Below are 72,089 nucleotides of genomic sequence, written 5' to 3'. Positions count from 1 at the left end.
GTTTACTACTCATTAACTTATATCTTTCATTAATGGCATCCTTATCCACACCTGGAAGTTAAAAGAAACTGTTAATTATCAACAATCTTTCAAATCCATACCAAATAACAATGTAGTACGTGTACTATACAATGGACCCCCGCATACCGTTGGCCTTACATAACATTAAATCCGCATACCGATACATTTTATCGCTAAGATTTTGCCTCGCATACCGCTAAAAAACCCGCTCAACGCTGTTCGTCCGAGACGCGTCTAATGTGCGGCCTTAGCCAGCCTCACATGTTCCGCCGGTGGCACTGTTTACCAGCCAGCCTCCGCGGTAACATCCAAGCATACAATCGGAACATTTCGTATTATTACAGTGTTTTTGGTGATTTTATCTGCAAAATAAGTGACCATGGGCCCCAAGAAAGCTTCTAGTGCCAACCCTACAGGAATAAGGGTGAGAATTACTATAGAGATGAAGAAAGAGATCATTGATAAGTATGAAAGTGGAGTGCGTGTCTCCGAGCTGGCCAGGTTGTATAATAAACCCCAGTCAACCATCGCTCCTATTGTGGGCAACAAAAAGGCAATCAAGGAAGCTGTTCTTGCCAAAGGTTCAACTGTGTTTTCGAAACAGAGATCGCAAGTGATGGAAGATGTTGAGAGACTCTTATTGGTGTGGATAAATGAAAAACAGATAGCAGGAGATAGCATCTCTCAAGTGATCATAAGTGAAAAGGCTAGGAAGTTGCATCAGGATTTAATTAAAAAAATGCCTGCAACTAGTGATGATGTGAGTGAATTTAAGGCCAGCAAAGGTTGGTTTGAGAGATTTAAGAAGCGTAGTGGCATACATAGTGTGATAAGGCATGGTGAGGCTGCCAGTTCGGACCACAGAGCAGCTGAAAAATATGTGCAGGAATTCAAGGAGTACATAGACAGTGAAGGACTGAAACCTGAACAAGTGTTTAATTGTGATGAAACAGGCCTCTCTTGGAAGAAAATGCCAAGCAGGACCTACATTACTCAGGAGGAAAAGGCACTCCCAGGACATAAGCCTATGAAAGACAGGCTTACTCTATTGATGTGTTCCAATGCTAGTGGTGATTGCAAAGTGAAGCCTTTATTAGTGTATCACTCAGAAACTCCCAGAGCGTTCAGGCAAAAGAATATCCTCAAGGCTAATTTGTGTGTGCTGTGGAGGGCAAACAGTAAGGCATGGATCACTAGGGACTTTTTCTATGACTGGTTACACCATGCATTTGCCCCCAATGTGAAAGATTACCTAACTGAAAAGAAATTAGACCTTAAGTGCCTCCTGGTGTTAGACAATGCCCCTGCTCATCCTACAGACGTGGCAGAGCGACTTTATGGGGAAATGAGGTTCATTAGGTTGAAGTTTTTGCCTCCTAATACCACTCCTCTCCTGCAGCCCATGGACCAGCAGGTTATTGCAAACTTCAAAAAACTGCACACAAAAGCTCTGTTTGAAAGGTGCTTTGTAGTGACCTCAGAAACTCAACTGACTCTAAGAGAGTTTTGGAGAGATCACTTTAATATCCTCAATTGTGTAAACCTTATAGTTAAGGCTTGGGAGGGAGTGACTAAGAGGACCTTGAACTCTGCTTGGAAGAAACTGTGGCCAGAATGTGTAGACCAAAGGGATTTTGAAGGATTTGAGGCTAACCCTGAGAGGATTATGCCAGTTGAGGAATCAATTGTGGCATTGGGGAAGTCCTTGGGGTTGGAGGTTAGAGGGGAGGATGTGGAAGAGTTGGTGGAGGAGGACAATGAAGAACTAACCACTGATGAGCTGCTAGATCAACTTCAACAGCAAGAGGCCAGACCTGAGGAAACTGGTTCGGAGGAGGGGAGAGAGAAATTGAAGAAGTTGCCTACTACAAAGATTAAGGAAATCTGTGCAATGTGGCTGAGAGTGCAAACCTTTATGGATGAAAATCACCCTCACACAGCTATTGCAAGCCGTGCTGGTGACTATTACACTGACAATGTTGTGAAACACTTTAGGGAAGTCATAAAGGAACGAGAGGTACAGGCCACTATGGACAGATATGTTGTGCGACAGAAGTCCAGTGACTCTGAAGCTGGTCCTAGTGGCATTAAAAGAAGAAGGGAAGTAACCCCAGAAAAGGACTTGACACCTCATGTCTTAATGGAAGGGGATTCCCCTTCTAAACACTAAGACTCTCTCCTCCTCCCATCCCATCAATCATCACCAGATCTTCAATAAAGGTAAGTGTCATGTAATTGTGCATGCCTTTTTCAGTTTGTGTGTATTAAAATTAATATTTCATGTGGTAAAAATGTTTTTTTTTTTCATACTTTGGGGTGTCTTGCACGGATTAATTTGATTTCCATTATTTCTTATGGGGAAAATTCATCCGCATAACGATAATTTCGCATAACTGAGCTCTCATGAACGGATTAATATCGTTATGCGGGGGTCCACTGTATATTGCAAAAGCTCCTGTTAATTCACCAGTATTTAAGAAAAATAAATCAAATAAATTGATTTTGTTAGTATGGTTTGATTAGGTAACACTAGGTTAGGTAGTTATTCATTATGATTCCATCAACCTATTTAAAATTCTTGCATGGAAACACTGCCATCAAGATTTTTTCATGTAATGTTTTCTGATAAGAACACAACCCAACACTACACCAATAAAAAAAAATCATAACTTGAAAAAAGCAATATATGGAAAAAAAAGTGAGCCATAAAAGCAAAATTAACTATGGTGAAAATGATAATGCCCTCCAAAGCCACTGTCCAAAGTCATAGCTCCTCAGTGGGCAGTATTCACAGCTTATTAGGTAAGACACATATGCAACAGTTAGACAACTTTATTCCGAAACGTTTCGCCTACACAGTAGGCTTCTTCAGTCGAATACAGAAAGTAGGCAGGAACAGTAGAGATGTGAAGACGATGTAATCAGTCCATCACCCTTAAAGTCGTAGAATTTGAGGTTGTCAGTCCCTCGGCCTGGAGAAGTTCAGTTCCATAGTCAGGAACTATGGAACTGAACTTCTCCAGGCCGAGGGACTGACAACCTCAAATTCTACGACTTTAAGGGTGATGGACTGATTACATCGTCTTCACATCTCTACTGTTCCTGCCTACTTTCTGTATTCGACTGAAGAAGCCTACTGTGTAGGCGAAACGTTTCGGAATAAAGTTGTCTAACTGTTGCATATGTGTCTTACCTAACAACCTGTCGGTATTGTATACCATTTTGATGTTCATTCACAGCTTAACATAAGAACATAAGAATGTAGGAACACTGCAGAAGGCCTACTGGCCCATACGAGGCAGGTCCTTATCAAAACGACATCTACCTAAAGCTACCCAAGAAATAACTCCCGTACCCCATGACACCAATCAAACCCAGCCCCTCCCACTCATATATTTGTCCAGTCTCTTCTTAAAGCTACCCAAGGTCCTAGCCTCTATCACCCCACTAGGAAGACTGTTCCACGCATCTACAACTCTGTTAGAAAACCAGTACTTACCTATGTCCTTTCTAAATCTAAATTTATCCAACTTAAATCCATTATTCCTGGTTCTTACCTGGTTCGACACCCTCAGTACTTTATTAACCATAGATAGATGATGAAATATTTGTTTCTATTACCTTTATGGTGAGCTCTAGCTCAGTATCTTATCTAGCCTAACATACCAGTACAAAGTTCAATAATTTAACCTAATTAGTTACTATATATATTATACTGATTTCCATAAGCCAAAAGTTAATTACACAGTACACACAATGGACTCGTTTACCTGAACCTAGAGAATAGATTTTTAATTTGCCGAGTTTAGCATTCAAATTCCATTGACTGCATATGCATCATTAAGGCTGTATTTTATCTGCACACTCACCAATCAACATTACTTTAAATCATGAAATAGTTATCAGGATAAAGTCTGTGTATAAACTGAAATAGACACCTATCAGAGTACTGCGTATACATTCAAACCAGAGAAGAAAGGTCTCTCATTCTAGACGAAGAGGATACTTCATATGCCCAGATAAACAAGACTTTACTCAGATTAACCCAAGGATCCATTGGAAATACATCAATGACTTTTTTGGGGGTTATCCTAGGTAAATTTACACCTATGTTGCTATCTATGATAATTGTACTTATGCATACCTGTATCTAAATAAACTTACTTACCTGACCCTTCAGGATAATAACCCAGGATAACACAAGAAAGCCAATCTGTGTTGCTTATTTCCACTGGGGTTCTATGATCCTCTACCCCAGGATGTGACCCACAGCAACTGTTTAGCACCAAGATAACTATTAACTATTATGTAAACAGGAGCAACAAGTGTAAGGAAACTTGTCCAATATCTCCATCTGACCCAGAATCAAACCAGTATCCTTTGGTTATAAGCCAAAGGTACTACCACTGAGCCATGAGCCACCTATTAAATTATTATAATAAAGAGGAAACGATGACCTGCAAGTTAAAAAGTACCCGGGGAATGGGAGTGGTGAGGGGTAATTAGGTTTGATCTGAGGAAGGGAAGATGAACTAAAATTCTTTGGATCAAGAGCCCTACACCAGAAGTCGCTACCTCGTTATATTTACGAGGAAGTGCTAAACCAATAGGGGTCATACAGCACTTGGGAAACAAGGAATGGGAGGCAATTGGGTTTTCTACAAGGAAGTGGAGGGCTAACTCCATTTCCCTAGAACAAGAGCCCCTCACTAGAGCATCACTATCTCTATTGAGAAATTTATATAAACATGACAAAATCCTGTACAAAAGTTTTGCTAAGAAAAATAATAAAAGTGGCGACCTAAAGTTTTATTTTAACACACATTTGTTTTAAAGTTACATTAAGAATATATTTAAAAATAGTTCATTCACTGCAGAGAATAATTGGTGTCAAGAATGGAAGATCACTCGAACAGATTTTGTAAGTCTAATTAAAAAAATTCCTCTTGGTACAAACAATAAAAATGTAAAATATACGACACACGTGATGTCATTTATGCAAAATATGCAACAAGACTGCAACTAAAATAGGTCTTCCAAATCAGAATGAATTGATGGTCAATATTTCCTAGAATGATAGCTCTCCTGTCAGCAATAAACCAATATAAACCAACCCACCTAGAGGAAGGCCAAGGATCCTAAACGCTTCCTTATCCGATATTCCCATGCTGCTATCATGTGAGTTTATGCCTTAATATTACGAACAAATATGAAGTTCTAGTTCTTGTTCAGCCAGACCATGGTCACAGGTTGGAGACATGATGGCACTTCTGGAAGGATCACACAAAAGAGCATCACACACCCTCCACTCATGTTATCTGAAGCGTTTTGGAACAATCATACTGACGAGTTTCATTCTTTTTCTTCATACTTTCACTTTCCTATTGTATTGCACATGGGTCTGTTTTGCTTGCAATATTGAAAACAACAATTAGAGTAGTTTTAGAAAGGTGTTTAAAATATTCTTGCAAGATGGTTGCGTGAAGAACAATTTACAGGAGATAATTCTCATGCATATTATTTATATCGTACTACTATTTACTACAAGAATTTTACAAAGTACATGACAGCTTTTTACATTCTGGTTAAAACTTCATAGTACTTGTATTATACCTTAATATAAGATAATAAGCCTCTCTAACTTCAAAATGTAGCAACAACTACATTCTATAACACTCTAAATAAAACTAATAAATAATTCGTTATCCTTTGCGATGCTAAAAATGTTTTACAATATTTCAATGTAATACAATGTACTGATGAATGGAGCGTTTAGAGAAGATGGAAAAAACTCATGAAAAAAGTTTATTGATGCAAGTTCCACATGTTATAATAATAATAATTATAATAATAGTAATAATGATAATCTTTATTTCTACAAGTACATGTACAATATATACAGACTTAACTGACATCAGTGACATACTATATAGAAAGCCTCTTGTTATGCAGAGCATTTCGGGCAAATTAGGTCAATTTTGTCCCCAGGATGCGACCTACACCAATGAACTAATACCCAGGTACCTATTTTACTGCTAGATAAGCAAGGACAGCAGGTGTCTTAAGGAAACGTTTTAATGTTACCACTCGTACCGGGGATCGAACACGGACCTCAGTGTGTGAGATGAGTGCGCTAGCACTGTTATCACGAGCTGCTGGAGGTTCTTCTGTCATTACAGCACATTAACAAAAATACAATGGGAAGGAGAACAACATAAATGACATCTTAGGGCCTTCATCTCATGTACTTCATCCGGCTCCCTGGCGGTGGGCCGTGTACCCAGAATGCTGCAGGCATTTCCGCTCTGGATCGCAACACTGAGTCTCTGAAAGAGGAAGTGGCCGCTCTGTGGTCTTTGGTTTCTGTGACGAGTTTTTCACCTAACTCTTTAAGAACTGGAAACAGTTATAAGGAAATCTGAATGTGGTGCCTTCACCGCTAGTAGACGAGTTTTGTCATTTCCTAAAGCATTCTTGAGAACTGTGCTGGCTATTTTTCCATGATCGATTTGTCCCAGTGGGACTGTGCTCTTTGGGAGGAGCTGGTCTGCTTGAAGTCTGCAAGGGTATCCCACGGCGTGGCTGCTTCCATGAACTTGGGTCTTCAGCTCACCTCTCCAACATTCGGGGACAATCTCCTTTACTAGTTCACTGGAAGCTATACACGAGGACAAAAATGCAGGTAATGCTACCTTGCAGGTAATGCTGCGTTGCAGGTAATGCTACCTTGCAGGTAATGCTACCTTGCAGGTAATGCTACCTTGCAGGTAATGCTACCTTGCAGGTAATCCTATACCTCCCAGTCGCACCGGAGGAGTTGCTTGATCCCATTGGTGATCTTCCATTGACAGATATATATATATATATATATATATATATATATATATATATATATATATCACTGGCTCTCAAGGGGGGCGGGTGTGTCTTGATACTGGTAAAGGGCTCTTGATATCAGGAATTGGAGCTTTTCTCCCCCTCCTCGGATCTAAATGGCTCAGTGATCACTGGAACACAGCATAGAGACCCAGACTGAGAGATGTTAAGCATGTATCCTTATACTAGATGGTATAGCAGTATCAGTATTGACGAAAATTAGATGATGGTTGCTGATCTGATTCATCAAACTGTTAGTGGCAGCCGTCCGCACCTGAACGAAAGAAATATATATATATATATATATATATATATATATATATATATATATGCCCACGTGGCAACTGCTTGGTGTGTAACAAGTATTGTGCCCTTATCCCACACATGACATCCATGCATGTGATAGGTATCGGGAACGATCAACAGCCCCTCCCAGTTTACCTGGAGTTTACCTGGAGAGAGTTCCGGGGGTCAACGCCCCCGCGGCCCGGTCTGTGACCAGGCCTCCTGGTGGATCAGAGCCTGATCAACCAGGCTGTTGCTGCTGGCTGACTGAGTAGACAGAGATGACGGTTACCCAGACTCCACCTCTGCAGTGGACTTAATAGATGCTATCAAACTAACATCCACCTGGACTCTGTCACACATCCCTAAAGCAGCTGCTTCCGAATTTGTTAACCTCTTGGAAAAAGTCAATGATGCCCCATCAATCACTGGGCCCTGGCACAAACTTCTGCTGTTTGGCAATGTTTGTCTGTCCCACCCACGAGGGACAAGTCCCTAGCAACATCAGTTATTAGGGCAATAAATGTATTCCCTAGAGATGACAACATCATCCGTCTTCCTTTTAGTGCGATAAACACCCGCCGCAACACCCGCAAAAGAAACACTGCAAAAAAATTGAAGACTTGAAAATTAGAACCCAAATTACTCCCCCCTCCCCCCAAAAAAGAGGGAAATGCTACTGGAGTACTTAGGCTAATATAATAATAATAGTCTTTATTTCTACAAGAACATTATACAACTTATACAGACCTAGCTGACATTAGTGGCATACTATATAAAAAGCCCCTTGTTACGCAGAGTATTTCGGACAAACCATACCACGGGTGGGATTAGAACCCGCGGTCAGTCTCAAAACTCCAGACCGTTGCGTTAGCCACTGGACCATCTAGCCACAATAAGATTCGTCCAACTAGGTATATTTCTACACCATAGGAAGGTTAGCATAGGCACCACTGTGACCACAAATGCAAGTTTTTACAGACGAATCTCCTGCTAGCTTGGCCGTGACGAACTCTAGCTCAAGTCCCCTCAAAGCCGTTAACATGACTCACGAAATCGTAATGACTCTCTGATCGCGGGTTCTGTCCCCGCCCGTGGTATGGTTTGTTTGCAATCGTGCCATTACGATTTCGTGAGTCATATTTCGGACAACCTCGGTCAGTTTTGTCCCCAGAATGTGACCCACACATCCAAAATACAAATACAGCACAAGCTCTAAGAACAAATACCCATTCAGAGCTTCCAACGTTAACACTGACCTCCCTGACAATAAAGCAGGTGAAGACCCTTCAACCCTTCAGGATGCTGATATATATAAAGCTCCTTGTCATTATCACAGGGCTCAGCAGGTGATTCCACGGGTTCAAAACCATAACATTTACAGTAAATGCTCAACCCAATACTTGGAGAGGTTGTAGAGAGCCATTTGTCTCTGTGTGCCTGGCTGGTGGTGTTTACCTGGAGTTTACCTGGAGAGAGTTCCGGGGGTCAACGCCCCCGCGGCCCGGTCTTTGACCAGGCCTCCTGGTGGATCAGAGCCTGATCAACCAGGCTGTTGCTGCTGGCTGCACGCAAACCAACGTACGAGCCACAGCCCGACTGGTCAGGAACCGACTTTAGGTGCTTGTCCAGTGCCAGCTTGAAGACTGCCAGGGGTCTGTTGGTAATCCCCCTTATGTATGCTGGGAGGCAGTTGAACAGTCTCGGGCCCCTGACACTTATTGTATGGTCTCTTAACGTGCTAGTGACACCCCTGCTTTTCATTGGGGGGATGTTGCATCGTCTGCCAAGTCTTTTGCTTTCGTAGTGAGTGATTTTCGTGTGCAAGTTCGGTACTAGTCCCTCTAGGATTTTCCAGGTGTATATAATCATGTATCTTTCCCGCCTGCATTCCAGGGAATACAGTTTTAGGAACCTCAAGCGCTCCCAGTAATTGAGGTGTTTTATCTCCGTTATGCACGCCGTGAAGGTTCTCTGTACATTTTCTAGGTCAGCAATTTCACCTGCCTTAAAAGGTGCTGTTAGTATGCAGCAATATTCCAGCCTAGATAGAACAAGTGACCTGAAGAGTGTCATCATGGGCTTGGCCTCCCTAGTTTTGAAGGTTCTCATTATCCATCCCGTCATTTTTCTAGCAGATGCGATTGATACAATGTTATGGTCCTTGAAGGTGAGATCCTCCGACATGATCACTCCCAGGTCTTTGACGTTGGTGTTTCGCTCTATTTTGTGGCCAGAATTTGTTTTGTACTCTGATGAAGATTTAATTTCCTCGTGTTTACCATATCTGAGTAATTGAAATTTCTCATCGTTGAACTTCATATTGTTTTCTGCAGCCCACTGAAAGATTCGGTTGATGTCCGCCTGGAGCTTTGCAGTGTCTGCAATGGAAGACACTGTCATGCAGATTCGGGTGTCATCTGCAAAGGAAGACACGGTGCTGTGGCTGACATCCTTGTCTATGTCGGATATGAGGATGAGGAACAAGATGGGAGCGAGTACTGTGCCTTGTGGAACAGAGCTTTTCACCGTAGCTGCCTCGGACTTTACTCTGTTGACGACTACTCTCTGTGTTCTGTTAGTGAGGAAATTATAGATCCATCGACCGACTTTTCCTGTTATTCCTTTAGCATGCATTTTGTGTGCTATTACGCCATGGTCACACGTGTCGAAGGCTTTTGCAAAGTCTGTACATATTACATCTGCATTCTTTTTATCTTCTAGTGCATTTAGGACCTTGTCGTAGTGATCCAATAGTTGAGACAGACAGGAGCGACCAGTTCTAAACCCATGTTGCCCTGGGTTGTGTAACTCATGGGTTTCTAGATGGGTGGTGATCTTGCTTCTTAGGACCCTTTCAAAGATTTTTATGATATGGGATGTTAGTGCTATCGGTCTGTAGTTCTTTGCTGTTGCTTTACTGCCCCCTTTGTGGAGTGGGGCTATGTCTGTTGTTTTTAGTAACTGTGGGACGACCCCCGTGTCCATGCTCCCTCTCCATAGGATGGTAAAGGCTCGTGATAGGGGCTTCTTGCAGTTCTTGAACACGGAGTTCCATGAGTCTGGCCCTGGGGCAGAGTGCATGGGCATGTCATTTATCGCCTGTTCGAAGTCATTTGGCGTCAGGATAACATCAGATAGGCTTGTGTTAACCAAATTCTGTGGCTCTCTCATAAAAAATTCATTTTGATCTTCGGCTCTCAGTCTGGTTAGCGGCTTGCTAAAAACTGAGTCATATTGGGACTTGAGTAGCTCACTCATTTCCTTGCTGTCATCTGTGTAGGACCCATCTTGTTTAAGTAGGGGCCCAATACTGGACGTTGTTCTCGACTTTGATTTGGCATAGGAGAAGAAATACTTTGGGTTTCTTTCGATTTCATTTATGGCTTTTAGTTCTTCCCGCGATTCCTGACTCCTATAAGATTCCTTTAGCTTAAGTTCGATGTTTGCTATTTCTCTGACCAGTGTCTCCCTACGCATTTCAGATATATTGACCTCTTTTAGCCGCTCTGTTATTCTTTTCCGTCGCCTGTAAAGGGAGCGCCTGTCTCTTTCTATTTTACATCTACTCCTCCTCTTTCTTAGAGGAATAAGCCTTGTGCATACATCGAGTGCCACCAAGTTAATCTATTCTAGGCATAAGTTGGGGTCTGTGTTGCTTAGTATATCTTCCCAGCTTATATCGGTTAGGACTTGGTTTACTTGGTCCCACTTTATGTTTTTGTTATTGAAGTTGAATTTGGTGAATGCTCCCTCGTGACTAATCTCATTATGTCGGTCTGGGGCTCCACGCATACATGTCTGAACCTCAATTATGTTGTGATCTGAGTATATTGTTTTTCATATGGTGAAATTTCTTATCAAGCACCTAAAGTCAGTTCCGGATCAGCCGGGCTGTGGCTCGTATGTTGGTTTGCGTGCAGCCAGCAGCAACAGCCTGGTTGATCAGGCTCTGATCCACCAGGAGGCCTGGTCTCAGACCGGGCCGCGGGGGCGTTGACCCCCGGAACTCTCTCCAGGTAAACTCCAGATCATCATTGTTAGTGAAGATGAGGTCTAGTGTATTCTCAAGTCTAGTAGGCTCTATTATTTGCTGGTTTAAATTTAATTTTGTGCAGAGATTTAAAAGCTCGTGTGAGTGTGAGTTTTCATCAGAGCTGCCTCCTGGTGTTATTACTGCAACAATAAAGGATCACTTGGACAACGAAATATGGATCCCAGGTTACAACCTATACAGATGTGACAGAGTGAACAGACAAAAGGGGGGGGGGGGGTGTTGGCCTGTACATTGCATAGTCACTTGTTTGCACAGAACTGCTAAATGCCTCAAATGATGTAGTGGAAGTTTTAGCAGTAAAGGTCGAGAACCAAAACCTAGTCATTGTGGTAGTCTACAAGCCTCCGGATGCAACATCCCAGCAATTCCAGGAACAGCTGTTAAAAATTGACCACTGTCTGGAAAATCTTCCAGCTCCTGCACCCAACATCTTGCTCCTGGGGGATTTCAACTTAAGGCACCTAAAATGGAGGAATATAGCAAATAATATTGTTGCAGAAATAACACCAGGAGGCAGCTCTGATGAAAACTCACACTCACGCGAGCTTTTAAATCTCTGCACAAAATTCAATTTAAACCAGCAAATAATAGAGCCTACTAGACTGGAGAATACACTAGACCTCATCTTCACTAACAATGATGATCTGATAAGAAATGTTACCATATCAAAAACAATATACTCAGATCACAACATAATTGAGGTTCAGTCATGTATGCACGGAGCCCCAGACCGACATAATGAGATTAGCCACGAGGGAGCATTCACCAAATTCAACTTCAATAACAAAAACATAAAGTGGGACCAAGTAAACCAAGTCCTAACCGATATAAGCTGGGAAGATATACTAAGCAACACAGACCCCAACTTATGCCTAGAACAGATTAACTCGGTGGCACTCGATGTATGCACAAGGCTTATTCCTCTAAGAAAAAGGAGGAGTAGATGTAAAATAGAGAGACAGGCGCTCCCTTTACAGGCGACGGAAAAGAATAACAGAGCGGCTAAAAGAGGTCAATATATCTGAAATGCGTAGGGAGACACTGGTCAGAGAAATAGCAAGCATCGAACTTAAGCTAAAAGAATCCTTTAGGAGTCAGGAATCGCGGGAAGAACTAAAAGCCATAAATGAAATCGAAAGAAACCCAAAGTATTTCTTCTCCTATGCCAAATCAAAATCGAGAACAACGTCCAGTATTGGGCCCCTACTTAAACAAGATGGGTCCTACACAGATGACAGCAAAGAAATGAGTGAGCTACTCAAGTCCCAATATGACTCAGTTTTTAGCAAGCCGCTAACCAGACTGAGAGTCGAAGATCAAAATGAATTTTTTATGAGAGAGCCACAAAATTTGATTAACACAAGCCTATCCGATGTTATCCTGACGCCAAATGACTTCGAACAGGCGACAAATGACATGCCCATGCACTCTGTCCCAGGGCCAGACTCATGGAACTCTGTGTTCATCAAGAACTGCAAGAAGCCCCTATCACGAGCCTTTTCCATCCTATGGAGAGGGAGCATGGACACGGGGGTCGTCCCACAGTTACTAAAAACAACAGACATAGCCCCACTCCACAAAGGGGGCAGTAAAGCAACAGCAAAGAACTACAGACCAATAGCACTAACATCCCATATCATAAAAATCTTTGAAAGGGTCCTAAGAAGCAAGATCACCACCCATCTAGAAACCCATCAGTTACACAACCCAGGGCAACATGGGTTTAGAACAGGTCGCTCCTGTCTGTCTCAACTATTGGATCACTACGACAAGGTCCTAAATGCACTAGAAGACAAAAAGAATGCAGATGTAATATATACAGACTTTGCAAAAGCCTTCGACAAGTGTGACCATGGCGTAATAGCGCACAAAATGCGTGCTAAAGGAATAACAGGAAAAGTCGGTCGATGGATCTATAATTTCCTCACTAACAGAACACAGAGAGTAGTCGTCAACAGAGTAAAGTCCGAGGCAGCTACGGTGAAAAGCTCTGTTCCACAAGGCACAGTACTCGCTCCCATCTTGTTCCTCATCCTCATATCCGACATAGACAAGGATGTCAGCCACAGCACCGTGTCTTCCTTTGCAGATGACACCCGAATCTGCATGACAGTGTCTTCCATTGCAGACACTGCAAAGCTCCAGGCGGACATCAACCAAATCTTTCAGTGGGCTGCAGAAAACAATATGAAGTTCAACGATGAGAAATTTCAATTACTCAGATATGGTAAACACGAGGAAATTAAATCTTCATCAGAGTACAAAACAAATTCTGGCCACAAAATAGAGCGAAACACCTACGTCAAAGACCTGGGAGTGATCATGTCGGAGGATCTCACCTTCAAGGACCATAACATTGTATCAATCGCATCTGGAGAGACCTGGAGAGAGTTTCGGGGGTCAATGCCCCCGCGGCCCGGTCTGTGACCAGGCCTCATGGTGGATCAGCGCCTGATCAACCAGGCTGTTGCTGCTGGAGAATATAATAAATATTTCTCCTATAAATGAACAGTGGACGCAAGCCTCAGTTCCATTCAGGCTTGATAGATTGGGAATACGTAAAGCCTCCCAAATTGCCCTACCAACTGTCGTATCCTCCTCCATAGCATTAGATGAGCTAATAAAGCAAATTCTTCCAGATGACCTAGGTGGTGTAATAATTTAATATAATAATAATATATTTATTTACTACAAGTATATGTACAGGGCATACAGGCCTAGCTGACATCATTGACATACTACTATAAAAAAAAGCCGCTTGTTATGTTGAGCATTTTGGGCAAATTAGGTCAGTTTTGTCCTAGGATGCAACCCACACTAGTCGACTAATACCCAGGTACCCATTTTGAACTGATGGGTGAACAGGGACAGGGACAGCAGGTGCCCTATGTAAACACGGCCCTAATGTTTTTCCAGCCGTACCTGGAGTTTACCTGGAGAGAGTTCCGGGGGTCAACGCCCCCGCGGCCCGCTCTGTGACCAGGCCTCATGGTGGAACAGGACCTGATCAACCAGGCTGTTACTGCTGGCTGCACGCAATCCAACGTACGAGCCACAGCCCGGCTGATCAGGTACCGTCTTTAGGTGCCTGTCCAGTGCCTGCTTGAAGACACCCAGGGGTCTATTGGTAATCCCCCTTATGTATGCTGGGAGGCAGTTGATCAGTCTTGGGCCTCTGACACTTATCGTGTTGTCTCTTAGCGTGCTAGTGACACCCCTGGAGGAAATTCGAACCCCGGACCTCAGTGTGTGAGCTGAGTGCGGTAGCGATCGAGTTACAGGACACCTACTAGTAGTAGTAGGATTGCAGGATCTAAGCTGCACAAGGGCCATTAATGAGTGAGAGGCCCGTTGCTCCAGCGCCGAAACCTGTTGCAATGTGCCCCCTTGTCATAGGGTTGCCTCTGCCATAGGACTGTAAACGGTACCACACTTGACACGAAGGCTCACCGCGCCCTTGTCATAAGGCTGCCCCCTCCATAGGGCTGTAAAGATAAAAAAAGAAGATAAAAATCTCATTTCTTTGTAAAAGTTACAATGTGTAATTACAATTTTGGTTTGCTAAGTACTTGTGAAAAATTACATTTAGCTGAATGTAACATTATATACATAACAGTAAATGAAAAGATAATTATTATTTATCAGTTAGACATGTAGGAATTTGGGACACCTAGGTCGCAAAAAATGTCCCCCTTCGATACCTACCACTGTCATATCCACAAGTTGCTCTGGACCTATTAATTAGTTAGTTTAATATGTTTATTATGCACCCCATACCCATCCTGTGGGCGGTAGTCAAAAGATTACAGAGGTACATAATGGGTCCAGGGACTGGGCCTCAAAGTTTTGATAGCTGAGCAAGTTACAGAGGTAATGAATTCACAATTTACAAAGGTAATGAACTCACAATTTACAAAGGTAATGAACTCCAGGTAGGTCTAGTCACAATCATGACAAGTTACAAAGGTATTTATAGATTACAGAGGTACACAATGGGTCCAGGGACCGGGCTCCAAAGTTTTGATGGCTGAACTAGGTACAAGGTAATGAACTCACAAGTTACAAAGGTAATGAACTCACAAGTTACAAAGGTAATGAATACTGTAAGAATGGTTATAATACGTGTATACATGGCTGCAATCATGAACAAATTTTAGAGTAATGAGCAATTCACACTTCCACACCCGGTCACAACTGTAGTGAGTTATTGGTGCAAATGTTGATTGCTGAATCTCTCTCTCTCTCACACACACACATACAAATTCATACACACACACACATAATCACACACACACACACACACACACACACACACACACACACACACACACATACACAAACTCATACACACACACGCACACACACTCATACACACACACACACTCATACACACACACACACACTCATACTCACACACACACACACACACACACACACACACACACACACACACACACACACACACACTCACACTCATACACATACACACAAACACACACACACACACACACACACACACACACACACACACACACACACACACACACACACACACACACACACACACACACACACACACACACAGGAGCTCGGACTCGACCCCCGCAACCTCAACTAGGTGAGTACACACACACACACACACACACACACACACACACACACATGCACATATGTGGTAATGCTTTATTTACAGCTAGCAAAGTCAGGGTATTTCTCCAGAATGGTCTGTAATATACCACTGTGGATAAAATACTTAGCCATTTCTTGAACACTTCTGAGTGAGTTGTTTCTAAATTCATTAATTTTATCACACTCCAGTACATAATGACGCAGGGTGTGACAATAGTCCATCTGGCAAAGTTTACATTTCGTTTGGTCTATATCTGGTGGTGGTGATTTAACCTGCCAAAGATACTTGTAACCCAGCCGGAGCCGGGCAGTAGTGACATCCAAGAGTCTGCATATTTTGTTGGATGCACCATAGACATGTGGCTCCTCCTGCATGATAGAATGATGATAGATGGACTCACTGGTGTCAATCTCCCTGAGCCTTAAGTCCATAAAATTCAGCTGAAGTTCTTTTCGTATTATTGCCAATGAAAAATACATCACCAGGAATGCTGGTAAATATATAAATTTGTGGACTGTATATTAAAATTAAAAAAGGATTATAGTATATACACATTTACATAACAGAAAGAGAATATCTTAATCATAACACTCACCAATTTGACTGGAGATTAATGTGGATCATACTCAGAAAACCTCACTGTCTATCTATGAAAATAACACTGGCCAGGTTACTACATGACTTATCTGAGGTTCCTGGAATTGTCTTGTCCAGTCGCCTGATATCTCAAGTTATGCAGGAACGCACATCCAACAATTTCGTCTCCTATTTGAGAGGTGTCAGCCCAATTTTAATCTCTAGAGCACGAAAAATTCTTCCCATTACACCAACGTTTCTAATCTAAATTCAAACAAAATGGCGACTCCTGTCTGCGCAGGCTCGGGTCCAGTTTCCCATTTTCGATAACTTACTTCTTTTAAAAATACAATATAGGGCATCTATTTACCTATAAATTACCGTATTTCCGGAAAATATACAGTATTTTCCACAGTACTACAAAGAAAGCCACTACCATCATGCCGGGGCATTTCGGGCAGACTAATCCTAGTATGTAACAGCTACTTAAATCTAAGATAAGATAAGATAAGATTTCGTTCGGATTTTTAACCCCGGAGGGTTAGCCACCCAGGATAACCCAAGAAAGTCAGTGCGTCATCGAGGACTGTCTAACTTATTTCCATTGGGGTCCTTAATCTTGTCCCCCAGGATGCGACCCACACCAGTCGACTAACACCCAGGTACCTATTTGCTGCTAGGTGAACAGGACAACAGGTGTAAGGAAACGTGTCGAATGTTTCCACCCGCCGGGAATCGAACCCGGGCTCTCCGTGTGTGAAGCGGGAGCTTTAGCCACCAGGCCACCGGGCAAGACAAGAGTGGTTAACTTGTATTAAGACCTTCATTTAATCTTAATACTAATGCAATGTAGTCAAGGCGGAGGTTTATAATAATAATAATAATAATCTGGAAGTTGCACATAATAAAAACAATATTACAAATAATGGTTCAAATAGATTAGCAGATGTTTAATAGATTAGAAGTCATATAATATAATATTTGGGAGAGTTGCTTCAAACTGATTAGAAGTTGTTTTGGTTGGTTTGGTTAATACTGAGAGATGAGATGATTTTTAAGCAGTCCTAAATTTATAGGTAGTCAGGGGATCCTTTACCGGTTCGGGTAGTAAATTCCAGATCTTCGGACCCTTTATGTGCATTACATTTTTGCATAGTGTGAAATTGACACGAAGGATGTCGAAGAGTGCCTTATACCAGTGCCTTATATCACCAGGCCCGGCCTGGTGGCTAAAGCTCCCGCTTCACACACGGAGGGCCCGGGTTCGATTCCCGGCGGGTGGAAACATTTCGACACGTTTCCTTACACCTATTGTCCTGTTCACCTAGCAGCAAATAGGTACCTGGGTGTTAGTCGACTGGTGTGGGTCGCATCCTGGGGGACAAGATTAAGGACCCCAATGGAAATAAGTTAGACAGTCCTCGATGACGCACTGACTTTCTTGGGTTATCCTGGGTGGCTAACCCTCCGGGGTTAAAAATCCGAACGAAATCTTATCTTATCTTATCTTATGAATGCTCACCGTGTCCTTATCATAGGGCTGTAAACGGTATATCACGTGTTCAAATTCCTACACTACTTCGGGAGCCACTGACGGGTCACCACATGGAGAAGACCCGGCCAGAATCCGTTCAGGAAAACCTACGTAAACCAGAACCTGAACTCCAACACTGGCCTTGGAGGAGTGCAAACGTGTTTACTCGGGGAGTAAAACAACTAATTTGACAGTGCTTAAGCTTGTTGTCCAATTGACTTAAGTTGAGAATTTCATGTTCATGTTTCTCATTACGGAGGAAACTTTTGTTTAGTATCTCATTACCTCCCAGATTTGGGCATATTTTTCTCCCTTGGGGAGGGAGGTGAGGAAAGGGCTCAATAAAACGTCAGCTTTGGTAGCCCTGAATAGCCCCAACATCAAAAACGGCTGGCTGGCTTGGCAGTATATTTTGTGTCCTGGACGCATCCTGAAGGAGACCAAGAACCTTCAACATCTACAGGATGACGTCAGGGTACAATTGTTTAGTTATTGGCCTCGCTAGGTGCCGTCTGGGTCTGTCTTCTAATAAGTACCAGTAAGTAATTAGCAGTTGATTTTGCTTGCATGTGTAATAGGATGAGTAGAGTGTTTGCTAAAAATCAGCGGTGGGTTAAATTGCTTTATTCAGATAGAATGTTCGGCTCACAGTCAAAAGGACCCAGATTTAGTTACGGGTTTGGGCGAAATGCATGAGCTAGAAACATATTTTTCTCGGATTATTAATCGGAAAGTAATCATAATAAACAAGGAAAGCCATTGTTTTTTTTTTTCAGTTGAGTTCCTTTCATCATCATTACTAGAATGTGACCTACAATAGTCTACTGATGGGTAGCTGAAATTTGTCAGTCAAACATCTTTTACCCAACTGAAGATTGTGTTGGTATCCAATTGTAGTTTATTAGTGCCTTCTATTGAGGTGACTCGGGGCTCTCTTAATATCATATACAAAGATGGGTATGCATCTTTTCTAATAGGAGGAGAAAAAGTAAAGGTACAAACTCAGATTGGATTTGGTGTTGTGTATAATAATAAAAATAACCATCATTTCTACAAGTACATGTCCAGTATATACAGGCCTAGCTGACATCATTGACGTACTATATAGAAAGCCCTTGGTTATATAGATAATCTTGGGCAAATTAGGTTAAGTTTGTCCCTAGGATGCGACCCACACCAGTTGACTAACCCCCTGGAGAGAGAGTTCCTGGAGAGAGTTCCGGGGGTCAGCGCCCCCGCGGCCCGGTACTTATTTTACTGATAGATGAACAGGGACAGCAGGTGTCTTAAGAAAACACTGGAGAGTATTACCTGGAGAGGGTTTTGGGGGTCAACGCCCCTGCAGCCTGGTCTGAGACCAGGCTTCATGGTGGATCAGGTTCTGATCAGCCAGGCTGTTACTGCTGGCCGCACGCAAGCTGATGTACGAACCACAGCCCGGTTGGTCAGGTACTGACTTTAGGTGCCTGTCCAGTGCCTTCTTGAAGACAGCCAGGGGTCTATTGGTAATCCTCCTTATGTATGCTGGGAGGCAATTGAAGAGTCTTGGGCCCTGGACACTTACTGTGTTGTCTCTCAGTGTACTCATGGCACCCTTGCATTTCATCGGGAGAATGTTGCATCTCCTGCCGAGTCTTTTGCTTTCATATGGAGTGATTTTCGTGTGCAGATTTGGTACCAATCCCTCCAGGACCTTCCAAGTGTATATTATCATGTATCTTTCTCGCCTGTGTTCGAGGGAATATAGATCAAGGGCCTTCAACCGTTCCCAGTAGTTTACGTGCCTTATCGCACTTATGCATGCCGTGAAAATTCTTTGTACACTATCCAGGTCTGCAATGTCGCCAGCCTTGAAGGGGGCTGTTAGTGTACAGCAGTATTCCAGCCTAGAGAGCACAAGCGATTTGAAGAGAATCATCATGGGCTTGGCGTCCCTAGTTTTGAAGGTTCTCATTATCCATCCTATCATTTTCCTAGCGGATGAGGTAGATACATTGTTGTGGTCTTTGAAGGTGAGATCCTCTGACATTATCACAACCAGATCCTTCACATTACTTTTCTGCTCTATTGTATGGTTAGAATTTGTGGTATACCCTGACACATTTTTAATTTCTTCAAGGTTTCCATATCTGAGTAGTTGAAATTTCTCCTCGTTGAACTTCATATTGTTTTGAGTGGCCCATTCGAAGATTTGGTTGATGTTTGCTTGGAGTCTCGCAGTGTCTTGGATGGAGGTCACTGCCATGGTGATCCGGGTGTCGTCCTCAAAGGAAGACACGGAGCTATGGCTTACATCACTGTCTATGTCAGAAATGAGGATGAGGAATAGAATGGGAGTGAGTACTGTGCCTTGTGGAACAGAGCTTTTTACCGTGGCTGCCTGGGACTTTACTCTGTTTACTATTACTCTTTGTGTTCTATTTGTCAGGAAATTGTAGATCCATCTACCAACTTTTCTCGTTATTCCTTTATCCCGCATTGACTTCCCTGTATAAATTAGACACCAGGAGTTTTTGGTATGTATTTCAAAAATTTTAGCTAATCATATCCTGAGCCATCAAGATCTCACATGAAACCATTATACTTCACTTGCTCCACCTGTATACACCTATCCTTCCTGGCTATATTTACCATATCTTGTATCGAAGCTCCAGATGAGCAAAATGCATCCCAATAAAAGGTTTCAAAGGTGTAATTTATACTTTTATTGGTATTACAGTACAGTATATGTATATGGTATGGCACCCTGTGTGCTACAGTTTGTCAGTTTCCCTGCTTTGTCAGTTATGCCTTTAAGCATCATTTTATAAATTTAGTGCATTATATCACTCTGTAGTCATATTGTCAAGTGCCCCTATAAAATATGTGTAGCCACATCAGTATTTTGTTTTTCCAATACCTCTAGAGATTTTGTCACTTTTTTATATTACGTACTGTGGTAAGAGCAATAAAAAATCTAGGCAATGAAAGCATGGATATTAGAGTGGAGAGAGGAAGTACAGTATAGAGGAAGCAAAAGTATTTGGATTTTGGGGGAGTCGACTTGTCAGCCTGGCCCATGGCTGGGCTCCGAGAGTAGTGAAACTCTTGAAACTCATCAAAGGTATATCAAAGGTACATGGGTCTATAAAAGACAAGGTGAACCATAAAAACAAAAAGGAAAAAAAAGGAGGATGGTGCATCGTGGTGCCTGTGGGGTTACAAAAAAGTATAATTCAAAGGGCTGAGGAGGGGTTGTTGAGGTGATTTGGCCATTTTGAGAAAATGGAGCAGAACAGAATGACTAAGAGGGTGTATAAATCAGGGGTGGAAGGAAGGATAGGTAAGAATCATCCCAGGAAGGGTTCAGTGGAGAAGGTAAAGGAGGTTTAGAGTGGTAGGGGCTTGGTCATTCAGCAGGCTTGTGTGAGCATCATCAGTCAGAGTGGAGACAGATATAATAGACAGGATCTTCTTGCTGGAAAGTCATTTTGACTAGGGTTGTCTTAGCAGATGTCTTAGCATTTTCTCAAGTAAATGCTAATGATCTGTACTTTTAACCATTGTTTTGCTGCCACATTTGTTAAGTTGGGCTGTTGACAGTCTAGGGCTTCTGGATATTGTGAATCTTAGCTTCCTTTCCAGTGTACAGGGTACTAATGTTAGTGGTATTTTCCATTTATTTATAAATATGACATTCAAGGAATTGACTCAGTTCTGAGTTCATGGGCATGCTGTCATTAACTTCTGTATTGTGTGTAGAATTTGTGCTACTTAAATATCAGACACAGTTTGCATGTATAAAGTGTTTGGTGGGCAAAGTTTGGGGTCTTCTACTTTCAGGATTTTGCTTATTTATTTATCATTAGTCCTTGTGAGAAAGACTTCTTATTTGATTGTGCGTGGACATACCTAACTCATTTGCGGTCTACCTGTGGTTGGGTGCTCTGCTCTGTCATTGTAACTGCATAACATGCCCTGATAATTTGTCTTATTTATACTATTATAGCAAGATTTCTTTATTTTCAGCTTCTTCATTCACTGTAATGCTCAGTCTTTTGGTTGTCATCTCTGAAATTGCTGTGCCATTTTTAACAAGAATTGTGTACAGTATTGAACACATCTGTTATTCAACCTTTATTATATCTTTTCCTGCCTCCTAATTGCACTTTGCATCTTAATCCTGTGGTTGTTTGTCCTGATGAGAATTCTCTTTTAACATGCAGTGTTGTATGACCTTAGGTTTTAATGTTTTTCACGAATACTATTATACAGTATACTGTGGTATAAACCTTGGTAATAGATGATAATAAATTGGTTTAGAAAGACACATGAGCAAACACTAGAACATATTTATTAGAAAACATTTCAGTCCTAGTACCATGATCAAGGTCCCAGGACTGAAATTTTTTCTAATAAACGTGTCCTAATGTTTGCTCACGTGTCTAAAACTGTATACTACTATCTTGCTTTGAGTAATAGTTTTCAAGAATACCCATCTTATATATATAGTGAGGACTGCAGGTGGTGATGGAGTTTTGTTAATTTGGTATTTTTCTTTTCAGATTATCAAATGTATTTTTAAGGACGTACAGCCAATATCCTCCCCACTTTGTGAAACCCGTGTACCAGCCTGCTCAGCTGGATGACATACTTGAAAGTGGTGAAAGCAAGAACCTTGAATTCACTCCAGTCAGGGCTGCTTATGTGAATCACACCAGCTCTATCTTTCATGACAAAATAGTCATGTATGTATCATTAGGAATTTTTGTAGACAGATGAATGAATAGCTAGTTACAGTATATTAATATCAATTAAATGTTTGCTAATCTTTTTTAGTATCTTTCTCTGCATGTTAAAACTTGCTACCTGTAATACTGTAGATTTAAGAAAAAAATTTCCTCCTACAGGAGGGCCCTGCTTTACAATGTTTTGCTTTACAACACTTCGCTTTATGGTGTTTCACTAGTACTGACATTTCAAATTATGACCAAAATTTGTTATACAGCTTCCCCTCCGCATGACTCACTAATACAGTCTCTGCATGCCACTGTTGGTATATATCCTGCGTGAGCTCTGCGTCTCTCCATTTTATACGTACATATGTGTAATTTACTTTTTATTGCTTTTTAATTCCTAGTTCTGTTGCTAACTTAATATGTTAGTGTAAACTTGTTACTTACTTACTTACTTACTTATGCATTTATAAGTGGAAAAAAAGGCATTCCACTTTACGGCAGTAGCCTGGAACCTAACCTGCCATATAAGTGGGGCCCTACTGTATATCTTATAAAGCTCCTAAAATGGAGGATGTATTTCATGAAGCTTTTAACCTATAATCTTGACAGCTTATGTTCTTATGTTCTTAGCACATGAAAATATAACTTTATCATCTACATACTGTACTTAAAATAACAGTGACTTTTGAATTACATGTACATTTAAAGAAATAAATGACAATAATATATTCTGCACAGTAATACAGTATACTACTGTATTTACTACTGTAGTATACTGTATTTACTACTATAAATATAGTATACTACTGTATTTACAGTACAGTGGACCCCCGCATAACGATGGCATCACATAGCGATTTTTCCGCATACCGCTTACTTTTATCGCAAAATTTTTGCCGCGCATACCGATTAAAAACCCGCTCACCGATTTTCGTCCGAGACGCGTCCAATGTGCCCTCAGCCAGCCTCACATGTGCCGCCCGTCCCATTGTTTACCAGCCAGCCTCCGCGGTAACATCCAAGCATACACTCGGAATATTTCGTATTATTACAGTGTTTTCGGTGCTGTTTCTGGAAAATAAGTGACCATGGGCCCCAAGAAAGCTTCTAGTGCCAACCCTGTGGTAAAAAGGGTGAGAATTAGTATGGAAATTAAGAAAGATTTTGAAGGGTTTGGGGCTAACCCTGAGAAGCCTATGCCAGTTGTGGAATCCATTGTGCCTACTTCAAAGATTAAGGAAATGTGTGCACAGTGGGTTGAACTGCAAACCTTTATGGATGAAAATCACCCTGACACAGCTGTTGCAAGCCGTGCTGGTGACTATTTCAATGACAATGTTGTGGCCCATTTTAGACAAATCGTAAAGGAACGGGAGGTACAGAGCTCTATGGACAGATTTGTTGTGCGACAGAGGTCCAGTGACTCTCAAGCTGGTCCTAGTGGCATTAAAAGAAGAAGGGAAGTAACCCCGGAAAAGGACTTGCTACCTCAAGTCGTAATGGAAGGGGATTCCCCTTCTAAACAGTAAGAAGATAATGCTCTCCCCTCCTCCCATCCCATCAATCATCACCAGATCTTCAATAAAAGTAAGTGTCATGTAAGTGTGCATGCCTTTTTCAGTTTGTGTGTATTAAAATTAATATTTCATGTGGTAAAAAAATTTTTTTTTCATACTTTTGGGTGTCTTGCACGGATTAATTTTATTTCCATTATTTCTTATGGGGAAAATTCATTCACATAACGATTATTTCGCATAACAATTACCCCTCTTGCACGGATTAAAATCGTTAACCGGGGGTCCACTGTATTTACTGTATTTACTGTGCATTGACATCATATAAGGTAGGGAAATATAATGATAGTGGTTATAAAAATGGTACTAATAATATGTAATAATTTTATTAAAGTTTGACCATTTATTATACAATACTATCTTGTACATTATATACAGGTTATCCCAGCACCATTAACCCATGTACATGACAGTTGCCTCCTTGCCTCCCTTTTTTCTGTTCCTTCTCCCTTCTGTACCATCCTTTTGCATTATTATTATATCAGTCACTTATTAATAAAAAATTATTTTGATTATGAATAGGTTTTTAATGACTTTTTATTTATTTTCCAGGAAGTTTACAAATCATGTAATGAAGACTGGAAGAAAATCACTAGCAAGAGAACTTGTGGAAAAGGTATTGTATTTATGTACATACTGTAAATAAACCAGGAAAATAAAAAAATTGCTTGGGCATTACATTAATAAAGACATGAGAGACTCCTGGACCACACTCACTAAAATAATCTGTAGATTTATGGTCAGGGAACTGTTAAAAAGGCTGTTTATAACATTTTCTACACCAAAATTGGATTGTGCAGCTGTGGTATAGTGACCATACTTAAAAACTTGGTAAAAAAATATGTTAAGAAAAAATGAAAGCATTAGATAGTACCTCATTGGTTGATAAGAGGAAAAGAAGAAACATTATACTGTAACCATATAGTAGATTATTAGGACATAAAAATTTATAATTTCCAAACACCATTAATCCTTTCAGGGTCCGTCCCGTAGATCTATGGCTTTACGTTCAGGGTCCAAACTGTAGATATACGCCATGAGGTCAGCTCACTCTGATAAGCTGTGAGTGGTAAATTTTGTCCTAGATATGAGAGAATACATCTATGTGGTATGTGTGCATAAAACAAATCCTGCAGCACAGTGTATAATGAGAGAAAAAAAACTGAGACCGTTCGATTAAAACAGCGACTGCAGTGTTTTTTCGTATGTTTTTTATAGTTGTATTTGTGATTTCTTGGTCTCATTTGATAGAATGGAAGACATATTACAGAAATAGAGATGATTTTGATTGGTTTTAGCACTGGAAATGGTTGAAACTGAGCTCAAAGTAGCAGAAATGTTAAATTTTTGCTGATGTTCAAGAGTAAATAAACGACCTCACACATCTAATACATGCCAGCTGGTGGGTCTAATATACATTCACAAATGTGGTGATGATATTTATACAATTATTACAATATTGTAGAACAGTAAATCTTCTATTTTTTGGTTTGAATAAAAATTCATTATGTGAATAAAAAACAAAATGGAATTCATTTGTAAAGCCTCAAAAACGTAACTAATGAACAGAGGAAATTTTAGTTTAGTGCCAGGAATACCTACATTGTTTATTCTGGACCCTATTTTGAAATTGAAATATTTTAAACTTTGTGTTAAATTGGCCAAATTACCAATTTCCGATCACTTTATTTTGTAGTTGAAACAGTTGACTTGGTGATTTCTTGTGCTCAATCGATAGAATAGAAGTAATACTAGTGAAATAGCTAAGAATTTGGTCAACTGAAATAATGTAATTGGCCTAAAATGGGAGTCAAAGTCGGCAAACTCGCCGATTCGTAAATATCGCTGACACATCAAAATTTGCAAGAGCATAATTTCGTCAATTTTCATCAAATTTTGTACTTTTTGTTTTTTTACCTTCAGAAAAAGATTCTCTACCATTTCATAAGAAAAAATAACATTTTTTTTTTTTAAATTCTTAGACCCTGGTGCACACTTTGAAATTTGGTGTCTGGACCCTGAAAGGGTTAATAGGGCAAGCAAGAGACCCTAGCTGTAAACTAAGGAAGAAAAGGTGCCAAAAGGGAAATAGTAAGTACTAAAGCCACAGGAGACAGGGCATCATGAACTTAGCTCTACCCCTGTAATACAAATAGATAATTACATATACATACTTTCTGTGCAAGGGGTTAGTAACCACTTCTCTTGTATACATTACTAAAGTTAAAAAGAGAAACTTCTGTTTTTATTTTTGGGCCACTCGGCCATGGTGGAACACAGCATGTTATGGAAAGTAGATATATACGCACTGTCCTCCTTCATGCATTCCATGTGATAGTCTGTACTATTGGAAGATGTGGAACATGGACTGAAAGTGGAAACTGCACAGTTAACAAAGCCAAAGAGCCATGAGGAATCACTTCAATACAGTGGACCCCTGCATAACGATTACCTCCGAATGCGACCAATTATATAAGTGTATTTATGTAAGTGCGTTTGTACGTGTATGTTTGGGGGTCTGAAATGGACTAATCTACTTCACAATATTTCTTATGGGAACAAATTCAGTCAGTACTGGCACCTGAACATACTTCTGGAGTGAAAAAATATCGTTAACCGGGGGTCCACTGTATAACGGTAGTTATGAAGGTTGGTAGTAGGAAAGTTACAAAAGTTTGCTACTAAATGGATTGTGGTCCTTTAACAGGATCTATTTAATTTATCTCTTCCTTCCCATCCATCATACTTTTTCCTCCCTCATTGAAAAGTTCTGACAGCAGTTCATGTTTATTCCTTCTATATCTGAAAGCTCACATGTCTGTTACAAACTCTCACACACTCTTCCTTGAACACTTTTAACTACACTCTCATTACTACAGTGTACACCAAAAGTTCCAAATCCCTCAAAAGTAGAGTACACATGAATTTTTTTTAGAGTCAGCCAGTATTTTTCACAACAGAATTATGTACAATACTCACAACTGTCATATGCATTGCAGCTATATTCACATTTTCATTGCTGTTTTTCAAAACTGCCAAGGTACATTATTATCTACCCAAGAATTTGATTCTCGCATACCACTGTACTTCATATGCATCAGTGATCATGTTGGATATTTCTAGCAAGCTCGAAAAGTAATTTTTTGCTGGGTCCTTCGACACACTTATGTTGATAAATAATAATCTTTATTTCTACAAAGTATGGTTTACAGTTGATTTGAAAAAGGCAATATTATTGACATAATTTGTATAAAAAACCTGGTTATGCAGAGCATTTTGGGCAGCCTTAAAATAAACATACCTACAGACTTAGTTGCTCAACATGCTGTTCACACTACCAATCTCTCATGAGGGGGTCCCTTTCTTGAACTGTTTTCCAGTACTCTTTCAACACTCTGAAGTCACTGGTAACAATGTTGGTACAAATTAGAGCAAAACAGATAGTTTTCCATCAAAGTGCAATTGGATTCCTGGCCATTTTCTTTCCATCATTGCTGGGTGTGGAAAACTATGATATCTCTGGCAGACACTGCCAGGCTAAGTTATTAATTCACCGTACTTTAATAGACATTATTAGAAAGCATGTGCAGTTCACTTTTGAGTTGTCTGCTGTCCTGACATTCCCACTTTCAAACCAGACTCGCTCTGAATTTTTAACAGAAACTCTCCTATTGCACTACCTTTGATATTATCTTCCTTCACAAAACCTCAACTCCACTAACTCCATCACCACGCCACAGCACAGCAAGATCCATATGGAGTTGGTGCTTATTTTCAAAATAATGATCATAATGTAATAATTATAATTATAAATAATAATAATGAGATAGGATTGGGGAATGAAAAAAAGTGAGATGAGAGAATCAGTAGCATGCTATAGTAGTGAGGCAAGTAGTTTTCCTATGCATTTATCTCCAGTTTTTGTCTCATTGGTCATTTTTAATGATGTATGTACTTACATTACTCTATACAGTAGTGATCTTTTAAATAAGCATAGATAAATAAATTATTTAGGTAGTAGGTTGGTAGACAGCAACTGCCCAGGGAGGTACTACCATCCTGCCAAGTGAGCATAAAACGGAAACCTGTAATTGTTTTATGTGATGGTAGGATTGCTGGTGTCTTTTTTCTGTCTCATAAACATGCAAGATTTCAGGTACGTCTTGCTACTTCTTCTTACACTTAAGTCACACTAAACATACATGTACAAGCATGTATATATATATATATAATACACACACACACACACACACACGTGTGTGTGTGTGTGTGTGTGTGTGTGTGGCACTTGTGACAAGCGGGGTTCCACAGGGGTCAGTCCTAGGACCTGTGCTGTTCTTGGTATATGTGGGCGACATAACGGAAGGGATAGACTCAGAAGTGTCCTTGTTTGCAGATGATGTGAAGATAATGAGAAGAATCAAATCGGATGAGGATCAGGCAGGACTACAAAGAGACCTGGACAGGCTATAAGCCTGGTCCAGCAACTGGCTCCTTGAGTTTAACACTGCCAAATGCAAAGTCATGAAGATTGGGGAAGGGCAAAGAAGACCGCAGACACAATATAGTTTAGATGGCCAAAGACTGCAAACCTCACTCAAGGAATAAGATCTGGGGGTGAGTATAACACCGAGCATATCTCCTGAGGCGCACATCAATCAGATAACTGCTGCAGCATACGGGCGCCTGGCAAACCTACGGATAGCGTTCCGATACCTCAGTAAGGATTCGTTCAAGATTCTGTATACCATTTACGTCAGGCCCATACTGGAGTATGCAGCACCAGTTTGGAATCCACACCTAGTCAAGCACGTCAAGAAATTAGAGAAAGTGCAAAGGTTTGCAACAAGGCTAGTCCCAGAGCTACGGGGATTGTCCTACGAAGAAAGGTTGAGGGAAATCGGCCTGACGACACTGGAGGACAGGAGGGTCAGGGGAGACATGATAACGACATATAAAATACTGCGTGGAATAGACAAGGTGGACAAAGACGGAATGTTCCAGAGAGGGGACACAGACACAAGAGGTCACAATTGGAAGTTGAAGACTCAGATGACTCAAAGGGATGTTAGGAAGTATTTCTTCAATCATAGAGTAGTCAGACCGTGGAATAGCCTAGAAAGTGACGTAGTGGAGGCGGGAACCATACATAGTTTTAAGGCGATGTATGATAAAGCTCATGGGGCAGGGAGAGAGAGGACCTAGTAGCAATCAGCGAAGAGGCGGGGCCAGGAGCTATGACTCGACCCCTGCAACCACAAATAGGTGAGTACACACACACACACACACACACACACACACACACACACACACACAAAATCTAGTTTAGATGGCCAAAGTCTGCAAACCTCACTCAAGGAAAAAGATCTGGGGGTGAGTATAACACCGAGCATATCTCCTGAGGCGCACATCAATCAGATAACTGCTGCAGCATACGGGCGCCTGGCAAACCTACGGATAGCATTCCGACACCTCAGTAAGGAGTCGTTCAAGACTCTGTATACCATTTACGTCAGGCCCATACTGGAGTATGCAGCACCAGTTTGGAATCCACACCTAGTCAAGCACGTCAAGAAATTAGAGAAAGTGCAAAGGTTTGCAACAAGACTAGTCCCAGAGCTACAGGGATTGTCCTACGAAGAAAGGTTGAGGGAAATCGGCCTGACGACACTGGAGGCCAGGAGGGTCAGGGGAGACATGATAACGACATATAAAATACTGCGCAGAATAGATGAGGTGGACAAAGACGGGATGTTCCAGAGATGGGACACAGACACGAGAGGTCACAATTGGAAGTTGAAGACTCAGATGAATCAAAGGGATGTTAGGAAGTATTTCTTCAGTCACAGAGTAGTCAAGCCGTGGAATAGCCTAGAAAGTGAAGTAGTGGAGGTGGGAACCATACATAGTTTTAAGGCGAGGTATGATAAAGCTCATGGAGCAGGGAGAGAGAGGACCTAGTAGCAATCAGTGAAGAGGCGGGGCCAGGAGCTATGACTCGACCCCTGCAACCACAAATAGGTGAGTACACACACACACACACAGGGTATTCTTATATTTTCTTACTAGTTCTTGTTTATTTCCTGTTATCTCCATGGGGAAGTGGATCAGAATTCTTCCTCTGTAAGCCATGCGTGTTGTAAGAGGCGGCTAAAATGCCAGGAGCAAGGGGCTAGTAACCCCTTCTGTATATATTACTAAATGTAAAAGGAGAAACTTTCGTTTTTCCTTTTGGGCCACCCCGCCTGAGTGGGATATGGTCGATGTGTTGAAAGAAAGAAGAAATAAATTACTGAAGTACATCAGTAGTGATACATTGCAACATGAATAAATATTATAGTAACTATCTATTAAATAAAAAGTTTTTCCAGACATTCCAGGAAATTAAACGAATACAGCTTCAGAAATGGAATGAGGCCAAAACTGCGGAAGAAAAGGCAAACACTGAATGCAATCCACTAACCATCTTCCATCAGGCTGTTGAGAACTGTCGGCCTGTCTTACAGCTGATCCCCATTAAGCGAGGAGGTATAAGGTATCAGGTGAGTAGTGTACACAGAATGAATATGTCAGACTGGTTTTGTATTTTGAGTGTTTGAGGTACTGATACAGTTTTGCCATACACTGTATGTATGCATGATTTTTTTTTTTTTCTTTTTGTGTGTGTAAGTAAGTAAAGTAAGTAAGTAAAGTAAAGTAAGTAAATGCTGGCCGTCTCTCACCGAGGCAGGGTGACTCAAAAAAGAAACACTTTCACGAACATTCAAACTATCACTGTCTTGCCAGAAGCACACAAATGCAACAGTTTAGATGTCCCTCCAAACAGTAAATATCTCTAACCCTTCCTGTAGAGTGCAGGCAATGTACTTCCCACCTCCAGGACTCAAGTCCAGCTAACCAGTTTCCCTGAATCCTTTCACAAAATATTGCCTTGCTAACATTGAAACGGCTTGTCAGGTCTCAAAAAACATTCGCCTCCACTCACTCCTATTTATTTATTCAAAATCATAAATATTTCTTTGTGCATTTACACTAATAAGTAATTTTTTTTTGTCAACTTCAGTGCAATGTAAACTATGTTCTCCCTTTTTTTGGTTTTCATTTCATAGTTCTATTCAGAAAAATAAGCTATTTTATTATGTATGAAAAAGTAATTCAGAAATTTTGCCACGTACAAAGGAATTTTTATTTCCAGGCCTTGCACAGTTTAAGGGCTAAAAACAAGATTAGCTGTGATTTCTTAACTGATACTGTACTTTGTTCTTCTGTCAACTCCCACTTTTCTTCTGCTCTCTCTCTCCACTTCTGCTTTATTATGCTGATGACTCTGGGTTTAGTGCTTTCCATAAATTAAAAAATAACAAGACTTTGAAATCATTTCAGATAGGTTAACAGCTTTAAGATCTTAAAAATAAGTGCATTTGTGAAGATTAAGGAATTGAAAATTGTAATTCTGAAATTTGCACCCAAACCTGATAATTTACTGTGCACTGCATAAATTCTTTATATTTGTATTTTAGGTTCCAATTCCTATAACTGACAAGCGGTCCTACTTCATTTCCATGAGATGGTTTGTGCATGCAGGAAGAGAGAAGGAGCGAAAAATTCATTTTCCAGAAAGATTAGCGAGAGAGTTGATTGCAGCATCGAATAATGAGGTACGTTTTGGCACTAATTTTAGAATACTGTATATAGAAAAACTCGCTTTCACAGCATACCCAAAGACTTTTGGGTTATATACTAAATACCTAGTATTCCATCCTTACAAAAATTTAATACAATATACATGAGCATGCTAAAATTTAGAGAAATAACAGGAATACCAAGAATAGAGTGAGGATAAACTGAAAAAATTTGTAAAGGAAGGGAGAAGGAGAATAAATAGGTAGGCATTGTTAAGGCACTGGAAATCCAAGAGGACATTGTGTACTTCCCATCCTCCTTTTCAATATAATATTTTGCAAGTGATGCTAAATACCAATAATTTTTTTTTAACACCAGCCATCTTCCACTGAGGTAGGGTGATCCAAAAAAGAAGAAATTTGCATCATTGCTCACTCTGTCGTTGTCTTGCCTGAGGCATGATGACATTACAGCTCAGATGCCCCTCCAAACTGCAATATCCCAACCCCTCCTTCAGAGTACAGACACTGTACTTTTCACTTCCAGGACTCCTATCTGATATGCCCACACACACACCTGGTGGATGTCCAAGCCCCTTGCCTATCAGTAATGCTGTATTTATTTTACCAGGGACGAGTGGTGAAGCAAAAGCAGGATCTCCATCGCCAGTGTGAAGCCAATCGTGCTTATGCCCATTATCGTTGGGGCTAAACTAAAGGTTTGTATTTGTTAGGAATCCCTTTAATTTAATCTTGTAATTAAGATTACTGTATGATATGTGATAGGAAGATACAGTATATATATATGATATGAAGATAGTGTTACCACCCATAACTAATATTTGGTCCTCACTAGTTTTATTATTATTATAAGTAGGGGAATTGCTAAACCCACAGGAGTCATACAGAGCTTGGGAAATGGAAGACAATCAGGTTAGAGCCAAGGAAGGGAAAAAAGATCCAATTCCTTGGATCAAGAGCCCCATACTAGCTTCAAGCCACTCTCATCCCCTTCAATACATCGCCTACTTTACTCTTGGTCCAACCATCTGTTCTGTCGCTCATATCATCTTTCATAGATTTTTTTTTTTAAATGCTGGTTGTCTCCCACCAAGGCAGGGTGACCCAAATAAAAGAAACACTTTCACCATCATTCATACTATCACTCTTTGCAGAGGTGTGCAGATACAACAGGTAAGATATAACTCTAACAGCAGGTATCCCAAACCCCTTTAAAGTGCTGGCACTGTACTTTCCACCTCCAGGATTCAAGTCCAGCTAACCAGTTTCCCTGAATCTCTTCACAAAATATCACCCTGCTCACTATTTTTATAATTAGAAACACTAAACTCATAGGGGTCATACAGTATAAGGAAATGGGGGAGAATTGGATTAGATCCAAGGAAGAAAGAAAAAAATATCTTCCTTGAGGGGGACTAGTATATTATTATTTTTAGTACATTCATGAGGGAGTGCTAAACCCAAAAGCATCATATGTTATTAATTATTATATCAGGAAAGTGTTAAACCCATAAGGGTGATAGTGCATGGAGAAACAATGATGCACAATGGATGATCCTATTTTTTCTTAATTTTCAATGTCCTCATTTCTTATTGGGTTATACTTACAAGAAAATACAAGTGCCAAAATCTTAAGGCTTTAGGATAATTTATAGGGGTTGCACATGAGCTCAGTAGATTTACCAGCTTTAGAGGAATCAACTATTTTTGTTGTAACTTGTATTGCCCCTAGTTTGTTTTGTTCCACCTTATGAGAAAATGCAGCTGCCCAGTTTTTCAGGGGCTACATGAGATGTATCAATTAAGTTGGTAAATCTACTGAACTCGTGTGCACATCCTATGTGACACTGTGTTTACCTTGAAACAAGAAGTTTTGGCCTGCTGAGGTTGTATGTGCTATGCAGTACAGCTCAAGAGTGACTGGATTAAGGTGTAAAGAACTTTGTCCATATTGGAAGTCTGAAGATATGTCCCCTCATGGAAGGTACCTTAATGCCAGTGAGGGGCTCTTGATCCAAGAAACTGGTATTATCCACCCATTCCCCAGACACTATATGATCCTTGCAGGTTTAGTGCTTTCCTTGATTAAAATGAATAAAAATAGCACGTGAAAGAATTGTGGTCCAGCAGAATTTCCGAGAGAGAATAACATGGTGGGTAAAAAATATCAGTGTGTGCTTGCTGTTCAGGAACCTTTTTGCTGGGATTTACAAGAGTAACTTGTAAACAGTTGTTTCAGTGTGAGAGATGTCAAGGCCACAGTTGATTATAGACTAGCATCTGTCAGATGATCTGTGATAAGCTTTCTTCAATAGCTTCATAACTGGATAAATCCTAGGGAAGACTTATCCAGTTAAAACTTTCTGCTCTTAATTTGACAATACTGTTCTGTATTTTCCATGTCCAAGAAAGAGAGATTGTCCTTGGATAAGTATATTATATTCATGGAGAATTGCTAAACCCATAGGGATCATCAAGTTTAATCAGAAGAAAAAAAAACTACAATTCCCTAGATCAAGAGCTTTTCACCAGCATTAAGTTAAGGCACTCTTCTTTGAAGAGTAGATAATCTCTCACCCCCCCAGGAGTAAAGGAGAGCAATACACAGTAAAATACTGTCATAATAGTCATCTGATACAGGTAGGGTAATATGGCACATATGTGATTAGCACTTTTCTTTGACTTCATTGGTGAGCTATAGGCTGATTCCTCTTCAAGGGGGGCTCCATGGCGTGGTGAAGAGGCTCTTGGTCTGAGGAATTAGCCCTGTCGGTCTTCTTCCTCAGACCGAACCTAATTACCCCCCATTCTCCCCTCCCCTATCCCATCCTCCCCTTTTTCCATTCCTCCTCCCCACCCCTCCCTTTTGCCCTTCCTCTTTTTGGCCTTTGGGATTTCTCCCACAGGCGCGCTAGTTCCTAGGTAGGGGAAAGGACACCGGGGTCCATCCCATTCCGTTGAGGTTCTTGGCGGTGGCGTAGTTTGCCGTGGAATCTGGATTGCCTGGGGATGTCCCGATCCCTCTCCGGTATCCCGGAGTAGCTTTGGGTGTCTTTCGGGCGACGGGTGTATCTCTGGAAGCCACCTTTCGGATTCCGGGGGTGGTCGCCGAAGGAGGTATGCTTTGTGGCGGATATCCGGCCGCCCTCTCTTTTGTCCACCGAGGTAGCTCGGCAGATTTGAGGTTGCTATCCCGGATTGCTGGTTTACTGGCATGAAGGGTAGGGTATGGCACGGGTTCCATGCTGCATCTGCGCTACTAGCGGTGCTGAGGTCCTCTTGGGCGCGGAGGGAGATTTCCGGCCCTTTCAATCCTCCTGGGAACTATTCCTCCCCGCTCCCCCCTTTTTTTATTCTTTTTTTATTTTTATTTTCTTTTCTTTCTTTTTTTTCTTAAAAACAAAAAGCAAAGGAGTAACCTAACCATGGAGAACCCAATCCATGAACCCACTACCCCCGGGCCCCTTCTTGATACTGCACCCCATTCTGACCCTGCCTTGTGTTTAGACCACTCTTCGGACACTCCTGATGCCCCTGTACCTCTTGCTGGTGCTGTTTCCTCACCCGCTTCAGGTACCGGGGCTTCGACTGACTCCTTCGATTTGTCTGAACTCCACTCTCCTTTGACTATGCTTCCGGCTTCTTCCTCTACGGTACGGCAATTTTCGAATTGCCCGCCCATTTCACGCCAGACCAACTCCGGTCCTACTCCTAAACGCCAACGTCAATCTCCTGATGATGCTCCTTCGTTACCTTCCCATTCTACTCGGAAAAGACCGACACGTCAAGCACTCCCTCTCCACGCTCAGTTTCGGACCACACAATGGACTAAATTCTTTAGTTTAAGACCGACTTCTTCTTCTGCCTACCTTTCTGACCATAGTATTGGCAAAGCGCTCCTGCGTCATGTTGGTAGAGATATTTCATTTCATGCTCTCAAGAGCGGTACGTGCATCGTCACTGTCCAGAATGCTACCCAAGCTCATGATCTTTCTCTCCTTTCGAATATCGATACTACTCCTATCACTATTGAAAAACTTCTTTCTCTCAATTCTTGTAGTGGTACTGTCATTCTGCCCCATACCATAGTCCAACAGAATTTCCAGTCATGTGGCAATGACATTTTTGAACAGCTGGAACTCCAGGATCTCCCAATCCTCAAAGTAGACACTTATGTCCTTCCTGCCCGGGGGCGGAGACGTTACCCTTGCAATGTGGCTCGTTTAACTTTTGACAGCCGAGAACTCCCGTCCTCTGTATATGTCGCGGGACATCGGTTACAAGTTCGAAAGGTGATACCTACACCGCAACAATGTAGAAATTGCTGGCGTTTTGGTCACCCAGCGAAATATTGCAGATCTATGGCCGAATGCCCAGTCTGTGGTGCCGACGACCATTCTAATACATCTTGCAGTCAACCTCCATCTTGCCTTAATTGTAATGAAGCTCACCCTTCGTACTCCCGCCGTTGCCAGGTCTACTTAAATGAACGTGAAATCCGTTGTGTCAAAGAGGCAGAAGGTCTCCCTTATGCTATGGCAGTTACTCATCTCCGCCTCCAAGGGAGACTACCCCGTGTTTCTTATTCTCGTGTTTCCAAACATCCCCCCACTTCTGGGGTCCCATCTTCTGCAGCCTCCTCTGTTGTTACCCCTCCCATAGCCACTCCGGCATCTAATCCTTTTGCTGTCCTTGGCTCTGACGTCCCGACTACAACTCAGTCTGTTCTCACATCTTCGCGTCCTTCCTCACAAGCCCCAGTATCGACAAGACCTCGTACGACACCTAATACCAATCGCCCCTCTACTTCTCAGAAGTACAAAAAATCCACATTGCTCAAATCTTCTTTGCCCCTTCCTTCCCTTCTTCCACCTCCACACTTTACCTTTCCAGTCTCTGTACCTAGTTCTTCCCCTCTCTCTGGCTCTATTACAAGTGTGGAGATTCACCCTCCTCCTCGTACTATGCCTTCCACCCCCGTCCCCTCCCAAGTTTCTCCCTCTTCTGCCACCTCCTAGGTTTCTGCCTCTTCTGTCCCCCCCCCACACTTCATCTCCAGTCCCTTACACTCTTCCCTCCCCCTCTACTTTGGTACAGTCCATTACTGTCCCAATCTTTACTCACCCTCCTCCTTCTATCTCCAATATGGTCTCCCATACATCTTTGAATTCAGAAACACTTGAAGCCATTTCAGAATATATTGCAGAGACTAAACCTTCAATGGACACTGATTCACTTCCTGTTCCTTCTCTTCCCTCTCCTCCATCTTCACAACCCCATTCTTCGCAACGCTCCGTTCCTTCGCTACTTGAACGTCTTCCAGTGCCACCACACGTTGACTTTTCTAACCCCTCTAGTCCGTAGGTGCCTTTACCTACAGATTCCTGGTATTTTCTTCATCGCCAATCATGGCCTATTTACAGTGCAATATCCGCGGCCTCAGGGGTAATTGGGGTGAGCTTCAGATGTTGCTTTCCAGGTTTTCCCCTGTTGGTGCTTGCTTACAAGAACCAAAATTACACTCGGCTGTCTTCCAACCTATCTCAGGCTATAATTTATTGTATTCTTCGGATCCTTTCTCAGATGGGACCTTTAATGAAAGTGCCCTTCTTCTACGCAATGATATTCCGTACTGTCAACTATTTGTCCATACCTCGCTGCATTACACTGCAGCCTGTATCCACTTGAATAAGTGGTTTACAATATGTTCTTTATATCTCTCTCCTTCTCGAGCATTTTCTATCCCAGACTTTGCCTTTCTTGTTTCATCCTTACCACCACCACTTCTGTTACTTGGTGATTTTAATGCCCACCATTTCCTCTGGGGGGGGTCTCATTGTGACTCACGTGGCATCCAGTTGGAGGCTTTTCTCGCCTCTCACCCCCTCCATGTTTTAAATACGGGTACTCCCACCCATTTTGATCCTCGTACTCATACTCTCTCTTGCATCGATCTATCAGTCTGCTCTTCCTCCACTGCACTAGACTTCACCTGGTCTGTTCTACCGGACTTACATGACAGCGATCATTTTCCGATCATTCTTACTTCTCCTTCCTATTCACCACCTTTCCGTAGCCCTTGCTGGCAATTTGATCGGGCAAATTGGGATCTTTACTCACACCTCACTGCTTTTAGTGAGGTTCCTTCTTCATCCTCCATTGATGAGCTCCTACACATCTTCTCGACGTCAGTTTATACCGCAGCTTCTCATTCTATACCCCAAACCTCAGGCAGGCATTCTCAGAAGTGCGTGCCTTGGTGGTCTCCTGCTTGTGCTCGTGCAGTACATTTGAAACGTGCTGCATGGGGCAGGTACCGGTACAGTAGAACCGCTGAGACTTCTTGATTTTAAGCAGAAGCGTGCGATCGCTCGCCGTGTCATCCGTGAAGCTAAACGCACTTGTTGGCGAGACTATGTTTCCACCATCACCTCTGCTTCTTCTATGAGTGCAGTCTGGAAAAAAGTGAGGAAATTGAGTGGTAAATACTCTCCTGACCCGGCTCCTGTTCTACGGGTTGCTGGTGTTGATGTAGCAAACCCTCTCGACGTTGCCATTGAACTTGGCACACATCTGGTCCGTATTTCCCGAGGGCTCCATCTATGCCCCTCGTTTCTTTCCTCAAAGTCTGCCAGAGAGTTAGTACCCTTGGACTTTTCTTCTCTCAGAGAAGAACAGTATAATGTGCCTTTTACACTTCAAGAACTGGAGGCAACGCTTTCAGCTTGCCGATCATCGGCAGCTGGGCCTGACGACATTCATATTCGTATGTTACAACATTTACATCGGTCAGCCCTTGTAGTCCTCTTACACCTCTTCAATCTTATTTGGGCACAAGGAGTTCTTCCCCAGCTGTGGAAATCTGCCATTGTTCTCCCTTTCCGCAAACCGGGTACTACAGGACATGATGCCTCCCACTATCGTCCCATCGCTCTTACTAGTGCAGTTTGCAAAGTGATGGAACGTCTCGTAAATCGACGTTTAATGTGGTATTTAGAGACACACAACAGTCTCTCCGCTAGTCAATATGGCTTTCGTAAGGGTCGTTCTACCATAGACCCCTTACTACGCTTGGATACGTATGTTCGTAATGCCTTTGCGAATAATCACTCAGTTATTGCCATATTTTTTGACCTTGAGAAGGCATATGACACAACTTGGAAGTATAATATTTTGGCCCAGGCCCATTCCTTAGGCCTCCGAGGCAATCTACCATCCTTCCTTAAGAACACTTTAACTGACAGACATTTCCATGTTCGAGTCAATAATGTTCTTTCCCCGGACTTAGTCCAAGCTGAAGGTGTCCCTCAGGGATGTGTTCTAAGCACAACATTTTTTCTCCTTGCTATAAATGATTTGGCCTCTGTTCTTCCACCCAATATTTGGTCATCACTCTATGTTGATGACTTTGCTATTGCTTGTGCAGGCGCTGACTGTCATCTTATTGCAGTTTCTCTCCAGCATGCGGTCGACCGTGTTTCCACTTGGGCCACCACGCATGCGTTTAAATTTTCAAGTACCAAAACTCACCAAATTACTTTCACTAGACGCTCTGTTATCTCTGATTATCCTTTGTATCTCTATGGCTCCCGTATCCCCCCCCTCTTCAAGGGGGGCTCCTTGGCGTGGTGAAGAGGCTCTTGGTCTGAGGAATTAGCCCTGTCGGTCTTCTTCCTCAGACCGAACCTAATTACCCCCCATTCTCCCCTCCCCTATCCCATCCTCCCCATCCTCCCCTTTTTCCATTCCTCCTCCTCCTCCTCACCCCTCCCTTTTGCCCTTCCTCTTTTTAGCCTTCGTGATTTCTCCCACAGGCGCGCTAGTTCCTAGGTAGGGGAAAGGACACCGGGGTCCATCCCATTCCGTTGAGGTTTCTTGGCGGTGGCGTAGTTTGCCGTGGAATCTGGATTGCCTAGGGATGTCCCGATCCCTCTCCGGTATCCCGGAGTAGCTTTGGGTGTCTTTTGGGCGACGGGTGTATCTCTGGAAGCCACCTTTCGGATTCCGGGGGTGGTGGCTGAAGGAGGTATGCTTTGTGGCGGATATCCGGCCGCCCTCTCTTTTGTCCACCGAGGTAGCTCGGCAGATGTGAGGTTGCTATCCCAGATTGCTGGTTTACTGGCATGAAGGGTAGGGTATGGCACGGGTTCCATGCTGCATCTGCGCTACTAGCGGTGTCGAGTCCTCTTGGGCGCGGAGGGAGATTTCTGGCCCTTTCATTCCTCCTAGGAACTATCCCTCCCCGGTCCCCCCTTTTTTTTTCTTTTTTTTATTTTTATTTTCTTTTCTTCTTTCTTTTTTTTTCTTAAAAACAAAAAGAAAGAAGTAACCTAACCATGGCAGCCCTAGTCCATGAACCTGGTACCCCCGGGCCCCTTCTTGATACCGCACCCCGTTCTGACCCCGCCTCGTCTTTGGACCACTCTTCAGACATTCCTCATGCCTCTGTACCTATTGCCGGTGCTGTTTCCTCACCCGCTTCAGGTACTGAGGCCTCGACTGACTCCTTCGATTTATCAGACCTTCGCTCTCCTCTGACTATGCTTCCGGCCTCTCCCTCTACGGTGCGGCAATTTTCAAATCGCCGACCCGTTCCACGTCGGACCAACTCTGGTCCCACGCCTAAACGTCAACGACAATTACCTGCTGATGATACTTCTCCACCTTCACCTTCTCGTTCTTCTCAGAAACGATCGACACGTCCTTCACTACCTTTCCACGCTCAGTTTCAGACTGAACAGTGGACTAAATTCTTCACTTTACGACCAACTTCCTCTACTGCCTATCTTTCTGACCATAGTATTGGCAAGGCACTCCTACGCCATGTTGGTAAAGATATTTCTTTTCATGCTCTTAAGAGCGGTACGCGCATCATTACCGTACAGAATGCTACCCAGGCTCGTGAGCTCTCTCGTCTTTCCCATATAGATACTGTTCCTGTCACCCTTGAAAAACATCATTCCCTCAATTCTTGTAGTGGTACCGTTATTCTGCCCCATACCATAGTTCAACAAAATTTCCAGACATGTGGCACCGACATTCTAGAACAGCTGGAACTCCAAGATCTCCCAATCCTCAAGGTAGACACTTACGTTCTTCCTGCCCGTGGGCGGAGACGATACCCTAGCAATGTGGCTCGTTTAACTTTTGACAGCCGAGAACTCCCATCCTCCGTTTATATAGCAGGACATCGGTTACAAGTTCGAAAGGTGATCCCTACACCACAACAGTGTAGAAATTGCTGGCGATTTGGCCATCCAGCGAAATATTGCAGATCTATCGCCGAATGCCCAGTCTGTGGTGCCGATGACCATTCTAATACGTCTTGCAATCGATCTCCCTCTTGCCTTAACTGTCATGAGGCTCACCCTTCGTACTCTCGCCGTTGTCAGGTCTATTTAAACGAGCGGGAAATCCGTTACCTCAAAGAGACAGAAGGTCTCCCTTATGCCATGGCAGTTTCTCATCTCCGCCTCCAAGGGAGACTCCCACGTGTTTCTTATTCCCGTGTTTCAAAACGTCCCCCCACTTCTGGTATCCCATCTTCTACACCCACCTCTGTGGTTACCTCTCCCATAATCACTCCTGTATCTAATCCTTTTGCTGTCCTCGGCTCAGATGTCCCTACTTCAACGCCTCAGTCTAATCTCGCTTCTTCGAGTTCTCTCTTACAAGCCTCAGTATCGACGAGACCTCGTACGACACCTCTTCCCAATCGTCCCTCTACTTCTCAAAAGTCAAAAAAAGGTCCGGTAACACCTCCTACCCATCTTCCACCTCCTCATTTTACCCTCCCTGTCTCTGTCCCTAGTTCTTCCCCTCTCACTGGCTCAGTTACAAGTGCAGAGGTTCACCCTCCTCCTCGTAATGTACCTTCCTCCCCTGTTCCCTCCCAAGTTTCTTCCTCTTCTGCCACCTCCCAGGTTCCTGTCTCTTCTGTCCCCTGCCACGCTTCTCCAGTTCCCTCCACCCTTTCGCCCCCCCCTACCTTGGTACAGCCCAATACAGTTCCAATCTTTACTCATCCTCCCCCTACCATTCCCAATATTGTCTCCCATACGACATCTCTGAATTCCGAAACACTTGAAGCAATCTCTGAATATATTGCAGAGACCAAACCATCAATGGACACTGATCCACCTTCCGCTCTTTCTCTCTCCTCTGCTCCATCTGCGCAACTCCTTTCTTCACAGCGCACCGTTCCTTCACTGCTTGAACATTTTCCACTGCCTCCGCATGTGGACTTTTCTAACCCTTCTAGTCCGTAGGAACCCTTACCTGCGGATTTCAAGTATCTTTATCATTGCCAATCATGGCCTTTTTACAGTGGAATATACGCGGCCTCAGGGGTAATCGGGGTGAGCTTCAGATGTTACTCTCCCAGTTTGCCCCTGTTGGTGTTTGCTTACAGGAACCAAAATTACATTCTGCTGTTATTTCTCACATCTCAGGCTATAATTTATTGTATTCTTCAGATCCTTTTCCTGATGGGACCTTTAATGAAAGTGCCCTTCTTCTCCGCACCGATATTCCGTACCATCAGCTATTTATTCATACTTCGCTGCATTACACAGCAGCCCGTATCCACTTACATAGGTGGTATACGCTCTGTTCTTTATATCTCTCTCCTTCTCGGGCATTATCTATTCCGGATTTTGCCTTCCTTGTTTCGTCATTACCGCCACCGATTCTGTTACTTGGTGATTTTAATGCCCACCATTTCCTCTGGGGAGGGTCTCACTGTGATTCCCGTGGAATTCAGTTAGAGGCTTTTCTTGCCACCCACCCCCTCCATGTTTTAAATACAGGTACTCACACCCATTTTGATCCTCGGACTCATACTCTCTCTTGCATCGATCTCTCAGTTTGCTCTTCCTCCGCCGCATTAGACTTTACTTGGTCTGTTCTCCCGGACTTACATGACAGTGATCATTTCCCAATCATTCTTACTTCCCCTTCATATTCGCCACCTCTTCGCACCCCACGCTGGCAATTTAATCGGGCAAATTGGAACCTTTACTCACACCTGACTGTTTTTAAAGAGGTTCCTTCTTCGTCCTCCATCGATGAGCTTTTACACCTCTTCTCGTCCTCCGTTTTCACCGCAGCTTCTCATTCTATACCCCAAACTTCGAGCAGGCATTCTCAGAAATGCGTGCCTTGGTGGTCTCCTGCTTGTGCTCGTGCAGTACGTTTGAAACGCGCTGCATGGGGCAGGTACCGGTACAATAGAACCACAGAGCGACTCCTTGATTTTAAACAGAAGCGTGCGATCGCTCGCCGTGTCATCCGTGACGCTAAACGCACTTGCTGGCGAGATTATGTCTCCACCATCACCTCTGCTTCCTCTATGAGTGCAGTCTGGAAAAAAGTACGAAAACTGAGTGGTAAATATTCTCCTGACCCGGCTCCTGTTCTGCGGGTTGCCGGTGTTGATATAGCAAACCCACTAGATGTTGCCAATGAAATTGGCAATCATCTGGTCCGTATTTCTCAGGGACTCCATCTATGCCCCTCATTTCTTTCCTCAAAGTCTGCCAGAGAGTTAGCACCCTTGGACTTTTCTTCTCTCAGAGAAGAACAGTATAATGTGCCTTTTACACTTCAAGAACTGGAGGCAACACTCTCAGCTTGTCGATCATCGGCAGCTGGGCCCGACGACATTCATATTCGTATGCTACAACATTTACATCAGTCAGCCCTTGCAGTCCTATTACGCCTTTACAATCTTATTTGGTCACAAGGAGTTCTTCCACAGCTGTGGAAATCCGCCATTGTTCTCCCTTTCCGCAAACCAGGCACTACGGGACATGAAACCTCCCACTATCGTCCCATTGCTCTTACCAGTGCAGTTTGCAAAGTAATGGAACGTCTAGTAAATAGACGTTTAGTGTGGTATTTAGAGACACACAACAGTCTCTCCACTCGTCAATATGGCTTTCGTAAGGGACGTTCTACCATAGACCCCTTACTGCGCTTGGATACGTATGTTCGTAATGCCTTTGCGAATAACCACTCAGTTATTGCCATATTTTTTGACCTTGAGAAGGCATATGACACAACTTGGAGGTATAATATTTTAGCCCAAGCCCACTCCTTAGGCCTTCGAGGCAATCTACCATCCTTCCTTAAGAACTTTTTAACTGACAGGCATTTCCGTGTTCGGGTTAATAATGTGCTCTCCCCGGACTTTATCCAAGCTGAAGGTGTCCCCCAGGGATGTGTTCTGAGCACAACACTTTTTCTCCTTGCTATTAATGATTTGGCCTCTAGTCTTCCATCAAATATTTGGTCATCACTCTATGTTGATGACTTCGCTATTGCCTGTGCAGGCGCTGACTGTCACCTCCTTACAGTTTCTCTCCAGCATGCAGTCGACCGTGTTTCCAATTGGGCCACCACACATGGGTTTAAATTTTCCAGCACTAAAACCCACCAAATCACTTTCACTAGACGCTCTGTCATCTCTGATCATCCTTTGTACCTCTATGGCTCACGTATCCCTGAACGTGATACAGTCAAGTTTCTGGGCCTCCTCTTTGATCGTAGGTTATCCTGGAAACCTCACATTACCTCTCTGAAGGCAACTTGTCACAGCCGGCTGAACCTTCTTAAAACCCTTGCTCATCTTTCGTGGGGAGCTGATCGTCGAACCCTCCTTCACCTACATTCCACCCTTATTTTATCGAAACTTGATTATGGTGACCAGATCTATTCAGCGGCATCTCCTGCTACTCTCTCTAGCCTTAACCCCATTCATCACCAAGGATTACGTTTATGCCTTGGTGCTTTTCGCTCTTCCCCTGTCGAAAGCCTCTATGCAGAAGCGAACGTTCCATCCTTATCCGATCGCCGTGATGCCCATTGCCTGCGCTACTATGTACGCTCTCATGATCTCCGTAATCCTTCCATTTATAGAATGGTCACTGATATTAGTAGACATTCTTTATTTGTTCGCCGCCCCTGCTTACTCCGTCCCTTCTCTCTTCGCCTTCATTCGCTCTTGTCTTCTCTTCAACTACCACCTTTCTATGTACATGTAGCATCTCACTTTTCCCTACCCCCCTGGGAAGTTCCAGCTGTTCGAGTCTGTTCTTTCTCCCTCCCTTGCTCGAAAGCCCAACTGTCTACGGTCGCTTCCCGCTCTCTTTTTCTTGACCACTTTCACTCTCATTCTCATGCCATTGCTGTGTACACAGATGGCTCTAAGTCTTCTGACGGCGTAGGATTCGCAGCAGTGTTTCCGGACAGCGTCGTACAAGGGCATTTACTATCTTCAGCTAGTATTTTTACTGCTGAATTATATGCCATCCTTACAGCACTTATCCGTATTGCATCTATGCCTGTGTCATCATTTGTGGTTGTCTCAGACTCCCTTAGTGCTTTACAGGCTATACAAAAATTTGATACACCTCACCCCTTAGTCCTCCGTATCCAACTTTGGCTACGCCGCATCTTTACTAAGCATAAAGATATTGTTTTTTGTTGGGTCCCTGGTCATGTTGACGTACAGGGCAATGAACAGGCAGACACTGCTGCGCGGTCAGCAGTACATGACCTACCAGTTTCTTATAGAGGTATTCCATGTACGGACTATTTTGCTGTAATATCTTCCCACCTTCACACCCGTTGGCAACAACGTTGGTCTACTATGCTCGGCAACAAACTTCAGTCTATTAAACCGAGTATAGGTTACTGGCCGTCTTCTTATCACCAGTGTCGAAGTTGGGAGACTACTCTCTCCCGTCTTCGCATTGGCCATACTCGTCTTACTCATGGATATCTCATGGAGAGGCGTCTTGCTCCTCTCTGTGAGAATTGCCAAGCTCCATTATCAGTCAGCCACATTCTGTTGGACTGCCCACTTTATCAACGAGCACGCAGAATTTACCTCTGTCGTCGTCTTCGCCCCGCTGCTCTCTCTTTACCTTCCCTTCTCGCTGATGGACCCACCTTTCATCCGGACTCTCTCATTGACTTTTTGACAACGACTGACTTACTTCACAAATTCTGATACTTTCCGCCCTTTCTACTTGTATCTCTTGCTACCCTTTACCCCCGTACTATCCCCTGCCCCGCTGTTTTCTGTAACCTGCTGATCATCCCCCCTCCCTTCTGCCATCCAATTCCCTTGCTTCCTTCCCTACCCTGCAGCGCTGTATAGCCCTTGTGGCTTAGCGCTTCTTTTTGATTATAATAATAATAATAATTGGCAGCACTTACTCGTATCGCATCTATGCCTGTGTCATCATTTGTAGTAGTCTCAGACTCCCTTAGTGCTCTACAGGCTATACGAAAATTTGATACATCTCATCCCCTAGTTCTCCGTATCCAACTTTGGCTACGCCGTATCTCTATCAAACATAAAGATATTGTTTTTTGTTGGGTCCCTGGTCATGTCGATGTACAGGGCAATGAACAGGCAGACACTGCTGCACGGTCAGCAGTACATGACCTACCAATTTCCTATCGAGGTGTTCCATTTCTGGACTATTTTGCTGCAATAGCTACCCACCTTCGCACCCATTGGCAACAACGTTGGTCAACTCTGCTCGGTAACAAACTTCATTCTATTAAACCGAGCATAGGTTACTGGCCGTCTTCTTGTCATCAGTGCCAAGGTTGGGAGACCACTCTCTCCCGCCTTCGCATTGGCCACACTCGTCTTACTCATGGGTATCTCATGGAGAGGCACCCTGTTCCTCTCTGTGAGCAGTGTCAAGTTCCAGTATCGATTAGCCACATTCTGTTAGACTGCCCTCTCTATCAACGAGCACGCAGAATTTACCTCCAATGTCGTCTTCGTTCTACTACTCTCTCTTTACCTTCCCTTCTTGCTGATGGACCCTCCTTTAATCCTGACTCTCTCATTGACTTCTTGACAACGACTGATTTACTCCACAAACTCTAATGATACTTTTCGCACTCCCCTCAGCCCTTTCTAGTTCAGTCTCTTGCTGCCCTTTACCCTTTCACCATCCACTACCCCGCTGTTATCCGTAACCTATTACTCATCCATCTCCCTTTTGCCACCTGATGCCCTCGCTTCCTTCCTGCCCTGCAGCGCTGTATAGTCCTTGTGGCTTAGCACTTCTTTTTGATTATAATAATAATAATATAGGCTGATTATACTCAGATAACCTAGACTTCTGGCCATCCTCTTATCAATTATATGTTGTGGGAGAACATGGTGGTTCTTTCCATACATTGGGCACCTATGGTTTTCTCATGAAAGGATGTCACTGAGAGGATTGCCAGGTCACATTGACAGTATTTTTAATAAAGAGATGTTTATCAGGGTATGCCAATTGTATTTTCAATCTGTATGCTCTCAGTGTCCAATTTTATTCATGTTTTATCTAGTGTATTGACTTTAATTACCTTATCTTTATACTACAATATTTTTGCCTTACAAATTACCATCTCTGCAACACCCATTTCTGCCTTTTTACACCGGATATAATTTTCATTTTAATGTATAGCAGCATTATGTAAATATTAATATTTTTCTGGGCATTGCCTTCAGTAATAAAATGAACTTCCAGACTTCTTTGTATGGAAGGTAATGAGATCCAACCTCTGTAAAAGGAGAGCAATTTTAATTCTTTGGATCATAGAGTGCCTGGGAATGAGAGGCAATTACGTTTGACCTAAGGAAGGTGGCACTTCCAATTTTTTGGCTCGAGATCCATTAACCAGCATCAAAGATCCCTTCCCTCCCTTGAATGGTCCAATGAATATTTTTTTTTTTCTCAACAAGTCGGCCGTCTCCCACCGAGGCAGGGTGACCCAAAAAAGAAAGAAAATCCCCAAAAAGAAAATACTTTCATCATCATTCAACACTTTCACCACACTCGCACATTATCACTGTTTTTGTAGAAGTGCTCAGAATACAACAGTTTAGAAGCATATACGTATAAAGATACACAACATATCCCTCCAAACTGCCAATATCCCAAACCCCTCCTTTAAAGTGCAGGCATTGTACTTCCCATTTCCAGGACTCAAGTCCGACTATATGAAAATAACAGGTTTCCCCGAATCCCTTCACTAAATATTACCCTGCTCACACTCCAACAGATCGTCAGGTCCCAAGTACCATTTGTCTCCATTCACTCCTATCTAACACGCTCACGCACGCTTGCTGGAAGTCCAAGCCCCTCGCCACAAAACCTCCTTTACCCCCTCTCTCCAACCCTTTCGAGGACGACCCCTACCCCTTCTTCCTTCCCCTATAGATTTATATGCTTTCCATGTCATTCTACTTTGATCCATTCTCTCTAAATGACCAAACCACCTCAACAACCCCTCTTCTGCCCTCTAACTAATGATTTTATTAACTCCACACCTTTTCCTAATTTCCACACTCCGAATTTTCTGCATAATATTTACACCATATTTATACCAGTAGGTTTTTAACTCTATACTTCAGTCCTTTATCTCATTATGTATAAGAAAGTATTTTGAAATACTTACATCTTACCATTCTTAATGCATTTAGAATTTCTTAGAAAATTGTAAAGTGTTGAACTGTGTAATGCTTTAAAATAAGTGAAAGTAATTCTGTTAAGATATTTAGAGAAATCTTTTTGCACCACCTCATTTTATGAATAACAGGCAGAGCATTTGATAGCACGTGTTGCACATAAGAACATTACTATTATATTTCTCTTTCAGTATCTCCTGGCACAGTCATCTTCAGCTCATGTTGTGTAAATAACTCACTGTATTATCACAAGAAGAATGTCATGCATGTTAAATGTCCAAAGCATAAAATAAGATGCTTGGACATAGAACAGTGACATTTGCCAAGTCACATATATTTGGCCAGCGAGTTTTCTGTTAAAAAAAAAGGCTCATAGTCAAGTAGATGAGCTCTAAAATAAAATAGTGTCTGTATATCCTGTTTCAATTTTATTTAAATTACCCTCATCATATTACAGATGGATACTGTACCTGAATTTAGTTCATCTATTTGTTTTATAAATTAAATATGAAGATCTCTGAAACACCATGATACAGCACTTGTCTAAACCTGTCACTTTGTGAGCATTAAATACAGTACATCATCTTTTGATAAAATACAGTACACAAAAATACTGAACTTCATAATGATTATACTCTACAGTATTTAGAGGGAAGTGCTGAACCTGTAGGGGGTCATGTAGTGCCTGGAGGTTTGATCCAAGGAAGGGAAGGACAAATCAAATTCCTTGGATGAAGAGCCCCTCATTAGCATCAAGGAACCTCCCTAGAGGAAGATTAAACTTCACAACATATGTTTTCCAATGATGATCAATATGTTTATTAATGTTTTTCAAGCATTTTCTTACATATTTATACTAGTGAAAGCACTTACACAAGTAATAACAATGATTTACTTTTGACTGTGAAACACATTAAAATAAAAAGCCTGTAACAGAAAAAGATATGGAATTAATTTCGATAAATTTTTTTTTTCATGAATTATCTTTCCAAGTTTGGGTTATGAAAATAAGGTTCAGCCTAAATGTCATAAAGAAACAAGTAGGTTAAAAAAAAAAAAAGTATACATTTTTACAATAGCCCTTCCATCTCTCTCATGAACTGAGAATAAGCATCGTCTTTGGTTGGTTTACGATCAGTTTCTTCAGCCTTGCCTCCTCCCATTTCTTTGATATCTGAAATAAATGAATTTCCTTTACATCAAAACACATTTACAGGCTGACTATGCTAAAAGAAATTTGGTAAATGATTTAAAATTGTGCATGTTTGTATTACCTTATAAAAATGTAAATACCATACACAAGCTCAAACTTAATAAAAGATACGAATAATACAATACAGTAATCATGAAGAAATATTGTAGCACAATGGCTACAAAAAAAAAAAAGGAAAAAAAAAATTCTTAGACTGCAAAGTAAATTAAGTTGGAAAGGGACCTAAAGAAATCACTAAGGTTGTCATAATACACAAGTATGTACCACTAAAAAGCTTATCTTTACTATACGAACCACTGTAGGCATATGATGAATAAAAAAGGAGAGCTAAACCTTACAGAAGGCTGACAGACAGCTACCAAAGCATTTGGAGCTGGTTGAACATTGAGAGGATAGCTTGTAAATACAATAGCACTCAATGCTTGGGAATTAAAGGCAGTTTTGATTTTATTTTATACTGTGTAGTACTGTACAATGTTTACAGTATACATATATAGCATTCTTAAAAATTACCTAGTTACTCTACTATGGTGTACAGTACCAGCATTTGTATTCCAAGTTCCAAGCACCTATCAATTGCAACTTTCATCACTAACAAGAGAAAACACATTTTATGAATTTTAATTATGGATACAAAATTGAACCAACCTGTTTGTGCTTTTCCTAATTTCTTTCTGTCTTCTCTCTTCACTCTCAGAGCAGTTGGTAGGAAACGTGTTACATCTGCACTGAGATTTCTGTCAAAGGTACAAATTTTTCCTCATTTTGATGTGGACACCACAGGTATAAATACAAATGAAATTTTAGTAATTAAATTCACACAAGTTCTCCAGGTCTTGTACTATATAGTAAATGTATTCAATGGGGAGGACAAAAAAGTCAGAAATATATTTGCTGAAAATGGTTATAGCAGTAGAAAAATGGAGCAGATTATCATGTGGTACTGAAGTGAATATAGAAAAACAATGAAAGATGAAAGGGATACCACATTTTACTTCCTGGACTGCTTTTAAGCACTACCAAGACTAACCGATCTACTACTTGGAGAGCAAGAATGTGAATCTCATTAACTCGTTAAGTGTGGCATACCTACAAATGAAAATTCCTGTGTGGCAAAATTTTGAAAGATACAATTTTTTTTTCTTATATACTGAAAGAGTGAATTTCTATGAATTAAATAAGACCTAAAAAAAAAAAGTGGAAACTGGCAAAAAAAATTATCACTTGGCAACAGCGGCATAAATGCGCCAGCAATATCTACATTTTACAATTCATTCATACCAAATTATGATTGTTTTTAATTTTTTTACTGTTTGTAATATTTAACACTACACTAATTATGTTATTAGATGTGTTTAAGGTGTTTCACTAAAGCACTTCAAACTTGGGGAAATGCAGAATCTGACATTACTCCACATAAAATACGTATACAGTTTAAATTAGAGCAAATAATTATTTTTTCCTATTTTTTTTAGCTTCTTTGGTCTTCTTGTACTGTGATAGTACAACTGTTTCAAGACATAATACTCCTCAAAAAATGGAAATAAGTCACACTGACCAATTTTTTTTTTTAACAAACTGGCTGTATCCCACTGAGGCAGGGTGACCTAAAAAGAAAAACAGAAGTTTTTCTTTTTAAATTTAGTAATTTATACAGAAGGGGTTACAAGCCTCTTGCGCCTGGCATTTTAGTCGCCTCTTATGACATGCATGGCTTATGGAGGAAGAATTCTGTTCCACTTCCCCATGGAGACTAAATTGGGTTATCCTACGTTAATTATTTATAAGTATTTAGGGTCAAGGGCAGGTAAAATATCAGGATCTGGTACAGAGATCATTTACAGCCTATGTAGAGCTAATAAAGCATTTAAATTACTAGGAATGCCTCAAAGCTCTAAATATGTATTTGCTGGAGTGGAGAAGAGATACATGATAATATATATGTAGAAAGTACTTGAGGGCCTACTCTCAAATCTGCACTGCCATAACATACTGGAGTGAGAAATATGGAAGAAAAGCAAGAGTACCATAGGCAAAATAAAAGAACATTGTATCAACACCCATGGGCCCTGACTAAAATCATACCAACACATATTAGAAACAATGCTGGGACAAGTGCAGATGCCTTTAAATGAAAATTGGACAAATACAGTCACAATGCTCTGTTCCACAAGGCTCAGTACTCGTGCCCATCCTGTTCCTCATCCTCATATCAGACACAGACAGAGATGTAATCCACAGCACTGTGTCATCCTTTGCAGATGATACTAGGATCTGCATGAGGCTGTCATCTATTGAGGACACGGTTAACCTCCAAGAAGACACAAACCAAGTTTTCCAATGGGCAACGGACAACAATAGGATGTTCAATGAAGACAAATTCCAACTACTCTGTTATGGAAAACTGGAGATAATAATAAGAATTGAGTATACTACAAACTCTGATCATACAATAGAGCAAAAAGATAATGTGAGGGACCTGGGAGTGGTAATGTCTGAGGATCTCACTTTCAAGGATCATGAAAGTGCCATGATCACAAATGCAAAGAAAATGATAGGCTGGATAATGAGAATGTTCAAAACAAGAGATGCCAAGCCACTGATGACCCTTTTCAAATCACTTGTTCTCTCTAGGCTGGAATACTGCTGTACATTAACATCTCCATTCAAAGAAGGTGAAATTGCAGATCTAGAGAGTGTACAGAGAACCTTTACTGCACATACAAGTTCCATCAAACACCTCAACTACTGGGAACGCTTGGAAGCACATGACTTGTACTCACTCGAATGCTGGCGAGAGAGACATATCATAATCTACACTGGAAAATCCTAGAAGGAATGGTCCCAAATCTACACAGGAATCACTCCCTATGGAAGTAAAAGACTGGGCAGGGAGTGCAAAATACCCCCAATGAAAAGTAGGGGCACCATTGGTACACTAAGAGAAAACACCTTAAGTGTCTAGGGGCCAAGACTGCTCAACAGCCTCCCACCATGCATAAGGGAAATGATCAATGACTGCCTTCAAGAGGGAGCTGGACAGATACTCAAAGTCGGTGCCAGATCAGCCAGGCTGTGGTTCGTACGTTGGACTATGTGCAGCCAGCAGTAACAGCATGGTTGATCAGGCCCTGATCCACCAGGAGGTCTGGTCATGGCCTGGGCACAGGGGTGTTGATCCCTAGAATACCCTCTAGGTAGACTCCAGACAGGTAAGTGCTGGATCAACCAGGCTGTAATTACCTATCTGCAGCTACAGAAGCAGATATGTAATAGATAAAGTGTGAAAGCAGATCTTGGGTCAGGCGAGCCTGGCCAAAAGCCGGGCTTCAGAAGAAGGAAAACTTGAAACTTATCAAAAGTATGTGTATATCAAAAGGATCCTTCTTCAAATCACAAAAATCACAAGCTAAAAATAAACATGCTGCTTTTCGTGTTACCACAAACATAAAAATCAGAAACAGACAAATATATGGCAATGGCATTTTTACCTGAAGAAGGAAATCCACTAGAATGGTAGAAAGAACATATGATAGTTCTTCCATCTATGGCAAACCTATCAAGTAAATATTCGAGTTTGCCCCCTTCTTTACTAGTGAAAGATATTTCAGCAGTGGAGGTACATTTACTCTCCTCAAAGGAGCTGATTAACTTCCAAAAATGGCGAGACGTTGATGTTCCTCAAGTCAATTTGAGAATTTTTAATTTTAGCTATTAATGTACTATTTATATTGTTTATTTTTAATGTCAGGTATTAGAATAATGTATTATTTTTTGAATATGCTTCTGTAAAGTTTAGAAAAAGTTTAAACTATAACATAAATGTGTCAGTTAATAAAAGACAAAGGTTGCTATTCAAGTTCTGAACTATAATTTCAGATTTTCAATTTTCAATTATAATAATGTACTTTTTCAGTTTATTAAAGCTTTAAATAAACAGTATTATGAGTGTGTTGGATGTTTTAATTCCATGTTTAATGTAACAGGAAATTATTCAGCCTCTTTTTGGTAATTTATTTCTGATGTCTTCATAGGATTACTAAATATACAGTGATACCTCGAGTTTTGAACAGCTCCCAACTCGAACAATTATGTAAATGTATTTTTGTAAGTGCTTTTGTAAGTGTATTTTTGTAAGTGCTTTTGTAAGTGTATTTTTGGAGGTCTGAAACAGACTAATCTAATTTACATTATTCTTTATGGGAACAAATTCATTCAGTATCGGCACTTGAACAGCCTTCTGGAACGAATTAAGTTCGTAACTCAAGGTACCACTGTATGTAGATAGATTCAGAAATTCTGTTTCCTTTTTCAATTTGTATGCCTCACAAAGATGCCTATAATTAGTAATGAGTATGAGATTGACATCTTAGAGAAATTAAGTTACTTAATATTTAACCTCCCTGGGTTATTTAATACCTACTGAGTAATAAGCATTCCCTTATACTACATATAGTGAACATAGTTATAATAAAAATGAAAAAAAAAAATTACTGAAAAAGCATCAGTATCAGCTGAAAATTGAGTACTGGCACTGGCAAAATTTTTGGTATTGTCCCATACCTAATACTTGCCTACTGGATGCTCAAGCCTCTTTAATAACAGTTCGTTGTCTGGTAAATAGTAATGACACATAAATATGTATTAAATAAATTGCGCAGTAGCATAAGTAGGTTTTAAAAGCCTGACCACTCGAATGGATGGAATGATATATGGCAGTATGATAGACAAGGTGACAGGACACTTTGTAAATATGATGTAAGTACAATGAAAGATACAATCAGCCTACTGAAATATAATATGGTACAGCATTTGAAATTAAATTTTGTATATTGGCAGTTTGGAGGAATATGTTGTGTATCTTTATACATATATGCTTCTAAGCTGTTGTATTCTGGGCACCTCTGCAAAAACAGTGATTATGTGTGAGTGAGGTGAAAGTGTTGAATAATGATGAAAGTATTTTCTTTATGGGGGTTTTCTTTCTTTTTGGGTCACCCTGCCTCGGTGGGAGACAGCCGACTTGTTGAAAAAAAAAGTGTTCATAGGAAAATAGTACACTGGATAGTACAGGAAAAGTGAGTGAACATTTTTAGTTGTGAATAATAAACAAGAAAGTAAAATTCACAACATGCACAAATCAAAGTGAAAGGTAGACACTACTTGATAATAATCCAGGATGACCTGAAATTTCATCTAATTCTGATATCCAATTTTAGAATTAGTTAAGGAAACAAGCAAGAAGGGTAGATAGCAAAGAAGAATAAGGGCATATTGAAACTGACCTGATCTGTGGCTTGGCCTCGATGGTTGCAGAATGCTTTTTGTCATCTTCTCTGGGTCGAGGAATAAGCTGAGGTCCTGCAGACAGCACATTGGGGTTGTGAACTGGAGGAAGCCCACGTGGAGGCATGCCTGGTGGTGGCATACCTGGTGGAATACCTGGTGGACGCATTGGAAGACGAGGAGGCATTGGTGGTGGCATGCGCATATTTGGTAGTCTTGGAGGCATTCCTTGGGGAGGAGGCCCTGGCGGTGGACGAACCCCGAGTGGAGGTGGGAGACCACTGCGCATGGGTGGAGGCGGACGAAACATAAGAGGTGGTGCCCCAGGAGGTGCCCCTGGAGGGCCTGTGGGAGGTGCTCCTGGAGGAGCCACTGGTGGAACAGATGGTGGAATAACAAGAGGTATTACTGAGGATGATCCAAGGGGTCCTGCAGGATGACCACTTGGGACCACATTTGGGGTAGACTGTATAGGTGTTGGAGTAACACCTGGTGGGATAAGTGGAACAGTGGTTGGTGGGGTAGATAAGGTGGTGCCTGGAGGGGCTACAGGTAATGCAACATGTGGGACACCAGGCGGACCACTTACTGGGACTGTTGCTGGTGGAGGGGCAGAAGGAAGATATGTAACTTGTGTTATACTCTGACTGGTGGGAGTTGGCTGAGATGATGCTGCTGCACCTGGAGGCAGAACTACAGGAGTACCTGGTGGCCCTCTAGTTTGTGGTGGAGGCACACTGAGTATTGGTTGTTGCAGATTAGGTCTTGGAGGCTCATCATCATATAGTTTATCTAATCGAGCCCGGAGGTCAGCCTTGCGCTCTGCCTCCTTCTCACGGAAAAGTACTTCAGTTTCCCTCATGAAGTCATCTATGTCTTGGCCTGACATCTGCAACAGCTTAGTCTGTAAGCTGGTAAGACCTTTAGAATTTGTTATTGTAACTCTTGTATCCTTTTCTTCATCTGAATCTTCTCCATCTTCAAAACGAATAGTGCGACTGCGTGGCTGACTCTTGTCTTTCTCCTCAGTTTCATCATCATCTTCCTTTCCATCTTCTTCATTATCTTCTTTCTCTGTAACAGGAGGAGCAGGTTCAGTTTCCATTGCTTGTTCTTCTTCTTCATCATCACTAAGATCAGGTGGCAGTGTCGGGGGGCAACCTGGAGGCTTTTTAGGTTCAGCAGGAGGTGGTACATATGCAGACATTTTTTTCAGAATACTATGAGATGGAACCATATGGGCATTTGGCACAGGCAAGGGAACTATTTCTGGAGGTGGTGGTAGATCAGGCATAGACTCATCAGGCACTGGTGGCATGTCAAGATTTGGTAAAGGAATCTCATCAACCGTGACTGCTTGAGCATGTCGAACCGACTCAAAATACTCAATAAGTGCTTGTCGCTTCTTCTCATAATCTCCTTCCATACGGCGGATTTCAACCCAGTATTCTGGGTTTTCTCTTTCATACAATTTCAGAACTCGATCTAGGGTTTCTCTTAATTTTTTTCTCTTATCTTTCAGCACTTTTTCACTGAGAGCTGGTGGAACCTCAACATTGTATTCTGGAAGATAAAAAAAAAAGTTTGATGGAATTCAGAAAAACATAACACTTGGTGAAATTTACCATGCCTTATAATATTCTGCAAGCATCAAATAATTAAATTTCTTAAGGAAAAATGTACATATAACCTTCAAAATATTATCAGAAACTCAACCAAAATACTGGATTAGTCCAAATTTGGCATATATATGCCTAATAAACTAATTCCTTTAAAAGAATTTTATCACATTTCGTTAACCCATTCTATGTTGCAATCCCTGAAATTAAAAGTGGTGTCAGTGTTGTGATTTAACTTTTTTTTTAATCTTCTGAAGTAATAATCTTTTTCCGATTTAATGACATTAAAAATGCAAACTTTGATGGAAGGCTTACAGAATTACACAGACACATAGTTGGCAGTCTGGGCATAATTTATGCAGCAGTGATTTTGCCCACTTTGAGCCCTATTTTTAGCCAATTCCAGTGCCCAAATTGCATACTAGTGAAATAGCCAATTCTCAGCTATTTCTCTAGTATGCCTTCCATTCTACTGACTGAACAGAAGAAGCTGTCCATTCAACTATCAGAACTACCCTATAATGAGCACAAAAGTTGGTAATTTGGCCAATTTAAAAAAAATCCAATTTTAAGCAGTCCAGAATAAACAAGTGTCTCCTACATAACTCTTGCCCTCCATTTTGAATCCAAGAATAATTGGTCATGATTTAGGCCATCCCAATAATTGGAGCAAACCTAGTAAAACCCATAAAACAGCAGTGGGGCTGAAGGGGTGGTCATAACCTTCCTCAGGAAAATTGCCAAAAATCAAATATAGGCAGGCCCCACTTAACAGCATTTCACTAATACAGCAGTTTTCAATTATACCCTTTCTTCACTTATTCAGACTTCCTACAATAAATATATTCACTCACTATAAGCTAAGGATGAAAACATTCTACGGTAAGTAATGTGTGCATTGTATGTGCACTTTCACTTAATATATGATAGTGTAAACACGTTATCAGGCTTTTATACGTATTGGAAAGTGAAAAAGGACTATGATTCCCTTTACAGCAATAGCCTGGAACCTAACCTGCTGTATAAGCAGGGGCCCTCCTGTAGTTCTGCTGAAACTAACCAAAATTATTACCACTTCATTAGTATGCATTCCATTCTATCAAGGGGTACCAAAAAATAGCCACAAAACAAAAAAAAGTCCTAGAAACACCTCAAAGTAGCTATTTTAAACCAAACACAAGGTCAGAGGTTTGCTTTTCCCATGATACAGATTAGAGTTTTTTATACTGTGCACACTCATTGCACAGACTCATTCTCTAATGTCTAGGCCAAAAATTACTGCTCACAGCTCATTTGAGGGAGCTGTGCTTACAACGTATATATACACAAGTGACACCAGCATCAATGACATGGATCTACATATGAGACAGTGAAAGAGTTAAGCTTGTCTTTCATGAATACAGTATGTATATATAACTTTTGAGGTTGACTTACATAACATAAGCAATGATTTAAGCAAGTAATAATTTAGTACTGTATACAAAATTCAACTATTTCTACATATACTGTAGTACTTTGCAGTGATGTTTCTTGTCAGAACCTTTTTTGTAATTCACAAAACTATTCATAGGCAAAAACTGTCAATTATGAGGAAAATAGATTTTTTTTTTTTTTCAACAAGTCGGCCATCTCCTACCGAGGCAGGGTGACCCAAAAAAGAGAGAAAATCCCCAAAAAGAAAATACTTTCATCATCATTCAACACTTTCACCACACTCACACATTATCACTGTTTTTGCAGAGGTGCTCAGAATACAACAGTTTAGAAGCATACACATATAAAGATACACAACATATCCCTCCAAACTGCCAATATCCCAAACCCCTCCTTTAAAGTGCAGGCATTGTACTTCCCATTTCCAGGACTCAAGTCCGACTATATGAAAATAACCGGTTTCCCTGAATCCCTTCACTAAATATTACCCTGCTCACACTCCAACAGATCGTCAAGCCCTAAGTACCATTCGTCTCCATTCATTCCTATCTAACACGCTCATGCACGCTTGCTGGAAGTACAAGCCCCTTGCCCACAAAACCTCCTTTACCCCCTCTCTCCAACCCTTTTGAGGACGACCCCTACCCCGCCTTCCTTCCCCTATAGATTTATATTTAATTCATCTGGGTGCTTGTACGCAGTCTGCTTCTACTGAGTCATTGTTTAACCAATCCATTTCTTTATTATGCCACACTGAAATTGTTTCTCATGTTTCTGTATCTCAGCTAGATACTCTTCTTACTCCCCCAATGAAAACCTGAATGAAGGTGGAGAAATTATGTGAAAGAAAACTAGCAACCCACTAGATGCAATGTATGCATGCTATCACTGAACTGCAGGCATTACCCCTGAGAACTCTGCAGGCTGTGATCATATACCCTCTTTCTCTGCATTCATGCAGGGTTAAGAGAGCTAGTTCATTAAGCCTTTCCTTGCAGCTAAGTCCTCTCAGCTCCGGCACATGGGAGTGGATGCATATCTTGATACCCTTGATAAGGAATGTTTAGCAATGTAAGGTAATTGTATGAATATTTTATTTGAAAACTAGCTATAATTAACACAAAAAAAAAAGACTGGTCTCTTAATGTTGTATATGAAGTCAATGAAAAACTTAATTTTGGCAGGAAGATTACAACAGCATTAAAAGTTAACTAAAACAAGATCTTTGTTGGAATTTATTATCCTAAATATATTTAGAATTTCCAGTATACTACAGTTTTTTAAGTCCTGTGCATTTTGAACAGCATAGTTTTGCTCCATTTTAATAGATAAATTCATGTATTAATATAATGGTAATAACCTAATGAGGAAAAATCAGCTTATCAACGTTTAAGATCTTATTGTAACAGCAACAAGTACTGTGTCTTTCTTCAGCACAATCATTATTACTTTTCTTTATCTAAATTTATTTATACCTATTTTTTTTTTTTTTTGAAATAGGAATGCATCTGCTCAATATTGCCTTGGCTACACAATTCTCTACAATTAAGAGGTTCTTTATAAAGAATTTAATCTGAATTATGATAAGGTCACATTCTCAACTCATATATTCAGCACTGCATATATTCTTTTACAGCAAATGTCCTATTTACTATACATACCCATACTGTCAATTTTCTCCATCTCCATAATAATTTGTGATGGGTCTTTTCCCTTAAGTACTGCTGCTCGAACCATCTGCCGTTGTTTCTTATTTTTCTTCAGTTCTCTCTTTCTAGCCTCCTTACCTGGAAAACATTACATATTATTTAATGTACAAACACTACAAAAACAAAGTCAAATAATATCTGTCAATTACAAACAATAAGAGTGAGCTGCATAACTACTCAAAGTTACAAAGCCGACCCAAAAGAAGCAACAGACATACTAATTAGAAACAGTTTCTAGGCCTATCCTGAATCATATCTTATAAGACAAAACATATATATTCCTGATACTTTCCATCACTTTCCCACATAAAGAAAAAAGTATATATATTACTGTATAATATGTACTACTTTACACTAATTTAAAACAACAGATACTAACTCAATGAACAAGCTGAAAAACATAACTCCAAAAACTGTCGGCCACAGAATGCAATAACTTTTCATGATAGTGGTAATTACAGTCCTCATTGACCCCTTGGGATGTACTCGCTGGGGCTTTCCATGCCAGGGCTGCCAGGGCCACATATACTCAGTAAAGCTCCCATGTGTTTGCTGTGCTGGAAATCCATATACAGTACAGTATTCTTATTTTTGTTCACCTAGAACATTACCTGGAGCTGTGGCTCACTGATAGGAAACATGATGCTTTGGCTAGAGAGCAAGAGCTAAAACTAGAGGGCCAGTTGTAGCCCAGCTGAATAAGTCTGCTAATCATATCTGATGATGACAACGGGAATCAAAGAGCAAAGAACATACTCTTTTCACCCTGTGATGATTGCTGACATAAACCACTCTACAACCACTGGGACCTCCCTTTGTTAAGATCTGTGAGTGGATGGATAGATATAAAATTGCTATAAAGTTTACTGTAACACATACCCACACAGCACATTTTCATTGCAAATGAAATATTGCAAAATCCAGAAACTGGTATAAAATAGTTCATTATTCCTGGAATTATACTAGTATCTTCCTGCATAAAAACTGAGAGGAAATAACTGTTAAAAATTCTACACATTTCCTTATCATTGTCAGTGAGCTGACATAAATAACTTTTGAATGGGCCTATCTTGTCCCTAATCTGACTTCTGTATACCTGAAAGAAACCTTTTGGATAAATCTTCTAATCCCTTGCGACTTTAACCTTATAATCTCTTTTTGCTTTTCCTATTCCCTTTTTTATTTCTCTCTTTAACTGAATATATTGATTTCCTAAGATTTAGAGCTGGAGAACAAAAATGTGCAATTAAGATTTTCTACTGAATATTTACAAATTTTATCAATCAAATCCCATAAAGTGAAATATACATCCAGAAAATGAACTTTAAAAATTATTATTTCATTATTACAGAACTCATAGCTAATATAATACTAAAGGTTTAGATGTTAATGTATTTATTTGCTTTACTTACGGGCCTGATCTGTTGGATTCATGTATTTACCACTCTTGGTGGTGTTTATGCTTCGTCTACCCATGGCACCTTGTCTGTATGGGAATATTAAAAAAAAATTAAATAGCTGCGAGAGCCAGACTATAAACAAAACCTGGTTGTTTGTGTTATGAATATCCCACAATGCAACGTAACCAACACGTCGCTCTCTCCCAGCACAAACCTGAGTGGCCCAGTTTCCCTTATCATTTTCTACCCTACAATGATTAAGTTTATTCAGGTATACGCAAATACAGTTATATAGATTATCATACATAGCAGCATATGTGTAGAGAACCTGGGATAACCCAAAAAAGTCAGACAGAGTGACTTATAATAATAATAATAATAATAATAAATAGTAATAATAATAAATAAACAGAAAGGAGAGAAGGAGGTAGTATATATAGGCAAGCAGACAGGGACGGGACAAGAAAGGTAGTAGGAAAGAAAGTAGTGAGGTAGTGGTAGAAACAGTAGTAGTGAAGTCAATGACCAAGAAAGAGGAGCACTGCAGAAGAGCTAGGCGCCCACAAACGATAGGAACAAAAACACAGGGGGGTGGAGAAATATTAATAGGGAGGAGAAAAAGAATCAGGTAAAGTCACAGGTTCTGAAGTTTGAAACATTTTACACTGTAATGTGAAAGAAATGTATCTACAGAGACTGTGGAAAATACTGTATATATTTTCCAGAAATTCAGTATTTATATGTAAATAGATAGCCATACTATATTTAATAATATTTATGCCATAGAAAACGGAAAGCCTGCGTCTGCGCAGAAGGGACTCGCCATCTTGGTTTTGAATTGGATACAACGTTAATATAATGGGAAGAATTTTTCGTGCTCTAGAGGTTAAAATTGGATTGACACCTCTCAAATAGGAGGCGAAATTGTTGGATGTGCATTCCTGCATAACTTGAGATATCAGACGACTGGACAAGACAGCTCCAGGAACCTCAGATAAGCTCTCTTGATTTGTGTATAATTCTGGCCAGTATTTTCATAAATTTAGTTAGTGAGGTTTTTCTGAGTATGATACAACTTAATATCCAGTCAAATTGGCGAGTGATATTAAGATATATATTCCTTCTGTTATGTATATGTGAATTTATATATAATCATTTTTTAATATACAGTCCACAAATTTATATATTTACCAGTATTCCTGGTGTATGTATATGTATATTTCGGGGCTAAAGCTCCCGCTTCACACACGGAGGGCCCGGGTTCGATTCCCGGCGGGTGGAAACATTTCGACACGTTTCCTTACACCTGTTGTCCTGTTCACCTAGCAGCAAATAGGTACCTGGGTGTTAGTCGACTGGTGTGGGTCGCATCCTGGGGGACAAGATTGAGGACCCCAATGGAAATAAGTTAGACAGTCCTCGATGATGCACTGACTTTCTTGGGTTATCCTGGGTGGCTAACCCTCCGGGGTTAAAAATCCGAACGAAATCTTATCTTATCTTATCTTATCTTAATAGGTCCAGAGCAACTTGTGGTTATGACAGTAGTAGGTATCGAAGGGGGACATTTTTTGCGACCTAGGTGTCCCAAATTCCTACTTGTCTATGTAACATTGATAAATAATAATTATCTTTGTTATCATTTACTGTTATGTACATGATTAGTTACATTCAGATAAATGCAATTTTCCACAGAGACAAAGCCAGGACTAAGATTCATACAAGGAAAGTTGTGTATAAGGGAGATTCAACCAGACGGCGACTGTGAAAGCTAGAAGTAGGGTAGACAGTTTTAGCAGAAAACCAGTCAATAGGATGACTGTGATCTCTGACATGGCAGAAAAGAGCATTGTTGGTGTCGGCAAGCCTAACACTACTTTTGTGCTCCTTGAGTCTGGATTTTACCTGGAGAGGGTTTCGGGGTTCAACGCCAGCGCGGCCCGGTCTGAGACCAGGCCTTGTGGTGAATCAGAGTCTGATCAACCAGGCTGTTACTGCTGGCCGCACGCAAGCTGACGTACGAACCACAGCCCGGTTGGTCAGGTACTGACTTTAGGTGACTGTCCAGTGCCTTCTTGAAGACAGCCAGTGGTCTATTGGTAATCCCCCTTATGTATGCTGGAAGGCAATTGAACAGTCTTGGGTCCCAGACACTTATTGTGTTGTCTCTCAGTGTACTCATTGCCCAGTGGCCCGGTGGCTAAAGCTCCCGCTTCACACATGGAGGGCCCGGGTTCGATACCCGGCGGGTGGAAACATTTCGACACATTTCCTTACACCTATTGTTATGTTCACCTAGCAGCAAATAGTACCTGGGTGTTAGTCGACTGGTGTGGGTCGCATCCTGAGGGACAAGATTGAGGACCCCAATGGAAATAAGTTAAACAGTCTTCGATGACGCACTGACTTTCGTGGGTTATCCTGGGTGGCTAACCCTCCTGGGTTAAAAATCCGAACGTAATCTTATCTTGCTTTTCATTGGGGGAATGTGGCATCTCCTGCATAAAAAAGAATCACATTATACTGATTATGTGGAAATATAAACACATATGCAGTATAATGTGATCCTTTATTGACTATGTTTCGCCCACACAGTGGGCTTTTTCAAGTCACAAACAGAACTACCTGGGGTGGAAGGAACGCGAGTATTTATAGTCCAGTTCAGAATGCTGAGGTCAGGTGGAGAATGCTGCATCTGATGATGTACCGAGTGGGGTTATAGAGTCTAAAAACTTGGGTAGCTTGGAAATGAGATTGGATAAGTTTGTGAGCAGACCTTCTACAGTGTTCTTATGTGGGATAGCGATGAAGAAGTTTCTTGGCAAGTGGTTCAGCTATGTTATAGAAGCCACTATTCTGGTTGAAGTTGTCGGATATAGAAATAAGTGATGATTCCAGGATTCTTCGGTATTGAGTGTTGAAGATTGAGACACTTATGCAGCATATGGGAATCTTTATTCAGGAAACGTTTCGCCACACAGTGGCTTCATCAGTCCAATACAAAGAGGAAGGCGTAAGTGTTGTCTTCTGTGGCGATAAGTCTTAAGTTTCTGTAGTTTATCAAGTGGTTGTGTGAATTACGGTGTTGTACACAGGCATTCCTTGTGTCGTCAGACCTGCTTGCGTATTGGTGTTCTGAAATACGTGTTTGGAGGTCCCTTGATGTTTCGACCACGTATAACTTGTTGCAGTCATTACAAGGGATTATGTATACCCCTGATGAACATCAAAATGGTATACAATACCGACAGGTTGTTAGGTAAGACACATATGCAACAGTTAGACAACTTTATTCCGAAACGTTTCGCCTACACAGTAGGCTTCTTCAGTCTAATACAGAAAGTAGGCAGGAACAGTAGAGATGTGAAGACGATGTAATCAGTCCATCACCCTTAAAGTCGTAGAATTTGAGGTTGTCAGTCCCTCGGCCTGGAGAAGTTCAGTTCCATAGTCAGGAACTATCTGAAGATCAAGCGACAGTGCGGAGACTTAAATACTGTCGGAAGGAGAGGCGCAGGGTAGTAGTAGTAGTAGTAGTAGTAGTGAGAGGCAACTGAGAGGTCATGTCCCTCTCAGATCCAACCCTTCTCACTTGAAAAGCTTGTCCAAGGTGTTTTCTGTACCAAGATGCCACGTGTTGCAGTGTCTGACAAGATGAACATCAAAATGGTATACAATACCGACAGGTTGTTAGGTAAGACACATATGCAACAGTTAGACAACTTTATTCCGAAACGTTTCGCCTACACAGTAGGCTTCTTCAGTCGAATACAGAAAGTAGGCAGGAACAGTAGAGATGTGAAGACGATGTAATCAGTCCATCACCCTTAAAGTCGTAGAATTTGAGGTTGTCAGTCCCTCGGCCTGGAGAAGTTCAGTTCCATAGTCAGGAACTATCTGAAGATCAAGCGACAGTGCGGAGACTTAAATACTGTCGGAAGGAGAGGTGCGGGGTAGTAGTAGTAGTAGTAGTGAGAGGCAACTGAGAGGTCATGTCCCTCTCAGATCCAACCCTTCTCACTTGAAAAGCTTGTCCAAGGTGTTTTCTGTACCAAGATGCCACGTGTTGCAGTGTCTGACAAGATGAACATCAAAATGGTATACAATACCGACAGGTTGTTAGGTAAGACACATATGCAACAGTTAGACAACTTTATTCCGAAACGTTTCGCCTACACAGTAGGCTTCTTCAGTCGAATACAGAAAGTAGGCAGGAACAGTAGAGATGTGAAGACGATGTAATCAGTCCATCACCCTTAAAGTCGTAGAATTTGAGGTTGTCAGTCCCTCGGCCTGGAGAAGTTCAGTTCCATAGTCAGGAACTATCTGAAGATCAAGCGACAGTGCGGAGACTTAAATACTGTCGGAAGGAGAGGTGCAGGGTAGTAGTAGTAGTAGTAGTGAGAGGCAACTGAGAGGTCATGTCCCTCTCAGATCCAACCCTTCTCACTTGAAAAGCTTGTCCAAGGTGTTTTCTGTACCAAGATGCCACGTGTTGCAGTGTCTGACAAGATGAACATCGTCTTCACATCTCTACTGTTCCTGCCTACTTTCTGTATTCGACTGAAGAAGCCTACTGTGTAGGCGAAACGTTTCGGAATAAAGTTGTCTAACTGTTGCATATGTGTCTTACCTAACAACCTGTCGGTATTGTATACCATTTTGATGTTCATCTTGTCAGACACTGCAACACGTGGCATCTTGGTACAGAAAACACCTTGGACAAGCTTTTCAAGTGAGAAGGGTTGGATCTGAGAGGGACATGACCTCTCAGTTGCCTCTCACTACTACTACTACTACTACTACTACTACTACTACCCTGCACCTCTCCTTCCGACAGTATTTAAGTCTCCGCACTGTCGCTTGATCTTCAGATAGTTCCTGACTATGGAACTGAACTTCTCCAGGCCGAGGGACTGACAACCTCAAATTCTACGACTTTAAGGGTGATGGACTGATTACATCGTCTTCACATCTCTACTGTTCCTGCCTACTTTCTGTATTCGACTGAAGAAGCCTACTGTGTAGGCGAAACGTTTCGGAATAAAGTTGTCTAACTGTTGCATATGTGTCTTACCTAACAACCTGTCGGTATTGTATACCATTTTGATGTTCATCTTGTCAGACACTGCAACACGTGGCATCTTGGTACAGAAAACACCTTGGACAAGCTTTTCAAGTGAGAAGGGTTGGATCTGAGAGGAACATGACCTCTCAGTTGCCTCTCACTACTACTACTACTACTACTACTACTACTACCCTGCACCTCTCCTTCCGACAGTATTTAAGTCTCCGCACTGTCGCTTGATCTTCAGATAGTTCCTGACTATGGAACTGAACTTCTCCAGGCCGAGGGACTGACAACCTCAAATTCTACGACTTTAAGGGTGATGGACTGATTATATCGTCTTCACATCTCTACTGTTCCTGCCTACTTTCTGTATTCGACTGAAGAAGCCTACTGTGTAGGCGAAACGTTTCGGAATAAAGTTGTCTAACTGTTGCATATGTGTCTTACCTAACATGTATACCCCTGCAGAGGGTGGAAGCTTGTCCTTTCTATCACTGGTAATGTCCTTGATGGTCGTGGTTGTGGAGGTAGATACTTGAAATGAGGTATTGGAAAAGATGTTGGAAACGTGTTTGGCAATGGAGTTGGTGGGGAGGACTATGTATCTCTTCTCGGCAGTGTCTTCTTTCCAAGCTACCCAAGTTTTTAGACTCTATAACCCCACTCGGTACATCATCAGATGCAGCATTCTCCACCTGACCTCAGCATTCTGAACTGGACTATAAATACTCGCGTTCCTTCCACCCCAGGTAGTTCTGTTTATTGACTTGAAAAAGCCCACTGTGTGGGCGAAACGTAGTCAATAAAGGATCACATTATACTGCATATGTGTTTATATTTCCATTGTGTCGGTATTTTATACCATTTATTTCCATACTGATTATGTTTATATTTCCACTGTGTCAGTATTTTAACCATTTATTATCAAGAAAGGAGGAACACTGCAGAAGGACCAGTGGCCCATACAAAACAGGTCCTTATCAAAACTACCCCTTCCCAAAGCTACCTAAGAATTTACTCCCGTACCCACGACACCAATCAAACCCAACCCCTCCCTCTCATATATTTGTCCAATCTCTTTTTAAAGCTACCCAGGGTCCTAGCCTCGATTACCCTACTCGCATCGACCACTGTTTGAAAACTGGTACTTACCTATGTCTTTTCTAAATGTAAATTTATCCAACTTAAATCCGTTATTCCTGGTTCTTGGAAATAAATGGTATAAAATACCGACACAATGGAAATATTAACACAAGCAGTATAGTTAGGTAAGACACATATGTAATAAAGTTGGTAGAATTACCGACAATATGTAAAGTAAAAGGACACAAGTGCAACTAATGTGACATTTATTGTGGCAACGTTTCGCTCTCCAGGAGCTTTATCAAGCCATTACAAACAATACATGGACACAGAGGGTATATAAAGGCTCAGAGTGAGGTGAATACTAGTGAGGTACCATTTCGATGTTCACTAGTGGTAGTAGTAGTAGTAGTAGTAGTGGTAGTGACAAAATTCGTACATGAGTAAAAGGATATAAAAGCTATTACTTGGGTAACATAAAAATAGGTTGGACAAATATAAACTGGAATGAGGCAGCTTGTTTCAGTGTTCACTCTCTGTGCTTTGTGTAGTATAACAGGAGAGACTATGTGATGGCAGGGTTTACTGTTTTCAGGAGGATTCTTGCTAAGACTTCGGAGATGGTGAAGCTGCCGTTGTTTTGTTTAATTGTATTCGAAACAGCGATCAGTGCTGATTCAAGGCACTTGCGTGTGCGGAAATTATTTTCTTTTATCACTAATTGGGCGTCTCTGAATTTCATAAGATGATTGGTGGAATTTCGGTGTTGTACACAGGCGTTGTTTAAGTTGTCGTTCCTACGTAGGTGAAACAGCAAGAAACCTCGACACCCGCCTCAATGAACATATATACGCATGTAGGAACGACAACTTAAACAACGCCTGTGTACAACACCGAAATTCCACCAATCATCTTATGAAATTCAGAGACGCCCAATTAGTGATAAAAGAAAATAATTTCCGCACACGCAAGTGCCTTGAATCAGCACTGATCGCTGTTTCGAATACAATTAAACAAAACAACGGCAGCTTCACCATCTCCGAAGTCTTAGCAAGAATCCTCCTGAAAACAGTAAACCCTGCCATCACATAGTCTCTCCTGTTATACTACACAAAGCACAGAGAGTGAACACTGAAACAAGCTGCCTCATTCCAGTTTATATTTGTCCAACCTATTTTTATGTTACCCAAGTAATAGCTTTTATATCCTTTTACTCATGTACGAATTTTGTCACTACCACTACTACTACTACTACTACTACCACTAGTGAACATCGAAATGGTACCTCACTAGTATTCACCTCACTCTGAGCCTTTATATACCCTCTGTGTCCATGTATTGTTTGTAATGGCTTGATAAAGCTCCTGGAGAGCGAAACGTTGCCACAATAAATGTCACATTAGTTGCACTTGTGTCCTTTTACTTTACAAGACACATATGCAACAGTTAGGTATCTTTATTTCGAAACGTTTCGCCTACACAGTAGGCTTCTTCAGTCGAGTACAGAAAAGTTGATAGAAGCAGAAGATACTTGAAGACGATGTAATCAGTCCATCGTCTTCAAGTATCTTCTGCTTCTATCAACTTTTCTGTACTCGACTGAAGAAGCCTACTGTGTAGGCGAAACGTTTCGAAATAAAGATACCTAACTGTTGCATATGTGTCTTACCTAACAATCTGTCGGTATTTTATACCATTTTAATGTTCACAAGCAGTATAATGCGATCCTTTATTGACACAGTTTCGCCCACACAGTAGGCTTTATCAAGTAACAAACAGATCTGCCTGGGTGTTGTTGTTGTTAAAGATTCGCTGGTATTTTCCCGGCCCGGGCCCTTCCAAGTGGTGGCCCGGCATTGGCTCCCTGTCTAGGGAGTGTCTGAGACCTAAGTCTCCCATGGGAGGAGGCACAAGTACCCCCCTCATCTTGTAAGGTACATACTCGGGCTCTGGCACCAACCATGCCCTAGAAGGGCAATGCATGGTGTCGATCGTGCTAGCGCTGTGCTCTCCTGTGTGGAGTGTCGTGTGTTGGTGTTCATTTTCATTCATGTTGATTCGCAGGTCCTTCTGGCCCAGGTCTTCTCCAGATGGTGACCCGGCAGTGGCCCCCCGGGTGGGGGGTGACGATAATCATCTTTCTTCTTTCTTGGCCCTCCGGTTGGAGGATGTCGTCTTCTTCTATCTTGCGCTGACTTCCCCAAAGAGAAGCGCAGTCGGGCAGAGGCAGCAGTTACAGGGTTGATTGGAGCCACACCCCAGCTTTAGCGGACAGCAAAGAGTGCTGGGTGAGTGGTCATGGATAGTCGTGCTAGACGAGGGTACCGTCTTCAAGGTCCCTATTCTGAAGCATCCTGAATTTCCTCTTTGAGGTGTACTTGACTTCCACAAGGTGTTGGGTGTTGGCAGTGAGTAGTCTGGTCATGTCTGCAGTGGTGTATGTAGCAGTTTGGTCGTAGGTATACTTGACTGTTCCGTCCTGGAGGTGATGATGGATTTCTGGAGACAGCATTGTGTTCTTATACTCCTTGGTTGTGTAGAAGTACACACCCTTCAGATATCGGACTTGTTGTGGTGCAGCAGTGTCAGTGACAGTGGCACCGTGAGGTGCATCCACAGTGTCTTGTGTTTTTGCTTTCTTGGCTGGTGGCTGAACTGGTGAAGGCGAGATTTCCGACTGGTCAGTTGCTCTAGCAGTGGATGAAAGCGGTAGTGGACTCTCATTGGTGGGTTTTGCCGACGTCTCAGAGGTCTCTGATTGGTCCATCTCTGTGTCTAGTGGAGGTTGTGACAGCGGTGGAGCAGCGGTGATGCTGGTAATATTTGCAGTAGATTTTAGGATCTCAGTGGAAGGTGGTGATGCAGGGAATGTGGGGCCAGGCATATTATTTAGTTTGAAAAGTTCATTGATGGTGGTGTTGAAGGAACCAGGCTCAGCTGCATTCTGTACATGAGCATACATAATGCAACAAAGAATCTTGGTGGAGTCGGCAGTAGGTGCTGGCAGGGAAGTGGTGGGAGCAGCTTTCGTGGCATGTAGTATCTTGGTAGTGTCTGCTTGAAGCTTGGCGATAGCAGAATATGTGGTTGCTTGTGGGTTGGGTTTCTTTTGTTGTTGTTGTTTCTTGAGTATGTCTCTTCTGGTAGGGCACCTGGCAGCAAGAGTATGGTGGTCATTCTTGCAGTTCAAGCATTTAGGTGGTGAAGCAGTAGTGCAATTCTTGAAGTCATGACCCTCACGGCCACAGGTGGAGCAGAACTTCTTGTCCTTGGTAGGACAATCATTTGTGGTGTGTAAGTATGAGTAACAATTATAGCACTGTGAGATATGTTGGAATTTCTCTGCTTCGATGAAGGCTGGGTTGATGTGGAAATAGTGAATAGCCAGGCCTTCAGCGAGAGCTCTGGCTGCCATGTTGACGTCACTGAAGGTGACCTTCAGCATGGATGAAGCATTAGGTATTTTAGTAATGAAGTCCACCTTGGCCCAAGGGTTCTTTGCTTCGATAGATGACTTGATTTCTTCAGTGGCCTGTACAGTGATAAGGTTGTCGAGTCGCTTGAGGAACACAGTTCTCCTGGCCCTCAGTGCTGGGGAAGTCAAGACAAGAAATCCCTGGTCTCGTAGAGTGGTAGTAGCAGTGGTGGTAAGTAGTTTCTCAGCCTCTGTGTCGTCTGTACAGACGACAACAAAGGCCTCTTTGAGCGATAAAATCGCATTACATTTGACTTGCAGCCTGCCACTAACGACAGCTGCAAGTGCTAGTTTGGACGACTCATTGGTTATACCACTCGCTGGTTTGATCTTTACTCTGTTAGAGTAATGCATCGTGAGTAAGCAGTGCCTGGATGACTGATAAGCGATCTCGTACCTTTCTGTCTGCCTGGGTGAAAGGTACGTGAGTATTTATAGGATGGAGTCAGGTGGAGAATGCTGGGTCAGGTGGAGAATGCTGCATGTGACAATCTTCCGAGTAAGGTGACAGAGTCTAGGACCTTGGGTAGCTTTATAAAGAGATATGACAATTTTCTGAACACTATATATGCTGCTCAAAGAACGTTTATCCCGTATAAAGAAATTAGATCAAATAGAAATGACCCAAAATGGATGAATAATAGGCTGAAATATCTACTAGGGCATAAGAAAGGAATTTATAGGCGTGTCAAAAGAGGTGGGGGTCATCTTATGAATCAGTATATTGACATTAAGAGGGACATTAAAAAGGGGATAAGAAAAGCTAAAAGGGACTATGAAATTAAAGTTGCTAGGGATTCTAAAACTAACCCAAAAAGTTTTTTCCAGGTCTATAGAACAAAAGTTAGAGATAAGATAGGTCCCCTTAAAAATAACTATGGGCATCTTACTGACAAAGAGAATGAAATGTGAGAGTAAGACACATGTGCAACATCTGGGTATCTTATTGTAGACGTTTCGCCATCCAGTGGCTTTATCAATACAAATTCTAGGACATAACTTGAAGACAGTAGAACTATGTACAGAAGATGAGGTAATCAGTCCCTCAACCTAGGAGTAGGTGCGAAGAGCACCATAGTCGTGGAGATTCTGAAGCAGAAGAAAGGATCCTGGCGCTTATATAGTAACGTCAGGTGTAGCAGACGAGGGCATATTCACTGGTAGGCGGGATTCCCCAGTGGAAGTAGGTCCTTCCCAAAGAGATGGGTTAGTTGTAGTAGTAGTTGTCGTAGTCGTGAAGGTTATGTACATGTCCTCAGAATTAAGATTCCATGATGTTGCAGTGTCTGACAAGTTGTGTACGAATGGTATACAATACCGACAAGATGAGATTAAGACACATGTGCAACATCTGGGTATCTTTATTGTAGACGTTTCGCCATCCAGTGGCTTTATCAAT

The 72,089-nt window shown here is 41.6% G+C and overlaps 3 protein-coding genes across 4 annotated transcripts in view; 1 reads left to right on the top strand and 2 right to left on the bottom strand.

The window, feature by feature from the left end:
* LOC128700703 (uncharacterized) overlaps positions 1-5,330 on the bottom strand; it is a 63,281-nt gene extending 57,951 nt beyond the window's left edge. The window contains exons 1-2 of one of the 2 annotated variants that reach the window (XM_070097234.1): positions 5,140-5,330; positions 1-51 (exon numbers count right to left, since the gene is read on the bottom strand). The exon at positions 1-51 is cut by the window's left edge and continues 32 nt beyond it. In XM_070097234.1, coding sequence (XP_069953335.1) covers positions 1-51; positions 5,140-5,188 — 100 coding nt within the window. In that variant the 5' untranslated portion in view covers positions 5,189-5,330. The remainder of the gene's footprint in view (positions 52-5,139) is intronic. The other variant, XM_070097235.1, reaches the window with a different exon arrangement.
* A 12,993-nt stretch (positions 5,331-18,323) lies between these two features.
* Positions 18,324-48,815, top strand: mRpS7 (mitochondrial ribosomal protein S7). Its single transcript, XM_053794025.2, has 7 exons — positions 18,324-18,517; positions 22,524-22,706; positions 24,824-24,887; positions 30,643-30,813; positions 31,792-31,929; positions 32,525-32,612; positions 48,592-48,815. Exons 1-6 carry the CDS (start codon positions 18,444-18,446, stop codon positions 32,603-32,605), a joined length of 711 nt encoding a protein of 236 aa, XP_053650000.1. The 5' UTR covers positions 18,324-18,443; the 3' UTR covers positions 32,606-32,612; positions 48,592-48,815.
* Positions 48,816-49,191: 376 nt separating this feature from the next.
* On the bottom strand, positions 49,192-61,246 carry LOC128700701 (WW domain-binding protein 11). The gene is made up of 5 exons (XM_053794024.2): positions 61,074-61,246; positions 59,614-59,739; positions 54,899-56,462; positions 50,262-50,350; positions 49,192-49,574 (listed from the first exon to the last, which is right to left on the bottom strand). Exons 1-5 carry the CDS (start codon positions 61,135-61,137, stop codon positions 49,471-49,473), a joined length of 1,947 nt encoding a protein of 648 aa, XP_053649999.2. The 5' UTR covers positions 61,138-61,246; the 3' UTR covers positions 49,192-49,470.
* Positions 61,247-72,089: the final 10,843 nt, after the last annotated feature.

The sequence above is a fragment of the Cherax quadricarinatus genome, chromosome 56 (genome assembly GCF_038502225.1).
Source record: "Cherax quadricarinatus isolate ZL_2023a chromosome 56, ASM3850222v1, whole genome shotgun sequence".
NCBI lineage: Eukaryota > Metazoa > Arthropoda > Malacostraca > Decapoda > Parastacidae > Cherax > Cherax quadricarinatus.
This window is presented reverse-complemented; position numbering and strand designations above follow the sequence as displayed.

What these genes read in the sequence shown, in the direction of transcription:
- mRpS7 (XM_053794025.2), top strand. Translation starts at nt 18,444, where the DNA reads ATGACGTCAGGGTACAATTGTTTAGTTATTGGCCTCGCTAGGTGCCGT. An exon ending in TTTCATGACAAAATAGTCAT is followed by an intron (nt 22,707 to 24,823) that starts GTATGTATCATT and finishes TTTATTTTCCAG; the next exon opens with GAAGTTTACAAATCATGTAA. An exon ending in GAGGAGGTATAAGGTATCAG is followed by an intron (nt 30,814 to 31,791) that starts GTGAGTAGTGTA and finishes TTTGTATTTTAG; the next exon opens with GTTCCAATTCCTATAACTGA.
- LOC128700701 (XM_053794024.2), bottom strand. Translation starts at nt 61,137, where the DNA reads ATGGGTAGACGAAGCATAAACACCACCAAGAGTGGTAAATACATGAAT. An exon ending in GAATCCAACAGATCAGGCCC is followed by an intron (nt 59,740 to 61,073) that starts GTAAGTAAAGCA and finishes AATGTTTTCCAG; the next exon opens with GTAAGGAGGCTAGAAAGAGA. An exon ending in ATTAGGAAAAGCACAAACAG is followed by an intron (nt 49,575 to 50,261) that starts GTTGGTTCAATT and finishes CATTTATTTCAG; the next exon opens with ATATCAAAGAAATGGGAGGA.